We start from the raw sequence: 72,089 nt of genomic DNA, 5'->3' as shown, positions 1-72,089 counted from the left end.
TCCCTATAAGTGGTGCTTGCCAGCACATCCACATGACAGCAAAAGCGGTGTCTGACAATATCAATAGAAAGAGATTGTTAATACATTCAATGCAAAATAATGAAATGGATGCTTTCCAAAATGTCAATGGAAGGATCATTCTGGTCACCTGGTCTATGCAAGTTCATCCTTTGTTTGAACATGACTGATGAATTCCATAAATTGTTACGTTGGGCAAGCTCATGCCTTCTGTCGCTTGAAACTAGTGGAGTGCCTAATCAACTGAGAAAGAAGAAAGGTCATTTGTACCCATGTGCCCATGAGCTAACCCCGAACTGGCTTATTGACATGGTCTTGAAAGACAATTTTTCAAAGTACAACACCTCCGTCGTCGTCATTACATACTATGATCGGTTTGACAAAGTCAGCCTGCAAAAGTTTGCAGCAGTCGAAGCAATGTGGTCTCCAACACAAAAAAGAGGGATATTGTGTGTGTGTGTGTGTGTGTGTGTGTATAGGTGCGTTTATATACGAACTTGACTTCTACATGGACGAATATGTAATACACCATTGAAGAAAAAAAAGTAAAATAGCAAAGTATTTTGTTTCGTGATCTTGTGGGGTTCGAACCCGCACGTATGCAACCTCACTTCTCTGAGACGTCGCCTTTAATCACTCGGCCATACGTCTCGACGAGAAAATATGACGAACGTAAACTTATGTGTGTGAAAGATGAATCAGGAATCGTTTCGTCCACATTCCATTCTCATTTTCAGTTTTAAACTGCAAAATTGTCAACCTGATGAGGAGATTTCAAAGAATACAATGCATGATTACTGCAGCTTATTGTCTCAGCTACAACATACTTTAGTTTCAGAGGAAACGAAGCAAAATCAGCTGAGATAAAGGTGCTTAAACGTTGTCAAGTCAATGCATGGTTTAAAAGAAAAATCACCTCCCATAGACATAACACGTAAACTTGTCCGATTTTGCGTCTTTACCTCTAATCACAATTTTCAGTGTGATGACGTCATCAAAGTACAAAACAATGACATGGTCTTGAAAGACAATTGTTCAAAGTACAACACCTCCGTAGTCGTCATTACTTATACTATAATCGGTTTGATAAAGTCAGCCTGCAAAATTTTGCAGCAATCGAAGCAATGTGGTCTCCAACACAAGAAAGAGGGATATTGTGTGTGTGTGTGTATAGGTGCGTTTCTATACGAACGTGATTTCTACATGGACGAATATGTAATACACCACTGAAGAAAAAAAAAAGTAAAATGGCTAAGTATTTTGTTTCGTGATCTTGTGGGGTTCGAACCCGCATGTGTCATGGTATACCCTACTGTAAAGTCATGTAATGTCGTTGTGTTTCTACTGTCTTGTTCTCTCCTGTCTTTGTAAAAAAAAAAAAAAAAAAAAAAAAAAGTTTAATGTATTCACAAGAATCCTTTTGAGTGGTTCACAATTTACAAGCATGCTTTTCAGTGAACCTCTCAGTTCTTTCTTTTTTTTTTATCCTCCAAACATAACTTTGTATTTTGCCGGTATGCATGTATAATTTCGTATTTGTTAACCATTATCTACCATGTAAAGTCGAATACATGCCTATGTTATATCTTCTGATACATTTCGTGTTATGTTTGACGAAAAAGAAAGAAGGAATGAAATAAATGAAATGAAAATGAAAATGAATGAATGAATGAATGTGTGCAACCTCACGTCTCTGAGACGTCGCCTTTAACCACTCGGCCATACGTCTCGACGAGAAAATATGAGGAACGTAAACTTATGTATGTGAAAGATGAATCAGGAATCGTTTCGTCCACCTTCCATTCTCATTTTCAGTTTTAAGCTGCAAAATTGTCAACCTGATGAGAAGATTTGAAAAAAAATAAAATGTATGATTACTGCAGCTTATTGTCTCAGCTACAACATACTTAAGTTTCAGAGGAAATGAAGCAAAATCAAGTGAGGTAAAAGTGCTTGAGCGTTATCGTCTATGCATGGTTAAAAAAAAAAATCCCCCCATAGACATAACACATAATCTTCGCTGATTTTGATATCTTGCCTTTAATCACAACTTCTAGTATGATGACGTCATCAAATTAGAAAACATCGACATGGACTTGATAGACAATTGTTCAAAGTATAACATATTCAACGTATGTCGTCAGTTTGGTATTGACTGGACGATCAAACACAGGAACATCGAGGCAGCGATTAGTAATCTTCGCTGAGTTTGATATCTTGCCTTTAATCACAACTTCTAGTATGATGACGTCATCAAATTAGAAAACATCGACATGAACTTGATAGACAATTGAAGGGGTCGATGCAATATAGTGCTAACCCACACAATGTTCATTTTGAGATAATCGCTGTTGAATGTTTGGAAAGTCCATACATTGTATATTAATAAAACATGAATGCATGCATTTTTTACCATCTTATTGGTTGAATTCAAATATGATATTTTCACGGAGGTTAGAGTGAAGGATAAGGATTATGAAAATGCTTAATCGTGTCATTAATTCCCAATCAATGACATCCCTACTATAGGCATATCATAATTTCTCATCTAAAATCAATGGTCTATAGGATTCATGCACCATTACTTGTATAGTGCATAAACTTTGCTTTTTAAGCTTTGAGTGAAACGTGTCATAGCATAATTCTGTAATTCCATCAGCAGTGATTGACATAATGAAGAAGAAATATATATCACATTGAACGCTTAGAACCTAACGGGGGGGGGGGTATTATAGCATGATACTCCGTTTTTTACTGCCCAGCTAGATGCCAACAACATCCATCACTCACGGCTACGCATAGAGAAACAGCCATGGCGAAAATAAAACTTTGCTTTCTCATAGGCACAATGACACAGAACCCCGTCAAACACACTTTTCTTGGCAGGGATGGACATGAAAAAGTTCATTACTAATACTAAACAGCGTATGCATTCCATTCATGTGGAGCTAGATACCTCTATAGCAACATAAAGCCTGTCTTCAACTCCGTTGATAGAACAATGACAACCTTAAATTTCAAAGAGATGAGCGAGACGCTATATACACCTGGCCTAGAGTTAATTTATTCAGTTCTCATTCCTACTTCAAGTTGGGTTATGTTATTGTAATCATTCCCATCTGCAGTATAACAAAACCAAAGTGAGGGAAAAGGGGAGAGAAAAACGAGAGGTGGCAAAAGGAAAACTGCATGCACAACTGCAATCCATAGCATTGCGTGTGACAAGTGAAACAAATGTTTTAGTTGTTATAGCAGTGATTTATGAGCATAAACAGACACATAGACAGACAATGTCAAATTTAAAAACCATCAATTTAATGTCAGAGAAGATGGTAAACAAGATGCATTGAAACCGTAACTAAATCGAACATATTCAGATATAACATTCTTGAATTAAAAACAAGATAAAGAAAAATAAGGATTAAAAAAAAAAAACGCCGCACGAACATGCATTATATTCTTGATGCAAAGTTCCAAGGATTGTCTCATTAATTTAAAAGCAATGATTCCCTTATCACCACCAGCACCACACCACAATGACGTCTCTAAAATCAATGGTAGCACATATCATTGTATCTTGCATTGAATTAGCTCCCTTTTCCTAAACTACCAGTGAAACGTGCCATATTATATGGTGTAATTCGATCAGTAGTGATTGACTTTAAAGAAGAAAGATAATGCAACAAATTAAATGCTTACCACATTGCTTATAGGGCTATTCCAGTTTGGTACTGATCTGTTCTATTCTCCCAGATGCCAACAACACATATCACCTATGGCTAAACTAGTGAAACAGCCATGACGAAAATAAACGACAGAGAACCCTGTCAAAATCACTACACTAATTGGAAAGGTATTGCCCGAAATTCCTCATATAATATGAAGCAATATCAAGTCACTTCCTTCCCTGCCTGTCTTTAACTCCGTTTTTGTCAAACAATAACAACCTGGAATTCTAAACAGATAAGCGAGACGCCATACACCTGGACTAGAGTTAATTAATTCAGTTCCCATTCCTGTTAGTTATGTAAACGTACACGTTCCTAAATATCCTGCTACAGTATAACAAGAACAAAATCTAAATGAAGAGAAAAGGAAAGAGAAAAAGAATGGTAGCAAGCGTGGCACTGTTTCAAGGGGCAATTTACAACATTACGCGTGACAAAATTAATGAAGCAAACCCAACCTCCAAACTCCAATACAAAACAAGGGAAATAGAGTAGCTGTGTTCATGACATCAGAGTGAAGCTGAACTGCTGAAAAAAGAAAAGAAAAAAGAAATAAAAGGAAAAAGTCCTGCGGGACTCGATTAACTTCTCTCCTTCCGGTCGGGCATTATAAACACGCAGCGTGCTAAGCGATTCTGCCACACGGAAGATCCGAAGATCCTGTGCGAAACTTAAATCTATCTATGTATGCTATACACAACACAAATTTACATTGATATTCAGTTTTTTGGCGATATACGTCAAGTGACTGATAGCGCTGTTCAACTTCCCACGAGTGGCCGCGTGGATTCGATCAATATACAGTTACAAAGATAAATCGGGAATCGTTTCGACCAGATTCCATTCTCATTTTCAGTGATCGACACCGAAAATAATGTTAAGTAGCGACTTGAAGTATAATATAATATTGAGAAATATTCGTGAAGTCCAATTCTTTATGCAGTCCTACATAATTCAGATGAAATTGTTTCTGTCATGCAACCAATTGAAAATTTCGTGTGGTGTCGGCGTGTCCAAGTAAGTTGATTGGAAAGGATATGTGAATGAATATTTACCAATAGGTCTTTATATTGTAAAAAAAAAAAATCAAACATGGCCATGCGGTCTTTTAAGAGCCATCTTCACTTTAACATTTGTAATTTCAAGTCCAAGTTGCCAGTCAAAGCAATGTGGTCTCCAACACAAAACAAAGGGATATTGTGTGTGTGTGTGTGTGTGTGTGTGTGTGTGTGTGTGTGTGTACGTTTACATGAAAACGTGATTTCTACATGGACGAAGGTGAATACTCCATAAAAGAAAAAAAGCAAAAGATGTAAGTATTTTGTTTCGTGTTCTTATGGGGTTCGAACCCGTACGTGTGCAACCTCACGTATCTTGTGACGTCGCCTTTATCCTCTCGGCCATACGTCTCGACGAGAAAATATGAGGAATGTAAACTTATGTATGTGAAAGATGAATCAGGAATCGTTTCGTCCACATTCCATTCGCATTTTCAGTTTTTAGCTGCAAAATTATCAACCTGATGAGGAGATTTGAAAAAATAAAATGCATGATTACTGCAGCTTATTGTCTGAGCTACCACATACTTAAGTTTCAGAGGAAATGGAGCAAAATCAGCTGAAATAAAGGTGGTGAAACGTTGTCAAGTCAATGCATGGTTTAAAAAAAAAAAATCACCTCCCTTAGACATAACACGTCAACTTGTCTGATTTTGAGTCTTTACCTTTAATCACAATTTGAAGTATGATGGTAAGTCTTCTCGAACTAAGAGTGTGGAACGGAAGCTTCTACGTGAAAGATGAATCATGACGATCACCCGTGACCGACACATCTTTAAAGGGATCAGTTATTAGAGGTGGAAGACCTCGTGCCAAGATATTGTTTCAGCAATTCCAAAGCAATGATACCCTTACATTTAGGTATACCATAATTTCCCTCTGAAATCATTGGTATTATTCATGTACAATTGCTTGCCTTGTCCATAAACTTTGCTTTATAAACTTTCAGTGAAAGGTGTTATAACATAATTCTGTAGCGCCATTAGCAGTGATTGACTACATAAATAAAGATATATCAAATTGAACGCTTAGCGCGTATAAAAGGGGGATTTTAGCCTGATGTTGTGTTATTCACTGCTCAGATACCAACAACACTCATCACCTACGGTTACGTATAGAGAAATAGCCATGGCGAAAATAAGGTTTTCCTTTTCTTTGGCAGATAGACACACAACCCCTTTGAACACACTATAATTGACATGGAGGGACATGAAAAAGTTCATTACTACTACTAAACAGTGATGCCTTCTACTCATGTGGCACAAGATACCTCTATAGCAGCATAAAACCTGTCTACAATTCCGTTATTGGGTCAAACAATAGCAACCTGGAATTTCAAAGAGACGAGCGAGACGCCATACACCTGTCCTAGAGTTAATTTATTCAGTTGCCATTCCTGCTCCAGTTGAGTTATGTAAATTATTTTCCGACCTGTCTTGTGCAGTGTAACAGGAACAAACGTAGAGAAAAGGAAAGAGAAAACGAAAGGTGGCAAGCGGGGCACTGTATATCAAGGGCAATTTACAACATTACGTATGATAAATGAAGCAAATCCAACCTCCAGCCTCCGACAAAAAAAAAAGGGGGGGGGGAACTTGAGTGACTGTGTGTCGTGGGGTAATGACATCGGAATGAGGCTGAACTGCCAAAAGAAAAACAAAGAAAGAGAGAGAGAGAGAAAAAAATAATAGCGTCCTGCGGGTCCCGAACATCTCGTCCTAAGGTAGTGCATAATGACCATCCAGCGCGCTAAGCGACTATAAAGCCACACGGCTGTCCCGAAGATTGGATGTGAAATTCATATCTTTATATCATTTACAACATGAAAAAGTTCATTACTACTACTAAACAGTGATGCCTTCCATTCATGTGGCACAAGATACCTCTATAGCAACATAAAACCTGTCTACAACTCCGTTATTGGGTCAAACAATAACAACCTGGAATTTCAAAGAGATGAGCGAGACGCCATACACCTGGACTAGAGTTAATCAATTCAGCTCCCATTCCTGCCAGTTATCTAAACGTACATGTTCCTACCTATCCTGTTACAATATTACAAGAACCAATGAAGAGAAAAGGAAAGAGCAAACGAAAGGTGGCAAGCGGGACACTGTAACAAGGGGCAATTTACAACATTAAGTGTGACAAAATTAATGAAGCAAACCCAATCTCCAAACTCCAATACAAAACGAGGGAAATAGAGCAGCCGTGTTCACGGGTTACGTATACTTGGTAAAATAATACGATAAATGACATCGGAGTAAAGCTGAATTGCCGGAAAAAAAGAAAAAAAAAGAAAGAGAAAACTTCCGCGGGAGTCGAACTTCTCGCCTTCCGGTATGGCGTTATGAACACCCAGCGCGCTAAGCGATTACGCCATATGGCTGTCCTGGAGATTCTTTGCGAAACTTAAATGTATGATTATACTGTCGTGACAGTGCTGACTGAGATGGCGCTATTCAACTTCCCACAAGTGGCCGCGTGGATTCGACCAATATACAGTTGCAAAGAACAATCGGGAATCATTCCGTACAGATTGCATTCTCATTTTCAGTTTTTAACTACAAAATTGTCGACCTGATGAGGAGATTTGAAAATATAAAATGCATGATGACTGCAGCTTATTGTCTCAGCTACAACATATTTATGTTTCAGAGGAAATGGAGCAAAATCAGATGAGGTAAAGGTGCTTAAACGTTGTCAAGTCAATGCATGGTTTGAAAAAAAAATCACCTCCCATAGACATAACACGTAAACTTGTCTGATTTTGAGTCTTTACCTTTAATCACAATTTCTAGTATGATGACGTCATCATATATCAAAACCATCACATGGACTTGAGAGACAAATGTTCAAAGTACAACATATCTGAATTTGGGATAATATTGAGCTTAAACAACAGAGATACGAGCAAATGAATGTCAGAAACAGTACCTCAAAAAAATCAATTCCACTTTTTTTATATAAAATGACGATTTGATGACGTCATCGCGTTTCTCTGGCAATATTGATACTTGGAATGTTATTTACAATTCATATGCTTTTGTAATATGCAATAGAAATATAGGGTCAACGGACGATTTAAAGAGCTATGACGAAATAAACAAAGACATGTTTTTTCACTATATTTGCAGAAAGACGCGCGTGCGGAATTTCAACTTTGACGCCTGTGCATTCCTTTGTTATGGGTCGAAATCGATCGGAAATCAATGGATACTGTTACTCAAAGTATCAGGAATCCAAATCAGTCAAAAAAATTGCATTTCCATGTTTCTTAAGCGCTCTGCGCGCGAAATTGCGCGGACGGACGCGCACGCGAGAAAATGTTTGAAACGCTTATAATTGTCTGAAACTTCGAGATTTCCCATTGGGAAGTCGTTTTGAGCCTTTTAAAATTTTGACGCGCGCTTACGCGCGCCTAATGATGACCTGGGTAACTAGCGTTAGAAAGTAAGATAGAGCGTGACCTGAACTTTATGTCCAGCGGAAATGATACAGAAATGACATCTAGTTATGAAGTTATGATTGATCATGTGACAAGGTCCGAAAATCACAAAATGGCGCCTAGATGACGTCATAGATATGTTACTGTCATGAAAACCTTATTGTGGCTAGATATTGTTATGAGACATGTTGACTGAAAATGTCATGTCATTCCGTGATGTCATTGTTGAGATATTGACGACACAAAATGTGGCAGAAAGAAAGAAGAATAAAAAAAAAGAGAAATTTTGACAATTACAATAGGTGATACGCTGATAGCGTATCACCTAATAAAGAGAGATTTTGACAATCACAATAGGTGATACGCTGATAGCGTATCACCTAATAAGCATAAACATAATGGGCATAGACTATACACGGACATATTATGACAGAAAATGGCAAGCAGAAATACATAAACATATCATGTCTAGTGAGGTTACCTGCACTTGGCGGACTTGAGTACTGGTTGCTTGGGTTGTGTTATGGCTGTCTGTGACGGGATGAAGAGGAATCATGTGATATACTTGGAAGGATGGTACACTTGTGTGCGGTGGTGCGTGTGTGGCAGGGTTTGGGTCTGATGGTGTCTTACGAAGGTGCGTTGTGTGTTCATGTAAGAGTGTAATATGGAGGAATGCTTTGGGAGTACAGTACAATGGGCATTCTCGTGGTCATTATCAGCCTTTGACTCCTACAGCTGGTGCACGTACAATGGTAAGTGTAGTACCAGGGTCCAGTTATAGGGGAATAGATGGTGTGTTGGCACGCGTGCCTATGCACATCATACAAAAGTTACATGTGCACACTCATACCTGCTCATGGCATTATACGCAAGGTTAATTTACCGCATGATAAAGCAAAACTGTGTTTGCGCAGTGTTATGTGCTGTTTTTTTCTACACGTTTCTATCTATTTTCTATATATCTATATACATCTCTATACATTCTATCATTATTATTGTTATTTATTATCATTTATTTGTCCATGTACGTGTACCCCATCAATAAACATACATAAATTCATAAACATATTTTTTCTTGTATACAATATGTATTCATATGCGCACATTAAATGCACGTTGTATGTGTACTGAATAGAACATTATTTATTTATTTGCAAATATGACATCGTAAAAGGAGGCTATCGGTACAATATTAACTAAGATAAATACAGTATAATTGATCTACATGTTATTGGCTATTAAGACAATGTATAATCATAGTGTCAACAGTGTTTGTGTGAGATGTGCATCAGCTCTCAAACTTCAAGTACTCAATTTAAGAGAGGCGCAATTTGAAACATCTTAAATATTGCGCAAAAGCAAATAATAGCTAGTTCAGGTATCTCTGCAAAGGAGAGTTCAAATTAAGCTAATCACGGGGTTCGCTGCTGCTCAGAAAAAAAAAACTCCAGAAAGGTTTATCTAAAAATTAACAAACAAACAAGCCAACAAGCAAGTTGTACCTTTTATCATAAATCATAATAATGTATCAAGAAGAAGTTATCGGAGGAAGAAATCATGCCTTGAAACCCATGTGAAGAACTATAACATGCATACCCCAACAGGGATAGAAAGAGCCGGAGATGTTATCCAATTAAGTACTTGTAACATAATATATGGACAACTTGTCAGTCCTTTGGAGGTAGGTCCTGTATCATGGAGTTACCTTACTTTGTATGTGTTTATTATAAGAATAGGGCGTAACTCTTGTATTCTTACATTTTAAGCAAATACTGTCAGAGAGCCTCGACACTTAACCGTGGTGATCTTATGCAATCCTTAAAGAACACCCTGCTAGCATTAGCAAATGACCAAGCCTGTCTTTTGAACTCCAATCCTCGACCATACTTAAAAAATGCTTGGTATCCAAAGTTCCTTTTCAGCTGCGGATAAGGTCTAGCTACAGGTGTATTGTTTTTCAACTGCGGGTATTAAGGTCTATCAACAGGTGTATTGAAACTGTAATCACTTTTCACAACTTGCACAACAGAATTACTGGAATCCTGGGCTTGTGGCTTCGAGGGGTTAATTCTTTGTTTTGAAGCTGCATCGTTTGCACTTGATCCGGACAATAAAGGGCTTGGTCTTCACACGCAAGTCTTTTTCACATCACCCTACATAATGTGATTGTGCTGTTGGACACTGTCCTCTCCAGATTTTAGAGAAAGCGGCTGGCAAGATAAGACTAGGCTTACGGGCTGTAGAACACTGTTCTCTCTAGATTTTAGGAAAAGCGGCTGGCAAGAAAAGACTAGGCTACTCGGGGATCACTCATGCAGAACGCCAGGAGTAAATAAAAGAGATGCAACCCCCGGATGGTTGGGCGGAATTTTCTCCCTTGTGACCGCTGTGAGTGGACGCACAGCACAAGCTCACCACGCAGGCCGACACACCAATCACAGAAACACACACCATCATCATCACCACCACCCACACCTCCGACACCACCCACAACAACCACGATCCCGAACAAACCAAAAGCACGACAGCAAAACTGGAGTGTATGCACCGCCACAACCATCACCACCATCCACACTCACGCCCAGCAGTAACAAACCACATGAACACCACCACCACAATATCGAACAAAACCAAACGATGGCGAAACTGCATAATCGTTACCGTTAAAGGTAGGGGATACCTTTTACAGACCTCCCAAAATGCAGCAAAACATTAAATATGAACCTCAGGGGACTTGTTTTTGCCACTGCTGAGAAATTTATCTACAATTTGAATAATGCACAAAACTCAACTTCTCAGTAGTTCTGTGTGTGAGCCACACTTAAGGCTTTTTGTTGCAGTCTTCTGTATTTTTTTTTTTATCTATAAACACAAATCTAAGAGTATAAGAGCTGATGTAATAACATATTTTTATCTTTAAACACAAATCTGAAAGTATAAGAGCTGATGTAATAACAAATAGAGTGTGTGGCAAGAATGAATATAGAAATGTTTGTAAGTTTTGATGAACTTTCTTCACAAAATATACATGATGGACACACATGCAGTGCATGGGTCTGCAAAGGTAGCCTATAATGTACTGGAATTTACGGTGAGCCCCGAAAAAAATTCAATTCAAAATCTAACGGTCAATAAAAATGTACTAAATGTTACCTTCCACTTTCAATACTTTATGGGAGTTTCTAAAATGATACTCTCTTCAACATACCACTGCATTTATACAACTCTTCATTTGAGGCATGCAAATGGGATTCCCTACCTGTAAGTATACCTGAAGTACAAGTGCATCAGTCACTTATCAATCCGATTCTCACGTACCGTCATCCTTGAGTGTTTTGAGGTGCTCATGATGGCCGTCGAAATTGCCACTGGCTAAAACTTAATTCTATATTTATGTTTTCCTATAAATGGTGACAAAATAATAGAGACATTTGAGATGGCCACGCTTTCGTATTTGAAATATTCAAGATTGCTGCCAAAGTAGCCATCAAATCTATACAACTTCTTTAAAAGATGAAAATCTGACATTTATGCAAAACAGACGAAAAACGTACCAACAATAGTAATCTATACAGCTTTTTGAAAAGATGAGAGTCTGACATTTATGCAAAAAAAAGACATATAAATTGCTTTCAAAATGGCCGTCAAGATGACTCCAAAGATGTGAATTTAACCTACGGTGTACAACAAGTTGAATTATTTGACGCGTCAAAACAGCTAAACAGCCTTTTTTTTTTAAAGATGAATAAAGTCTGACATTTATGCAGAGTTTATTCATCTTTTATATGCAAAAGAAAAAAAAAGAGACGTAAAAATTGCTTTCAAAATGGCCGTCAAGATGACTCCGGAGATGTGAAGTTAGCCTACGATGTAGTTGTATGAAATTGCTTGACGCGTCAAAAAAGGTATAGGCCTATTCTGCGAAAGGTATAGGCCTATGTGGTAGAAATAGATTTTTTTTTTTCGGTTTAAAGATTTCCCAAATATTTCACCAAAAGTGTGTACCAGATCGTTGAACATCAATTCTAAAAAATGTTAGAATTCCCTCGTGTGGGAAGGGCATACCTCTTCTCCCTTTCGGTCCACCATTACTAGACTTAGTTCACATGAGCTTCCCATAAAATATGAAAATTAGAAAGTTCTAATGCTGCCATACGATTAACTTATTGGGACTTCTTGTCTGAATGCTCTCATGTACATTTGTAGTATATACGTTGCATGAATATACGTCAGCTTGGTGTGAATAGTCTCATAACAATATGTCGTATATCTATACAACTTCTAAATATGATATACGTAGTACAATTATATTTCGGTTTGCCTGAAAGCGGCCTCAATGCTGGCTGCTTCATTCCCCCTTACCCTCCCATAAAAGAGAAATGCCATGAAAATGGGTAAAAAATAATAATAAAGTGCGCAAATAGCATTCTACCAAACGAAAAAGTTTCGCTGGTATCCGAATGCTTCAGTCTAGCGATACCAAGTTCCTGCTCGAGCCACTTCTTGTTCGAAGGGTTTGTATACATAATTATAGTGCCGAACTCGAAGGCGTTCTACGTAAATAACATCACGCGCAAGACAATCCCCTCTTGCAATGTAGCTAATTATAAATTGGTTAAGTACAAGCGGGCACGTGATAAAAAGTACTGTCAAGGAAGTTGCGATATTGCAAAAAACAGAACAAAACAACTCCCCCCCCCCCCAAAAAAAAAAAAAAAAAAAAAAAAAAAACGCCGGCAACCTCAGATACTCTCGGACTGTGAAGCATGTTTTTCTTTTTTCTTTTTCGAAAGAAAAGGGGGAAAATAGAATGAGACAGATAACGAGTGAAAACACGGCCGAAGCCAGTGAGGTATAATGATAATAATAAAGAAAAAATAGATGAATTGAAGCCAGACAGATAAACTTGATAACGAGAGAGAAAAATCTGACATCCCGTGGTTTAAAAGCGATACCTTACATCCGATCGCACTTGCGTCTGTACTTCTCCTTCACCATCGACCCTGCTATAGAAATGTCACGACGTGAAGGATTTTAGCTAGGGAGGTCAGCTGATCTACTTCAACGGGCCAGTTTATGAACTCTCTTTTACAACTGGTTCGAAATCAAATAAAACAAAGTTAAGAATGCGTATAGTTGCACATGCAGAACTATTGTTTAAGTTTTAGCAGAAGATATAATTTTCTCAAAGGGGACAATGGTTATTCTTTTATACTGTTTATGTATATGGATATACTAATGTGGAAAAAAGAGAAAACGCACATGCTGATTTCAACTTATATGAACATGTTGTTAACTATATCTCTAAAAATGAAAGCGTTAAATGTAAGCTGATTACGTAAAGTTGGATAAAATACCAAACTTTCTCCGTATTCTCAAATAGGTCCTATCATAATATACAAATGTATAGTATATGAATAGACAAGTATATATATATATATATATATATATATATATATATATATACATAAAGATATACATGTATATAATATGTGTGTCTGTGTGTCTGCGTGAGTGGGTAATGGTATTTAAACACGCCTCTATGAGAAATGAAATATTTTGTTTCAGTATTAAACACAAAACATTCTCTTATGATAGTTTTTCTTTTCAATAAAAGACTATCTTTGGAAACTTTTTGTAAACTGACTGCTTTACTTTGTCGGTTGTTTGTGAACAAAATAAATGAATTAGCTGTAGAGTATACAGGTATAACCTACGAGGATTAACCATTGATGAAGTCAAAAAGCATGACATTGACGTAAATTGGGGAATGTCTCAATATAAATGTGGACATTATAACGTTTCCTTTCCTAAGCAATTTGTGCAAGATATAGATGTTTTGAATGGATAGTAATAGCGCCACGTGAAAGGAATAAAAAAAAAGAGGGTGATACTCAATTGCTCCTCCTCATAATGTAGTTAAAGTATTCCGGAACTAAACTCGTTAAATCAAACATTCCTCGTGCGTTATCCTGAGAGTGACATGTCGGTGATACTGTTATCATTGGATATTTCGTAGAGGGCCAAAGTTAAAAGAGTTGCTGTGCCGTCAACTTTAAAGAAACAGAGCGCGCGCGTGTTATCTGTGGCTTCAGCATGCACGCCACCCTTCCGTGGCGCGCGGCGGATGTAGGCTCTTAGCTCGCACCCGAGCATGGAGGATGTGTCCTCAAATTAAGTTAGCGGGTCGCGGATGTCATCGCTTCTCCCTGCGTCCACCTCGATTATTGCGCGGAACAGCCCTCTCGGGTTGCCATCCTATACTAGTACTTGCTGTAAAGCCGCTATTCTGGCGATCTGATGAGCGTACGTGCCAACTGCGCTCGCTAAGCGCAGGAGAGCAGGAATAATGTGCGCTCGATGGAAAGAGGTGCTCACTGCGCGGAGCTCGCGGCAACTTGCCACAATTGATCAGCACTGAGAGGAGCGGTGCGTCGAACAGGTCTGCCATGATCTACTGCCAGAGAAGTCTTCCCGTCAGAATAACCAGACAGCGAACGCGAACGACTACAGCGGGACGTGATTATTTCAAAAGTTTAGACGATATATCCTTCGTGACGGCGGCAACCAGCTATGTAACGGGGACGTCTGCGGTTTGGCAAACCTGCAGAAGGCAACCTGAAACTTGGCCGCTCTTTCATATGCTCGGAAATCATTTCTTGAGGACGATTTAACTCAAGGCATTTCCTATCTTATATCGTCAGCTTATTACGCTGTAGGAAAACAGAACAGCCTTGGAGACGACAGAAGAACTGTGGTAGACTGCTGTGCACCACAAAACGATGTCAAGGTTCAGATGCCTTAGCCTACCACTAGCAACATCAACGGCTGGACGTAGATGCCGGGCTGGAGCAATACACGGATTAACGGTCAGCTTGGAGCTACTCTAGGTGACAGGACACCAGAGCTGCTAACGATCAACCCTTCCTGACCGGAGCAGGCGTTGACATCTCTGACACCATCAGCGGGACTGATGGAAAACGTTCTTTATTGCTCAGAATGAGTGGTGTCTTTTGTCTTTGACAGTCATCGAGATTCAAACGTACTTCCCGGAATTCACTATGCAGTACTTTGGATACGTTCCCTCCATGATATCTGGGCTTCTAGCTCAGTATCTCTTCCTCATCGGGTTGATGCTGCACCACGACTTCGCAAATGCAATTCCCCAAGGTGAGATGCCCCGGTCTAGTTTCTTTAATGTGCCTATATCTGGACCATCAATCTTTGACAAACATTATTTTTATTATACCATAATCTCTATACGAGAAGGTCATCATATTATACAGATACCTGTAAGTAATGCTACAGCTAGTCAAACAACGTAGGGTGTGAACTTCTGAAGCAGAAGACGTTTTATGAATTTTCTTCTTGATTTTTATGTACCCATAATCTTCTACAAAAACGCGACCACATTTCTTTCACGTGCACTAAGCCAAACTGGGAGGGAACGCAAATTCTCTATAATCGAGCGCCGCCAATGCCAATACGTAATTGCCGCTTGGGTTTCTTCCGCCAAAGTGCTATTTTCAAAATCTCGAACGTCCCCTGGAAAGACCTGATTATCCCAAGGAAGGTTCGTGGGCGATAATTGGGAACATAGAATTATGATAGGGGAGAATTTGCCCTCATTCGACGCTGCAAGAATTCACTCGTGGTGCTTGCACCCTGATAGCGCGCAGCTTGCCTCTGAGAAACCTTGAATCACCGCGACCAAGTCGCTACTAAGCCCCGATTGAAAGCAGAACTTTGGCAGGTGTTTTCTCTTTTTCAATTCGTCAGCTTGATGAAGAGCTAAAGGAATGAAACTTTGAATGACTGTGATTACTTCTGCCATTATGCATTGATGTTTCTTCCCTCTGCTTTTGTTAATCCTCAGGTTGAGACGTCTTCTTTATGTCAGAGCAGAGAGATACGCTCGAACAGAATGATATTGATTCAAATATCCATCCACTGGTACAGAGAAAAAAAAAACGAAAAATTGAAAATAAAACCTTTACCTGGACACAGTTCGGGTTGTTTCTACGACCAAACCTTTGCCCTCTTTTGTGAAATGTTGCACGTACATGGTCGATGCTGATGGCTATCTTTCTCCTCATCATTCTAGTGTTATTGTGATGTGCAATGTCAGGTTCTGCTCAGGTGTGCTGCTTCTGCTCCCAGCTTCTGTTGCCCAATCAACAATGTGATAATCGTTCGCACATCTTTCGAGATCCCGGTCGCAACGAGAAGTGGATGTTATGAGTATGACACAATGGTTGTCGTGTCTAGTAGTACATTCATTTTCCTCCATCTAGTCCATCTATAACTGTGTTGCATCTATCATTTTATTTGGTCAGAGGTTGCTCCGTCTTTTACACCCGTGTGTGTACTCGTGCGCTACCCCAGCTTCAGTTAGCCAACACACCTGTAAATAGGCTGCGTTCGGAAATATTATATAATTTTAATAAGAAATATTTAAGGTTGTGCAAAATTTTACAGCTTCTATTGACTTAAGCTCATGATTGCTTCATTACACTGCCCCCAAGGGTTTCATATCGCATCCTTTAGCGTACCTCTTTCATTAAGTGTAAGTCACGATATTCGGGTTCCAACACACAAACACGGCAAAGATTTTATGAGGAATTGTCACTAAAGCATGCGTCAGATATTTGTTATTCCGTTGGAGGCTTTGTTACCGTTCTTGGAAAGGGCGGGGAAAGCTGCTGTGTATAATGACCTCAATTGCTCGTTTAACTGACGCATCGAACACGTCAGATAGTCATTATTTCTTTGCAATTGAGGATCAGAATCGGATAGAAAAATAACAAATATTAGACGTTCATCCTCAAAAATCAGACCTTAACTTTAGTCGCTGCTAATTGGGTAAATATCGCTGTGATAAAATTGTCAATGTTGTGAAATCATTAAGGCTTGCAGAGTTGAAATGAAATCTGAAAGTATTGCTAATTTAGACAATTTAGGAACAAACAACGTGAAGTATATCCTCAATGTAGGACTAGTGTGTTTGTTTTGTAAATTAGGTAGTGAAGTGATTCATTTGTCAAAACTTCGGTCCTATCGCTGTCTTCTTTCGGACAGGTTACTTTTAAACTGTCCTAACTTGTCATGATTAATTGTCCGTTACAATCGTCATTTTGTGATCGCATGCAGAAACTTTTTCAAAGTTTTCAACAATTCAAGCATCTCCCAGACAGCTTCAAGACAAAGGTGGAGAGGTAAACACGTAGTGGACGAAGTGGTCTTCTAGGCTTTGCTCCGTAATGAGAATCCTCAATGCCACATCTAGATCAAGTACGAAGAGAAACTTCAGGCATTTCAAGTTCAAGTTAATTTTTATTTTTCTCCATCTCAACATAATCAATACCATATCATATCCACAGTGTACATGAAAGTAAAGAATTTCAGCATAAGTAATCAATAAAAGGGGGTACATTATACTTTAGAAGGGGATCATACCTAAGCATTAAAGTGATAAAAACACATTAATCGGAGGATGGAGATGGGAGACCCACTGAAAAGCGAAGCTTGTAGATTGTGGGCCCCAGTTAGAGTTTTTTTTTTTCAATGTACTTACAAATAAGAGGAAAATATTCGTGGTCACCAAAACCAATTCATGTTGACTGCATATTAACAAATTAACAATTAACAAATTAAACATGAATATATACATAAGTTTGTATAGTTTCATGGGGGCTGATACACTAAATAAAACGCATACATCCAGCAGAGACGAGAGGTTAACTTTTTCGGAACTTTAGTCCACTGCGGAGAAAGCTTGCATGGGCCAGTTATGGAACTAGAGACAGACAGACAAACTGACAGATAGATAGAGGAGGAGACAAAATAGGGCAAAGACTTCTTCAAAGAAAACTAATTTCACTCGAACACATATAACCAGGACTTTGTTAAAGACGTTGGCTGATTTGCATAAAAACATTTCGTATTACAAGAACGCAAAGCAAATCGAAGTATGAATACTGATGAAAGTTAGTGATTCCCATTAAAGATTCGACTCCAGCTCGTTTTGAATGCGCGTAAGACAGAACATCACAGAAATATCCTGAGGAAATCATTAAAAAGAGTTTTCTGCCGAGGGTACAGAGATTAAAGATGATTCAAAACCGCAATCGGTATGATAGTGAGGGTACACAAATTACGCCACACTCACATACCGTGATGCTATTATGACACCATCATCATGGGATATGCTTTGTTAGTTAACAGTGACCAAAGTTTCTGATTTCCTTCGAATCACTGAGCTGGGAATTTGGCATTTGTACTTTTTCCATGCAAAACATAATTGTCTTGAAAAGTGAGATCACCTTTAAAGCCGTTTTTTTTTTTTTTTTTTTTTTTGGCCCACTGCCACCTGGGCAAAGCGAAACAACGATATTCAGCAAGATGCGTCCAAATTCACCGGCACATGTCAGAAACGGAAACATTTAGATAAACATCCCTTGCGAGCTCAGTGGCACCACTGAGGCACCGGAAGCTGCCCTGCAGCCGTTGAGCAGCATTCAGTCGAGCAAACTGGGTTAGTTAACTTCTGTCAAAAAACTTTCCATGTTCCTGCATGGCCGATGGGGGGGGGGGGGGGTATCCGGAGGGGAAAAGTCACAGGAAAGCTAGTTGAAAAACTAATAAACATTTTCAGTGGTTTGTAAGCAGTAGCTGATTTTTCATAATTCTCTGTTAAATGATTTCGTAGTTTGAATGCCCACATTGTGAGCACTGACTCACAAACTTACTTGTCCTATAAGAGGCAAGAAAGAATGGAGCATGTACTACATGCCCATAGTATGTGTATTGCTCCGTTACAGCCGAACACTTCAGCAAGTGTGTTTTGCTGGCCCTATATAGCTGCCAAAATATATACAATAACTCATTGATGGCATGGCTTGGCAGAATGAAGTAATCGTGTTTGTCTTTATATAATGACAATCATTGCTAATAGAAACAATATTAACAATCATCATGTCAACAATAATAGTAATGATCATGATAATGATGATGATAATGGAAATTATAAAAAAAAGTAATAATTCTTACAATAAGAGTATGTTAATCATGATGATAAAAATCATATTCATATATTGTGTAAATGAAAAGCTAAAATTTGTAGTGCTGCAGCCGCTGTAAACTATAGCGACACATCCACTTATGCACTTGGGTCAAGATGGACATTGTGGGTATGATTAATATGTCTTATGCAAAGATATGAACCAAGAAAGTATTGCATTCAATGACTCGAACCCGAACCGCCGATCTCGGGACCTAGAGCCTTGAGCCTTACCACAGTGCTCCGATCAATGATGCGATAAGAGCCAATGCTCAGGGTACACTATTTATTTAAACATGCGAAGTTTAGACATTACGAGGGGTGATAGGTGTCGCAGTGTTAAATCATTAATCAACAACATAATAAAGTGAATACATTGCTTTCAATCAACCACATATTAGACTTGTGAATGACTCACTCATTTTGTGTGAGAATGGTTTCTTCGGCGTCGTTCAGCCTACATGAAGAATATTCAAAATTCAAAGTCTGCCGTCGATAATCCTTTGTATTCTTTGGGTGCCGATTGGCACAGAAAACCCAAATGATGATGTTGTACACAAATTCCCTGGCACGGAAAGATTTAGGAACAAACAATGAATCGAATGTACAACATTTTTACTCATTAGTCACCTTGACGAATTGGTATGAGTCAGGTCATGCTCATGGCCAAAATGTTTCGCTAACAAAGCCTGAAGTTGACTCTCGCTCACAGTAAATGGTTGATGAGCAATACGGAAGAACTGTAGAGAACCACCAGTTCATTGAATGAGTTTCATTTTTTTTTTGGTCACCCGAAGTGTCACCATAAAATATTATACCATTACGTTCAGAATACCACTTCATTGACGATGCTCTGTGGACTCCTGAAATAGCTGACAGGGGATAGACGGCACAGCGAAACCGGCGACCCAAAGCTTTCCGCTTCCTCTCTGCTCAGACAAACTAATGGCCGAATGTTTGCTCTCTGCGAGATTCAAGCTGCCAGATGCATTCGTAGAGCGGTTTGATCCCAAATTCATGGTAAAGTTTGCAGCCACTATATACGACCATGCGTGACTCCATAGTTAAAGGGAAGGTGTTCCGACTGTCTGCAAATTATTTCACTTCTGAGAATGATAATCTTTTTTTTTTTTAATGGCTTCATGAGTGTACAAGAAAATAATAGGAGTTCCACCTGGCTAGTGTCTGAAAGGGATTCGTGGCTAGTTAATATACAGAGTCTGCATTTACCAATGTATGTAACTACTATTTCAATACTTCACAATTCAGCCGGATATGATTTTAAAACATTTCCTCTAAGGTGCTTATACTCCAAAATGAACACTTTTCCTTCCTGTGGCCGTTTTAACGCCACTGATGTGAATCCGTTAGTATGATAATGTGCATGCATCGTTGACGGGCATGGCCTCTACGTATAACACATATTATTACAGTCAGTACATGGATATTTATTCTGAGGTGTATACCATGTATACAGGAAACTGAAAAAGACATCCAGAAAAACTGCGCCATTCAGAGATAGAATATGAAGCATAACAATTGAAGTTGCAGATCAGAGTTTTCCTTATAGACGTTTCATAATTGTGCTTTATTCCGATATAAGAAGTTATCGTTTCGCAGTGGTCTTTAAAGTAAAAAAAAAGAAGAAGAAGAAGAAGAAGAGTAATCAGATAAAAGAACATGCCATTTGACTACACAGTTTACAAATGACATAGTAGAAGGCGGCTTCATAACGAATTGTTAGGACTAGTAAGGGTAATTTTACTGAACACCAATCCTATAAATCTGGGATATTGTGATGCCCTATAGGCCCGAATTCAGTCACGAAGGTGGTACAGTGTTGAAACCATGGTTTAAACCATGGACAAAGACCATAGTTTTGTATGGGGCGCCAAGTGTCGCATGGCCTATATCGTTACGAAATCAGTCTTTTTTTTTCATTTCGTCGACGAAATGTTCATTGATTTCGTAACGACCCTTACGAAAAAGTCCTGTGGTACTCCTGTGGTAATTACCACAGGACGGTACCACAGGACAGTACCACAGGAAAGTACCACAGGACAGTACCACAGGACAGTACCACAGGAATTGTCCTGTGGTATTTTGGGACATACCACAGGACAGTACCACAAGAATTCCTGTGGTATTTTGGGACGTACCACAGGGCAGTACCACAGGAAAGTACCACAGGACCGGTACCACAGAACAGTACCACAGGACAGTACCACAGGAATTCCTGTGGTATTTTGGGACGTACCACAGGGCAGTACCACAGGAAATCCTGTGGTATTTTGGGACGTACCGCAGGGCAGTACCACAGGACTAGTACCACAGAACATTACCACAGGAACTGTCCTGTGGTATTTTGGGACAGTACCACAGGGCAGTACCACACAGCATTTCCATGGTACCACAGGAGAGTACCACACAGGATAGATCGAAAAAAAAATCTGGGAGAATTTTAGTCACATATCAAGGAATATTCCTGATAGGTGAGTGATGGATTTCAGGACAAACATGGCCCTACAATAACCTGTCCTACTCCTAACATATAACCTCAAACGAGAGTCTAATGGCCAATTGCCAATATAGTCCTATAATAGATCTATATAGTCATATTCTATTCCTAGGTAGCCATCGACTGTATCAGTACATATATATATGGCCGTCTATCCGTAAAGCATTAAGGCATGGTTACTAACTCGATTATACTTTATTATCAAGATATGAAATTACACTTTCATAACAATATCTATGATATTGGGAATAACATAACATAATTAGACAATCTTTCATAAAGTTCAAAGTAAGTTCCATCATTAATACTTTGACTTTTTAAGTCATATATGTATTTTCTAAAATCTAGAGTGCTTTTTATGAATATTCATGAGCTATGTAAAAATTTGTACCACAGGAGTACCACAGGAGTACCACAGGAGTAAAGTACCACAGAAGTCCTTATGAAATTTCTCATGCTTTACTTCAGCACTTTCACTAAATAGGTAATACTGTAGGAGTATAGGACAGGATAAGTAATGGCAAATCAATTGCTATAATTCACAGCATAACTCATCTATCAATTAATTGAGGAATATTAATGTGTGCTTTTCTGTTTGTATTTTTATAATAAATTTCAGTAGATTCTGCCTTACAATTTTCCTGTGTGGTAGTCCTGTGTGGTACTGCTGTTTGATATTCTCCTGATGTGATAGTCCTCTGGTATAAGATGTTAAGAAAAAAAAAAAGAATATCCCGTAGCATTTTTCTGTGGTACTTACGAATCTAATATGCTGTGTGGTACTTCTGTGTGGAATAACACCATATTATGATTTTCCTGTGGGATTTTGGACAGTTCCTGTGGTACTCTCCTGTTGTATACATCAAAAATTACCACAGGAATTCCTGTCGTACTGTCCTGTGGTACGTCCCAAAATACCACAGGACAAGTCATGTGGTACTGTCCTGTGGTACTATCCTGTGGTACTTTCCTGTGGTACTGTCCTGTGGTACTGCCCTGTGGTATACTGTCCTGTGGTACGTCCCAAAATACCACAGGACAAGTCGTGTGGTACTGTCCTGTGGTACTATCCTGTGGTACTGCCTTGTGGTACTGTCCTGTGGTACGTCCCAAAATACCACAGGACAATTCCTGTGGTAACTGTCCTGTGGTATGTCCCAAAATACCACAGGACAAGTCGTGTGGTACTGTCCTGTGGTACTATCCTGTGGTACTGTCCTGTGGTACTGCCCTGTGGTACGTCCCAAAATACCACAGGACAAGTCGTGTGGTACTGTCCTGTGGTACTATCCTGTGGTACTTTCCTGTGGTACTGTCCTGTGGTACTGCCCTGTGGTACTGTCCTGTGGTACGTCCCAAAATACCACAGGACAATTAAGTCGTGTGGTACTGTCCTGTGGTACTATCCTGTGGTACTTTCTTGTGGTACTGCCCTGTGGTACTGTCCTGTGGTACGTCCCAAAATACCACAGGACAAGTCGTGTGGTACTGTCCTGTGGTACTGTCCTGTGGTACTGCCCTGTGGTACGTCCCAAAATACCACAGGACAAGTCGTGTGGTACTGTCCTGTGGTACTATCCTGTGGTACTTTCCTGTGGTACTGCTCTGTGGTACTGTCCTGTGGTACGTCCCAAAATACCACAGGACAAGTCGTGAGGTACTGTCCTGTGGTACTATCCTGTGGTACTGTCCTGTGGTATGTCCCAAAATACCACAGGACAATTCCTGTGGTACTGTCCTGTGGAACTGCCCTGTGGTACTGCCCTGTGGTTCGTCCTAAAATACCACAGAACAAGTCGTGTGGTACGTCCTGTGGTACTATCCTGTGGTACTTTCCTGTTGTACTCTCCTATGGTACGTCCCAAAATACCACAGGACAATTCATGCGGTACTGTCCTGTGGTACTGTCGTGTGGTATACGTCCCAAAATACCACAGGACAATTTGTGTGTATACTGCCTTGTGGTACTGTCCTGTGGTACTTTCCTGTGGTAATGTCCTGTGGTACTGCCCTGTGGTACATCCCAGAGTACCACACGAGCCTGTGACACAGTACCACACAGTTCCTGTGTTAACATATGTTTGTGTGGTACATTGTGTGGTACCAACCAGTACCACAGGGAGTACCACATGAGCCTGTAAAACAGTACCACACAGTTCCTGTGGTAACATTTATTTATGTGGTACATTGTGTGGTACTGACAAGTACTACAGGGAGTACCCTACAAGCCTGTGGTACAGTACCACACAGTTCCTGTGGTAACATTACAAGTGTGTGGTACATTGTGTGGTACCGACAAGTACCACAGGGAGTACCATAGGACTTTTTTGTTAGGGGAAATAATCAATGCGACACTTGGCGCCCCATACAAAACTACGGTCTTTGTCCATGGTTTAAACCATGGTTTCAATAAAATGTACCACCTTCTTGAATTCGGGCAACAGAGTTCGTACATGGCGCAACCTATCCTTTACATGTAGGAACCTACTATCTACACGGGCGCACCTGTTCTTGAGTCCTGGACGACATGCCCGTTATGTTCGCAATTCTACGTTAATCCCCGTGTCATAATCATCAGTCGTCACCGAGCGGCAGCAAAATGATTGCGTAAGCAAACACCTGTAAAGATTAATTGTGATGTAAGAAGCTTACCGCGTGGACGCCCTGTGGTATGAAGAAAAAGGAACTTAACGGTCAAACAGAAGGCCCCAAGTTCGAATTCCTATCTTAATGGTTATCATTATCATCATTATTATTGTTATCAAGATCATCATCGCCTAGTTTCCTTAAGTTGATATTAATGTAGACTTGTTCATAAACATAAATTTCAAAGTTGTGATACCGACATGACAATCTTTAGTTTATTTTCTTTTTCATTGTTTCGTCAGCGTGGCATTGTGATCCACGAGTTTGTGACTTTCATGATTCGTGCTGAAAAAAAAATAACGAACTTGCAATCAAACATAAAAAAGCACAAAAATATTGAGAGTTCAGTATATCAAAGTTTGTAGGTGTGACGTAATTGCGAGAAACATTCATCTTATACCGATGATTTTGACTGTTGCCGTAATCATGACAATCTGGTGGGTTAGGCATTGATTGTTTCTCCAGATCGCTTTAATCAATCATAGCCCGCTATATACTCCGAGATAATTATAATCAAATTCACTCTTAATGAAGCTAACAAGATGATTTCTAGCGACGCAGCGGTCCCAAATCGTCTGCATTTCTGATCAAAATCCTCGCAAAAGTACTTGGCAGACAATGGGGGGTTGACTGTAACTGGCATCGCGATCGCAATGACATATCGAAATCTCGTTAGCCGGGAGAGTATTGATACGCAATACAACAGATGGGTTCTCCGACTCATATGGAGGATACAAAGCTCCGTGCATGCTGTATCTGATAGGTGGCTCCTTGTTCGTGTGTACTTTGTGACTGGCGATATCGATGGATATGCTGGCAAAGCGATGATATGCTGTCATCTTATCTGCGCGTTCACAACCGTCGTGAATAGATAGCCTGAAATCTGCAGGTTATTGGTCATGCAGCATTCTACTCTACTCTCTGTGCCCTGCTTTTAAAGCAATGTTATCGTTGAGACGAGCAAGGTGTAGATTATGATTACTAGTATCATAAAGTATTTTCAAAGTGGCACATACAACTCCAGAATCGTATCATCATCAATAAGCTCAACTCAACAAGATATATGACCCACTATGTTTTTTTTGTTTGTTTGCTTGTTTGATTTATTTTTATTCCAACACAATTTCATACATAAATCAAAATTATTTTCAGTAATATCACATGGAATATCAGTAAGCAGATTACAAGTACATGATTCAAAGAAGGAAAATCGATGTGTAAATTAATTTCATTAACAAATTATAAATCGTATTACCAGTTTTCCAAATAATTATCTGAGAAATTATGCGGAAGATGTCATCTACTCAATCTATTAAAACTGTCGCGTTCTACACCCAGGGTTCTATAACACTCTTGTTAGAACCGGAATGGTTTTACTACAAGTTTTATGATTTGAGTTATTGGTATATGTATCATGTTGTCGTGCTCGATCTCCTCTATCTCTTTGTCAATTTCAAATTGCTTTCATTTTCAGTAAAATTGTAAACATTAAAACTACAAGGGCACTATTTTGCCCTATATTGAATTGGAGCAATGCTTATAAATCTACCCACTTTTGATTAAATGACATTTTTTGTTTCATGAAATTGATTGTTTTGTTTTGTTTTTATTTTATATCAGAACGACATAGTGCCCTTTTGGTTCTCAGCTGACGCACGGAAGTTGAGGCTGAGTAGTAATTCTTGCATGCAATGCACCCACCAGACCACAGGATTATAATCAAAATACTGGGAATTTTCCTGACAAACAGGTTGACATTCAGTTTTTATAAATACTTGATATCATTTCCCCCTCCTTCCTCCTTTTCCCTCGCTCTTCTCCTCTCTCTTCATCTCTTTTTATCTCTCCCTGTATTTTCTCTTTATCTTTCCAATCGCTTGTAGTAGTGTAAATTTCATTATTTTAGCATCTTTTCTTTTTTTGTGCTGTAACGCTTTCTGTACGTATTGTCCGTCTGAGATACGAATTTTCTCCATGAGAGCTCCCACTCCTTTTGGCGAGCGGTACGCAAAAGTATAACGCGGCCGCGGCTCTTCGGTGAGCCCTCGTAACAATGAGACTTCACTCGACTTTGATAAAGCACAAGTTCACCTTCATGCACATGTGGATTGAGATAATACAGCAATATCAGTAGATCACATGAGTAAAAGTTTTAGGAAAACAGAGGAAAACCGGACAATTCGTTCAAAAGTTATGATTTTTTAGAATTTAAGTGCCGCCATCACTGGATGAGAAGACTACTACAGCTTTTGATGTCATGTGTGTAGAAAGAAAATATATAAAGAAAATGTAAAGAAAATTGAACATATTTTCTCTTTCAATTTGTTCGTGATTGTATAACTGTTATTGATGAGTGTGTCTTTTATTGTGTAAGATGTATTTACATCTTTTTCCCCAATATACATGAGTAATTCTGTTCAAAAATACAATCCGACACGAAGACTACGTTCATCATCAGATGCATTCTTACTCCAAACACCCAGAGTAAAACATGGGTATGGTGATCGTGCTTTTTCCGTTATGGGACCAAAATTGTGGAATCAGTTACCTCTTCAGTTAAGGGAACTGTCATCTACAGAGTCATTCAAATCCAAACTTAAAACTTATCTGTTCCTTTCATACTGAGGACTGTAATTGCTGTATGTCATTAATATTGGATCAATGTTGTATTTTTAATTGATATATGTTGTATTCTTTATTTGGTATATATTTGCTTTTGTTTACCATTATCTTCTTTGTTGAAATGTTTGAATATGTATATGCATGTAAATAGTTTTTCATTTTTGAAGCGCCATGAGCACTGAAAAGTGGACCTGTGCGCTATACAAGTAGCCACTATTATTATTATTATTATTATTATTATTCTCACAATGACATAATAAAAGAGCAACTGACTTGCCTCTTTCAGAAGGCGGTGACTGTTTTCCTAAAATTTTCACAGATGTGTTCTACTGATATTGCTGCATTCACTTAATCCCCACCACATGTTGAGGTGAACATGTCCTTTAATTCGTAATGGTGCGGAAGTGGTCTCATGAGCAGATGACAGTGTCGATGTCGATAGGACAATAGAGGGTGATTGCCTATGATGAAAGCACATTAAATTTGTATTTCTCCACGTTCTTTGCAAAGTACTTTCACTATTTCATCCAGAGGTTATATGTATCTATCATTTTTTATGCTTTACTTTTTATCAAAGGGTGTTGTTCGCATATTCAATTCAATTTATTTTCACCAAAAAAGCAATACATAATATTTTATCAGCCTGATTTAAACAAAAGTCTCTCTCTCATAATAATAATAATAAAGGACATTTATATCGCACAGCTACTATAATGATAAACTCTACTGCGCTCTATAAAGCAGTGATACACTTTTAGAATTATTGTGAATGAGTACCTTCTTTTCAGACCGAGGATAGTACCTAGAGTAACCACAGAAATCTTACTGCAGGATTCGGTTTCTAGGTTAAGACGTATTTTCATAGGATTTGTGTGTTTGTGTGTGTGTGTGTGTGTGTGTGTGTGGGTGTGTGTGTGTGTGTGTGTGTGTGTGTGTGTGTGTGTGTTTGTCTTTGAGTGCATCTTATTGAACTTGTAGCACTGCATCTGTTATATTTAATCCAGCGCTGATACATGTGTAATCAACTTTCAGAGTGTTGTAGAAGTTTGATGTAATCTTACCGTTATCAATGATCGTCGAGCCTTAGAAACTAACCTCTTTAGCTGCCATTGCTTCTTCTGTCTCACAAAATAATGCTGTTTAAATTACGTATATTACAGGTATCATCAACAATCCCCGTCCGTCGCCCCATTTTCAAAACATACGCATATATCGGAGCCCGTAAACATAGTCCGCTCTTGGGAACATAAACAAAGCCAAGAGTTTTCTCTCGCAGCATCACTTCGCCAGCCCTGAATCCTACCTTCCTCAGAGCACTTCGGCTGAACAGATGCCAAACTGTCCGGCACCGGCTTAGCCACGGTTTCAGGCTCTTGGCGGATGTATGAACTTTCCCTCGTGTTGACGTCCTCTGTAACCCTTTCCCAACCTTATAAAGTCTTTGTCCCGCTTCAGACAGTAATAACAACAACAATGCACTACTGTATTGAGCGTGTTACAATTACTACATTCAACATAAATCAGCTTGGCCGTATAAGGAATGACAGTATCGTTTTGAAGGGGTAATGACGGTAGATTTGCTTTTTAACTAAACATTACTTTCCTATTCTTTTTCTGACTGGCTAAACACAGCTGCCCGTATTGCCTAATACAGATGTCAGCGCCATATCAAGCGCTTGATGTGCACAAGGTTAATCGCGATTTATTCATCGTGCTCCCTTTATGCACTGTACAGATTCGACCCGTTTAGAAGATAACTATCTCGATCAAAGTGAGATATCATACAGAAATAGTTGGAGAAACACCTTTTTGATCGATGACGCAAGGATACAGTTAACCATGTGCAAGTTACGCAGCCGGCTGGCGCCAGTCTTGCTAAAAATTTTCCGTGTCCCCCAAACGATGGAAGGCTGAAGTTTTGCACTGATATTAGTTCGTCAGCGTTAGATCGAATAGAATCGCGCTCTCTCTTCTTTTTTAATCATTTGCGAAGTTTGGACCAGTGCCACGCGAAGAGCCGGAGCTTGACCCCGCGGGCAACATTTGTCACTCTTTGTGGATGTCTCACCTTGAAGTTTGTGGTTCTCGCGTGTTCTCATTTCACCCGCACGGAGCGGAGAAGCGCCTACACTCTTTCCCTTACCCCTTACCCCCCTCCCCTATATCAGTGATTTTATTAAAGGACCTGCAACTCCTCTCGGGAATATCATCACAAGGTCCCCATCAGTGTAGCCATGGATGCAAAATCCACCATGTCTTCCACATTTTCAAAAGAATTGATTCCTTTGGTCCCACAGGCAACATCCTACGTGAAGCCAAATTAATTTCCTCCGATTGTGCCCTTGTCTAATGCTAATAGTCGATCTTAATAGCTAAAGGGTTGTCGTAGTCTATAGTTTATAGAGGGAAACTCCACCTTGATGATTCCGTCAAGCACGGGGAAGAGATATGCGAGATGCTGATACTTTCGTTTGTATTTATTATTTCTCATCTAATATTTGCTCATTATACATACATCGTGTGTTGGTTTGAAAGGCTATAGGCCCTGATGTGATGTGGTTCTGTAATCTGCTTTAGATCTAAAAGCCCACGGACACAACTTGGAGCTACATTCCACAAACAATCTGGGAGGAATTCCTCGGACTTTTCTTTTTGCTCTTGAACCGAATATCTTCACCATTTTGACAAATACCCTTTCTTCCCCAAAAGCAGTTAAGCATGACATGGAGTTGCTGCAGATTCTGAAGTGCCAGCATGCAGGTAGAGGATGAATTGGTTAAGAAGCAAGTAAAGCGATATCCGTTGTAGCTTTTCCACTTGAAAAAGAAAACCAAAAAAACTTAACTCTTGAACATTGATCAAGGTGAGGAACCCATAATATGAGAGAATACAATTTCAGTCATGCCGAATATACAGTGTCGGATGGCAGCAGGGATGGATCTGACCCTGATTTTTTCAAAAGCGAAAACACATCACGTAGGCAAACGGCTCTGTTCCATTTCCTGAGAGACTGGCTCGTCACTATGCGCTTCGACCTCTCCAAGAAACTCGAAGAGATTCGATGGGAGCATTCTCTGTTCTAATCACTTTCCTGAGAGGAAAAGAGCAGTAATTTAAGACTGCGACAGGTACCATCTGTACATTGCGATTTTGCTAAAATGTTAGCCGCTGTCGTCGTCGTCGTTGTTGTCGTTTTATTCTTCTTATGGTCTCAGCTAGAGATAAATGTAATGTTCTAGAATCACTGTTGTTCCGAAAATGCACACTAAAATGATACTTCTGCGTTTACGTATAAGACAAATATACTTTTGGGCGATGGCATCTGAGATAATTTTGAGATTGATAGGGCATACAGCATTGTGCAGATTTACTGCAATATTTCATTTTTGATGCAGAGGTAAACAGTGTTATTTTGGGTGGGACTCCGCCGAAACATTGTAGACCTCAATCGCTTGATATTGAGAGTTTCTCTGTCAAAAGAGTATGAGAGTTGTTGTGAAAATTATCATCAATTTGACTACATGAGTCTGAATTCAAATCCGCTTCATGATTACATATCTTGAGGTAGTCTCTTTATAAGAGACCAAAATTATTGCAAAAATACCCAGACTTACTGGTAATTTAATCAATGTTGTTATCACCCTTCATAACATTTCTTTTATGTAACATTAGTCTGTTATTATAATCGTCGTCAACAGTGATTTTACGTCCATAGTTACATCTCCTTGATTTTCAAAATAATTTTGTGATGATTAAAGGAAATGACAGAATCAATTTGATTCCTAAGCGCGCAGGAGACAGTTTAAACTCCCCAAATCTTTGCCAAATATTGTTAACTGATAAGATTTTAAGGTCTGATGTTAGCGGTGTTACCTTTAAAGGGTAACCGCAAAAGGAGGTCCCCTGTGTATATCATGACCTGCAGAAGAAATCGCGGGCTGACTTTGCACGCATGTTGCCGAGTGACATCTGGCAGGGAGAAGGCACACGCTGCCAGAGAGCCCCCCTTTCCCTGCAAGGTGTTTCCAAGCCAGCGTACACACCGCACGCGCCACACGACCAAAGACTCGATCAGGCGAAAGGAAGCTACGAATCATATTTACATAGACAACGACCAAACAGTTGACATACCCTGTTACGTGCATTAGGCTCCAGCAAGGCCTCGGCCATTGTATAGTGATGTACCAGGCACATTGATCACTAAACTCCAATGACTATCATGGGAGACAACCCGCTTGAATACCCTTGACTTGATCTGTCATTTTTTACACAATGCCCGCCACCATTTCCTCCAACAGATCAAACCTGCATCTTCTCTGATCCCTTTAGTGTCTCTCTCCTTATATCTCTCTCCCTCTCATCCTTTCTGCATATTATGGTACACTCGACATTTACTGTTTTTAACGAAATCTGTCACGTGAGGAACTTCACAATGGTACTTTGTTTTTCATGTGATAGTTTCGCTCTATTTCCTGGTATAGTGAAAGATGACCACTGATGTCATCAGACATGGCAGACTATTATATAATTCCAAAGATTAAGACTCTAGCTCTGTCTTGATATCAAGAAAGAACAATGGAATCTCAGTAAATGCAGAACTAAAAAAAGAAATCACACTAACCAGGTACAATGTTCAAAATCCTTTCTCGTGGGCAGCGTATGCAATACGAAGCTTTTGGTGTTTAAAAACGATGTCCGATAATTTAATGAAGGCAACCCCGACAGGGTTCTGTTCATGAGTTCACATCTGTAATAGATAAACACGACTTTGTCCGGTTGCCTCGTTTTGAGTCATTCAAACAAATTGTGAACTCGTCTTCGCAATGTGGCTACAGATTGACTGCCTGACTGACCTAATTGCGAGGTCAATGTTTGGTTTTTTGCCTCTGTTATACTTTTTGCGTGTGTGTAAGACTAGAAACCGCTTTTGTCGGATCGGTGATGATGAAGAACAAAACAAGACAAGGACACTATATACACACACAATATCAGTCGCCTCGGACCAAACGCATGTCGTCGACCTCACCCGCACAATGACCTAGAGCGATCCCATGACCAACTCGCACTGGCCGATGGGAAGGGAGGTCACCGGAACACAAGGCGACGTGAGCCCAGCATCACGTGGTGTCTTTGTTGCTCGTTGCCCTTGTCTTATCTTCGTAGTGGCCGAGAGACTGTCGGCTAGTGATTTGGCCAACATAATCTGTCCCCGAGAGAAAGCTTTCACGGGTGCAAAAATTGTATTTGGACACTTCTGAAGTTACTTGGTTTTGGTTTGACGTATCATGGAATGCCTCCTGACCAGAGTATTTCATGTATTTTTTTTTTTTTGGTTTCGGAGTTTTTCGCAAAGAGTAATCTTTTCTTTGCGACTAACTAAAAATAATTTCAAGGACCTATCAAAATGCTCTCACACTATATCCATGGCAGTTGAACGAAAGTCTGCAATGACTTATGAGATCTCTTTACATACAACAGTAATGGGATTGATTATGAGTCGGTGACTGCATGTAAAAGCAACTTTTCGAATATGTCAGAATAGACGCAGGATCAAATGCTGCGCTGACATTCAAATAGTTATAACTTTTCTAACACTGTCTTGTTCGATATTGCATAAATCTTCGACGATTCGTTGCCGCCGATTCCCTGGTTTAATATGTATTTCACATTCATTTTTTATTAAATAATAATTCAAAACTGATACGTGGTACCACGTTTCGCTTTGATGGCTCGATTGTACGCCGAAATGGTTTGTCGGTTTCTTGTGAGTGTGTGTTTGTGTGTATGTGTTGAATGACTTGGACTATACCTATAGTGTTGAACATTGTTACGTCTCTGCCCCTCGACGAACTGGACCTTATCCTTTCGGTACTGGTCCCTTCGGACAAGACAGATTCTTATTGGAATCCGTGTTGTTGTTGTTGTTGTTATTGTTGTTGTTGTTGTTTTTCGTCCTGGATGCGTATGGGCAGCGGTGCTTATATCCCTGTATTTGATCGTTGGCTACATAGGTTATTTTCTACATGCTCAAGAGTGTCATAAAGAAGGTTCTATGATAGTCTACAACAAAGAGAAGAATAAAAAAGCCTTCTCTGGAAATGAAACTTAAATGGGAACATGAAAGCAGACAAAATTCAATGAGATAAACAGCGCACACTCAAGTCGTCGTATCCCTTCTGACTAGAATGTCATCAGGATGTCTTTTCCTAGGGTATCGAGGAAGTCCAGACAACAGCATCGAGAGATCGAAACAACCAGGCATAACGTCAGATTAAGAGCAGACCCCAACCTCGCCGTTAGGAGAGGATTGCCCCAAGGTTGGCGGTCGGATGTCGGTGAGGACACCGCCAGACGGGACGACACGTCCGCAGTGTTGTCTTTGTAAGTGGCGTATATATTATGTGATAGTGAGGGTCTTATTTGCCCAGGGTAGCTTCTTCAGTACCAACCCTGCTCTTCCAGAGGACCTATAGCTGCCATTGTAATTTTGCTCCTAACATTGCTGAGTTATCTTTACTACTTTCTAGTTGAGAGTGACGTAATGGACAAAACATTATAGTTTTAATAAAGATAATGATACGGTTTTCTGTATCCAGGGTAGCCTCTTCAGTGTTGTTACTGTTCTACTAGAGGGCTTTGCCGTTATCATAAACCTAGCGTTGCCAGGACGTAATTGAGCACTGGACTGGATTCGAAATCGGGTCCTCCGATTAAACGTCGGCAGTCTTATCCACTGTGCAAAACTGCCATCTAATAATGTGGTCTTCTCTAACCAGGGTAGCCTCTTCAGTGTGGCCACTGCTCTACCAGAGGGCCCGGGCATTATCATTATCCTATCGTTGCCACAGGTACCCATTTAAACAGCGGTAAATTTAACTGGAAGAAGTGATGGAACGATGATTGAAATAATTTTTTTTAATGATGATAAGGTTGTTAGTGGTGATAGTGGTAATTCTGAGGGGAGTGGTTGCAATGGTATATAGTTGCAGATATTCTATATAGCATTTGATATCGCCAACTTTTCCATCGCGGGGATCATACTTCATGTGATATCCTGATATGGAGCATACAAAACTTTCGCAGTCAACCTTTTGCATAAGAAAATTCAGGGAAGAATATAGTTCCAGAACGTGAATAATTCATTATCTTGGATGTTTGGGTTTTTCCAGCCCTCTTTCATGCACACATAATATTATGTGCTCTTTTTCTGTCAGTTTTTTCCTTCTTTCGTATATCGCTGATATGGGACTGAGCACCAAGAGCTGGTATTTCCTGTCAAGAAATCGCCTAGATTTATGCGCAGTTTGCTCACGTGACAGGAAATATACAGAGGCGAGTTCATGCCTCGCGCCTCATCGCAAAACCACCCAGAGCCAGCGAGCTCAGCCTTGGGACAACATTGCGACGTCGAGCTCTCATTTGGGACTCCTCAGCTTGGCTCATGTGCTAGAGTTCCAAGTTGGAGCTGACTTTGGATGGAAAGCCGAAGAATGATGAAAAAGCCTCACACACACACACACAAATATTGAATTAAATTAAATTTAAAACGATCAACAACAACAAAAAACACAACAACAACAACAGCATACATCGAGCAAATCAGGTGAGTTCGTAATAATTATCATGGCCTAGCTCCCAGAACCTTTTCCTTTAACTCCAGATCTATCTTTACAAAATATCCCTTTGGAAAGTAAATAAACAATAATAAATCATATGTTTTTAATCATATTGTCGATTTGCGGGAGAGAGCACTGATGACTTTGAATGATAACTATAAACACAGGTTATATCAATTTTCATTTTCAAACCAGTGGGAGACTTGCGGGATGATTGCATGGTAGTCTCCTCTTTTGTTGCAGATAAGCTGTGAAAAAAAAAATCACTTTTTCGAGAATGCGTGAAAGCCTTAAAAAACTCCATAACTTTACTATTCCTTTTCTATCTGATTGTTTCAAACATTTGACCCCTAGATGTTCTCACTGTAAAGTATATTGAAACATGGAGCGGCGTTTATGTGTCCCTTTTGCAATCCTGAAATTCAAATTCATTTCATAAACTGGTATATTAAGGTGGTAGGTAATTCAGATCTATCTTCCCTTAGGTTGATAAAACTGGAAACGTCTGTATGATGTATAGGGCAAGTAGGAGGAATATATACTATAGATTTCCAGGGAAGTTATATGCGGACCCCGCAAAAATTTCAACCGTCATTCTTCACTGTTCTCGGTACAGAAGGAGAGCGTATTCTTGAGAGTATTGGGGTTAGTTTTTCATTACTCATGTGCTGTTTAAAAATTCTTAGGTGTGTACCCTTAAGATTTAACACACGATGTTAAGGACATAATTATTCTTCAACCATGCAAACTTTCATGACGTTTGCAAAGGGATATACAACCTTTAACCGGGAAAAGTGGCTCATCCCGGTATGAAGCATGAACGTTTGATTATTCTTGTAACTCTTTTCCTCAACTCCGCCCCCCCCCCCCTCTCTCCCTCTCTCGACTGCTCTGTCGCCCCCCCCCCCCCCCTTCCCCTCTCTCTCTCCCTCTCTCCCTATTTCCCGGAAATCGGAAAGTCATTCTCAGGGCCTCCCGGAAACGTTGTTTTTGTCGACAAACTTCTCACCGTCTCTCTACAACGAGTAATCAACAACAACAACAACAACAACAAAAAAAATCTCAGTAGTAGTACCTCCTCAATCTACGGAAAGAAAAGCTAAAAAAAAAAAAAAAAAAGTTTGGACATGGGACAGCCCCTATCGTTCTCTCTCGTGGAAGAGGGGGCTTGGCGATGACATGTTGCGCTTGTTCTGTTACAACTGCCTGAGAGGGCATATATGGAACATTCTCTTCCTCCCTCTCTTTCTCTCAGAATTTCTGCTCTCTTCGGTGCGCTTTGCCTTTCTCGAGTGACGCTGGTTTGACAGGAAACCAGAGATTAAGGTGGACGAGGGGGAAGAGATCGGGGAAAGTTTTTACCTTCTCTTCGATATTTGACAGTTAGACGGTGTACTTATATACTACAAGCCAAACTTGGGTTGACTTTTGCAGCACACGTACAGTCATTCGTTCAGCTTTGTACAAAAACACAGAAAATGCAGCTGTGATATGGCAGCATCATATACTATGCATCAATGCAATAGCCTGAAGCAAACTGTGATTGCGTGTTGCTGAGCCAGTTATGGGCTGACGCAGCGCCAGAGTGTAGTGTAGGTAACATACGTAGCTCAATTATTGTTGATATAATCAGAGCAGAGTTTGTTTTGCTACACAAAGACATAGTTCATAATACGGAGGAAACTCGTGATGGAACCTGAGGTGTCCTTTGAAGTTCATGATTATCAACATAACGGTTTTCCTTTCGTGTTTGTGAAAAAAAAAAGAGAATATTTCTTAAACGTTACATGAAAGCGCTCTTTTTGCAGTTATACAAAAAAATAGTTCATGGTTGCTACGTATTGTTCTGCGTTAACTAATGCATTTTATGAGCGTTATGCAATACTGGATTCCGAGAAAGGGCATGCAGGTGTTCAGTTCAAGTTGACTCTTCTTTGCAAATTAGGTCACACAACGGGTCCCGCAGACTGTACGATACAATGCGATTCAGTTTCCGTCCGTTTTGGAGCTTTGTACTATGCCTCGTGGAGAAAAGAACGAATAAACACCACATTGCTCGGTTTAATTTGTCTAGAAGTGAGAGATATCAACCAATATATCATTCGTATAATAGTCTAGGAATGTAAAATTCAATAGTTAAGTCTAGTCATTGGAACAAGTGAGTGATGTCGTGTATGTCGAAAAGGAACAAAAAATTATTGCACTGTGATGATGATGATGATGATGATGATGATGATGATGATGATGATGATGATATTACTATTATTATTATTATTATTATTATTATTATTATTATTATTATTATTATTATTATTATGAATATCATGATGATGGTGTTAACGGTGAAGACAATGATGAAGATGATGATAATAATGATGATGATAGCCTTGGTGTAATGACAGAATTCTCAGAATCTTGTCGCTAGTTTAAGAACTATACTGCCAAAGTAAATTCAAAGGATTCATGCTCTTAAGAATGGGGGATAGATGACTACATCTGCAATTCTGAATAGGCTAGGGAAAAAAAACAACAACCTGCAACCAATCGAAGAGCACATGTTGTATTTTGTGAATTCTCTCAGAACTGCTCATCGACTTCGGCAGGTTGGTTATCGTGAGCAATTCATTTGCCTCAAAGTCATTCATGGATGGATGTCAGGAAAATGTCCTCGAATTCAAATTAGATGCGGTTAGTGACTATTAATAGTGGTTTTACTGACTATGATTAATAGACACTACGGAGATGGCGTGCATATTTTGGTACCGTCTTTTCACTTCTTTTCTTTTTTTTTTGTCGCCTTTCGCCAATATTCTAACAAGTCACTTCGTTGTTCGAATAGTTTGGGATCTTTAACCAGGCCTATAGAGTAGAGTACACCTCCGACCTGTCGTAGAAAGTCTACAAGCCAACATGGTAATGTAACAGTTCAAGGAGGAATTTGTCTATGCCATATTGAATTTATTTTTAGATTATCTAAAATGCGATGTCAGCTATATTAAGGGTTTGAATTATTTGGTAATCACTGCACTTTCTCCTACTCAAAACACTCGTTCCAAAACTGAACGTTGTACCCCTTTGACATTGCATTTGTCGTTGCTATTGCAATGATCGAAGAAAGTGAGGTTGTAGAATAGTTTTGTCTTTGTTAGTTTAGTTCATTTTAATGTGGTATAAACGTATACCAACAATGAGTTCTTTGAAGAACAAGTTCTCATTGGCAGATGATATTTCATAAAGAAACATTAAACAAAGAACTATGTAAAAAATCGTGCGTAATTGGACTAAGCAATACAAATGCATGTTTACTTGCGTGGATGTTGGCCAATATATATCCTCATATGTGTCATATGCTTTATGATAATTTTTCTGCTATTTTGCTTTAGATCACTTGGATACACTCACAAACAATCTTCCAAACCAAGACTTTGTCAATTATATCTTCTGTCTGTGATTGGTACAGTACAAATATAGTATAAACAACAGACACTGGACGCCATCGTCTCCTTAGACCGCGCATAACTTGCATCATTTAATGTCTTATAACACCTCCGTGGTCAGATTCCCTAAAAATGTGTTTGGTACATACCGTGAAGGATGTGCAAGGAACTATTAGTAAACTAAAACTAAAAATCAGAGAGAAATTTGAGTTTCCGCAACAAATATGGTCGCCGATTATGGGAATCCGTGGGCGAAGGTCGTCGACCTCCGCCGAAGTCGTTGACTCGTCACATTGCTCGTTGGCAAACAATTGAGCAGTTGGCAGGCATCATGACCGTGGCTATTAAACTGAGATGCGTGCACGCTTTCATATCTGTTAGTGTGTGCTATGGTTCATTAACGTGTACGACTTTAACTGAGAAATTTGTCGGAAGAAACACACAACCTATAGCTTGCTGTCTTCGGAAGTGTCAGCATGGGCCTTTACAGCGGCAGAAAACAAGACTACATTTTGTTTGACAGTGGATGACGAAAATATCAAAATTTAATGACTTAGCGACTGGTGTGTTATTAGTGTACGCATTATACGGAGACTTTGCTGAGACGTCTCCGCAACCAACGGAGACACGATCGAGTCACCATCACAGGTCGCCATCTGTAGTCTCCAGGCCAATGAGATACGCACTGTAGGAGCCATTGCTACGGATTTGATACTTGTTCATAATTCAAGATCCCTACTGTGTTCAAGAAACAAGCCCTCATTCTTTCCATCATGATGAGCTGTCATGCCGCTGCACAACTCTGTTTTTGTCATTAATTCATTTTCTTTTCCCAAACTGTCGATCGAAATGATGAAGTCACCTTTATCCGAGGCATGTTCATAGTAAGATTGTAGGATACAGCTGAATCTGTGTGACTTTTTTTGTTTTGTTTCAAAAAGTGTTACTATGAAGTATTACTTCAATGTGTAAAGCAACGGAAAAATGACCTTTCGAAATCTTTTTTTTTTTTTTTTTTGGGGGGGGGGGGGAAGCAGTGTCCCCCACCAGAACATTTTCACAACCGTGCATTTCGAGGTTCATACTCCGGTTAAAGGGGGGAAATGCAAATACTTCCCTTATTCATTACCAACGCGCTCGCTAAGCGGAAAAGATGTATTAATATGCCTACGTCAGAGAAGGCGGTGGTGCATGCGTGGCCAGTGGAGACAAGCAGGTAGTAATTTTGTCCGATTTCCACTGCGTCCTCTCGCTCTCACCTCTTCCCTCCCCCACCCTCTTCTCCTTTTCTTTCTCCTTTTCTATCTTTTTCTCTCTTTAATACTGAAGTATCCACTCTCAAGGGATGGTCAGAATGTTATTGAACTGAATGTGTTCCAGAGTTTGGAGCCTCTATATCTGTCCTTCATAGTTCATAAACATCTATCTAGCAACGATTGGAATATTGCTTGCAGACGAAATCATTTTCAGCATTTCTTTATGAAAAATGACAAACTCCACAACATCAGCAAAGATGGAGGTGCTATAATAAAACAGTATAACGCAGTGACGTCATAAGTGACTGCTCTGGGCCACATTTCATTAAAAAGTTGATACGATAGCAACTCTTGCTGGAATGGCAATTGTCATGGTAACAACAAGGATCCAGCTTCCTGATTGGCTAATGCTATGGGAAGTTGCCATTCCAGTAAGAGTTGACATCCTAACATCTCTTATGAAATGATGCCCTGATCTCAATGATTGACTCACTGCATGCTGTCCATCAATGTGTGTAATGTACTATACTACTAGTATTCTCAGCACAGGTCTGCAGAGCTGCGTAAAAAAAAAAAAAAAAAAAAAAAAAAATGTAGTCCACGAAACAGTCTCGATCAGCCATGACAGTGCGAGGCAAGTGGTGCAGGCGCCCCCTGAATTCTTATTCATGCCTTGGGGTCCCTGTGACTACCTGTATCACCCTATAATCTGCATGGATCACAGTAATAATAACACAAAATATGAAATTGAATTGAATAATCACCATGATGATGTGTGTTAAAAGGGACTGCGATTGCCAATATATCTGCATCAGAAGAGAGAAACTTATATTGAGCCGGAAATACTACTCAGTATTACCCACAAACTTTATTCCATCGGTGTTATAGGTTTCAGTGAAAAGACTGTTACAGATGTCTGTAAGAGCAAATATACACGGAGGGACTGACTGCAATAAGCCTGTGTGTTCATTAGCATTAAAGTGCTTTTTAGTGACGGCTCAAAGTTTATCCAGATACCAACAGGAAAAACAAAAAAAAAACTCCAAAAGAAACAAACAAACAAAATAAATGTGAAAAAAGTGTTGCCAGGTGCGAAGAGGAAAGTTCACTGGATTGGTATCAAGTTAGGATTCAGCAGACTATTAATGTCCTGCATATGAACATGGAGGTTGGTGCTTAAATTCTATAATTTCAATATAATGTACTGACGAGGTTGATATTTTCTGACAGCACTTCCCTTTAAAAACTAACGAACAAACAAACAAACACGACAAACTTATACACCTACTAACTGTATACAAGGGCGTAGCGCCAATATAAGCCAATCATCCGATAATCTTCATTACGTCTCATCCAGCAACTTGTTATTGTTGTTTTTTAATGTTGCCTTCCTGGAGTGCGGCACTAGGTTCCTTTTAACTGTATACGTTCATGCTGTTAAAAAGTTTCAAGAGGAGTATGCTACAGAGACTTGGTCAGTTAAAACAACTCATAATCGGGGTAAAATGTGTTGAAAAACGCGCCATAGGGGATATTGATGACATTTAGGCTGGGAGTTACGGAGGAAGAGCAATAACCACGTGATTAGTTATTACGCACGGAAATCACAAGTCCCGACAGTGGCGTTGAATTCAATCAGCTCTTGTTGGTCCCTGATGATTTAATAATGCCCTGTGACTATATAGACCTCGTCACGTGACCGTGAAGTTGTGTTTGGCGCAATTCAGAAACATCGGCCGCAATTTCGCCCCCACTTCCCGCGAGAGTGTTTCGTTCGGAGAAGGGTGCACGTTGCGCTGTGTGCAGGGCTGGCTGTCCATTGTCATTATTTAATCTCAAACTGAGCCTTTTTGGCAGGTCCCTGAAATTTGTTCAAAGTTCATGATTTAGATAGCAGCAGCAAAGCGTTGTCCATCAAAATATGGGTGAGAAAGCGTGGTACTATATTGTATTAATTGTTACGACTTGTTTTACCACGCTGTTCATTACGGAGACAGGTATCTAAATGTCGCATGCACATTAAGTTATGTGCAAGATTGACAGATTTTTAACATTATCGTCGAACAAGAACTAGTTATTCATATCATATCACTTGCTTTCCACTCAAGTTGCCTAAACAAGTGTGCAACTTGTATAAGTATTGTGTACCGGTATATACGTATCATATTGCATTGACATTTCATTTCATCAGTGAGCGGAGGATTCAGAATCTGGCTCCTACAGTATGTTATTCTATTTTCTCGAAAATTTGAGACTTTACTAAAGTCGTGCACAAGATGCAATATGAATAAGCATTACACATGAAGAAATTTATAAATGGAATGATTTAACCAAGTGAAAGAAAAAGCAAAGGCCTTCAGGTTAAATTCTTTATGACACGAATGTGTAAAGGTGCCTGCTTCCACTTCTTAAATCAGTCAATATGGGGTGAAATCCAGAATTGAGAGGTAATCATTTTCACCTTTTCTTCATTCTGCTTTACATAGATCCCTGCACTCCCAAAGACCACCTTGGCAAGGAGTTCGTAGTTGGGTTCCTTGAGGCTCCTCCAGACATCAGTCCTCAACTCTACATCGTTGGGTCGCGTCGCAGTAGCCGAGTTGTCATCTACACGACGAAGGGCAACTTCAGCCTAGACGTTACCGCGTACGCTCCGATCAAGACCGTAGATCTTATCTATCCGGATTTTGTCGGGTCCAGCGCCATGCTTGTCATCTCGGAACACGATGTCAGCGTGTACGGCGTCGATCGCGGCGCTCAAACGATGGACTCGTTCCTCGCACTCCCCGTCGATGCACTGGGTACAGAGTACTACATCATGTCCTACGACATTCCGACACGGGTAGCGAGAGATAAGCGTGGATCACAGTTTATGGTGATGGCCGCCCACCACGGTACCAGTGTCGTCATTAATTTCACTGGAAGAGCAACGTGTGCCGGGCAACTGGTAAGATCGCCATTAGAGGTGACCTTGAACAGGCTCCAAACTATCACCTGTATCAGTGCCGACGAGGATCTGACTGGCACGCACGTGGTTTCCAGCAAACCCGTTGGCGTTGTGTCGGGGAATCGGTGTGCCAATGTACCTAAAAATCAACGTTACTGTGACCATCTTGTGGAACAGTTACCGCCAGTCAGTAGTTGGGACACCAGGTTCATCACGTCGTCTCTGAACGGGCGCTCTGGTGGAGATCGCTTCCGGGTCATTGCCTCCAGAAACAATACACTTGTTCAAACCACGACATCGGCGGGGAGTTTTATTCTGCAAGCAGGAGAGTTCAAGGAACTCGAGGTAGCATCAAACTTAAGCGCGGCCATTGTATCGGACTATCCAATACTGGTGATGCAGTACAGCAAAGGTGTGTACAGGGGACTACCAGCAGACTAAGATTTATCCAATTTACCAAATCGTATTTACAACAAATATTATTGTCTTACAAATCCTTCACAAGAATTAATCGGGGGGGGGGGGGACATCTTGTTCTAAGCGTTTGTTTGTATTTTGTGATCTTCAAGATATTGTGTATGCCACGCTGGACTGTAAGAATTAATTCGGTAAATGCACGGTAGGCTGCAATTTTTTTTTGTTTTTTTTTGTAAATGACCCGATTAATTCTTTATTTTTTCCCCAACTCCTAATTATCCTAGCGCTTTACGGTCACTACTTAGCTGACACATAATTTTATTGATGTATGTCTTAATATTGTTCAATTGTAATTTTGCTCAATTGTTTGCTTGTATCTCAGGAGGAAACATTGACGGAACGGGAGCCGACCCTTTCATGATGCTGGTACCTGGTGTAGGACAATTTCTAGGGGAAGCGCTGGTACCAACCGTCACCGCGGCGACCCGCCCAAATCTCACCAACAACTTCAACATCATCATCGATTGCTCGTCAAAGGATAACCTCTATCACGGCATCTTTCATTTTCCCGAAGCAGACTTCGTGCCTGCCTCAACGGCGACGGAAAGTTTGCTTGGCAAGAGATATTGCATTACCCATCAGGGTCTCACAAGTCGGAACCAAGGGTTGTACTTCCTCGAAGACAGATTGAGCGGTTTTAATTCGTTCACCGTGCTTGTCTATGGCTATTCTCTTGTGGGAATTGAGGCATACGGGATGCCAGCTGGCCTGGTGCTCCGGAATAACTCGTGCCCCACACCGCCGATGAGGATCAAGTCAACTCCGCCCCCTCCCGCTGGCATTGTTTGCCCTACGGTTGGTTCACCCGTCCCACAAATGGCCACCAGGAATTCCGACGTTGTTAACTACAATGCCCCAGAGTTCCCCTTGGACCATACTGTCAATGATGTCAACACCGAGCCAACCACTGGTGTGAACCCCAATAAACAGCCGACGTCTCGCGGAAATTACCTCACAGTCGCGATCATCATTGCCATGTTTTCTTCAGTGATTATCATCATTCTCATAATTTACATATGTGTGCTGAGAAGAAGACTACGGCGACTGATGGATGAGCGTAAAGCTCTTGGCCAACTTCGGCTAAGTTCAATGCAAGTTGGTCCAGATGGCTACATAGATCTCGATGGGTCGCAGATATCCCAACGAGAATACATGACACTCAATAACACAGACGGGGTATGGCGGGTGGGGAAAGTTCGTCGCGTTGATCGCAACTTGTTCAGGAGCTTCAGTGGTGCCACTGGAAAGTCATCCTCACCCGCAACTGGCCAATGCAATGGAAAGACTCCCTGTGTCGAAGGGAGCTTTCGAGACCGACGCCTAACGTCTACTGAGTCAACACCACAGGACCAGGCGACTGCCACGGGCCTCACCAGACAATTCAGCATAACCGAGTCTTGTGGCGGAGTAAGCCAATCAAACGGATCTACCGCTGCACTTATATCTCTAAGCAGACATGGGAGTATATGCGAGGAAACCAGCATGGATTCCTTTCCAAAGCTCCGCCCGCTGGCCCCAAACCGCTGCAGCAGCAACCGACACACAAGCGTTCATCTAGACTCTTTTGCCCATGGGGACTTGCTTCAAACACGTCGCCAGAGAAAACCCTTGTGGCGGAGTGTGAGCAACCCAGGAGTCAACCCTTTCTCGAGTGTTCACGGAGACGTCAAAGTGTTATACGAAGTGCCGAAAAACAATCGTCCCTTGACTACCACTGGCACTGTAAGCAGTACTTCTACACACTACGACCGACCACGGAGGCAAAGGACTAGCAGCGAGGAGATCTCGCCCGCAGCCAGCATATTCTTGACGCAGTTTCCTAACACATTGTCATCTAAACAAGATGACGGGTACATGAGTATGAAGGACCCTCGAACGTCCGTATCGAGTCAGGCTAGCGGCTCGCATCAGGGCGACGTTTCGCAGACGTCGGCTTCGATAGCAACCAGCATGCTAGACAAGGCGTACACGTCCATTCCGGACGAGAATTTTAACAATGCAAACGATGCTGGTGATACTGACTCTACGGACTACACAGAGTTGTACTGATTAGAATGAATAGTTATTCGCTGCATTGTACTTTGGTAGTTGGGTTTTTTTTTTAAAGATTCCCAATACTTGCCTTTATCAGTGCTACTTCGCCGACATGACATGCGCGCAGATTCGTTGCATATTCGTGGTAAAACAAGTACTGCTGTTCCAAACAAAACTCTCATATTATAAATAGAGTGTCAGACAGACACAATGTAGATCGGTTCTTTGCAAACAAACAAGCAAGATGCTGCAGATTTCTTTTACACACTACGCCTTCTCGTTTTATATAGAAAGACAGTCAATTAATAATAACTGTTTCGAGCTTTTTATGAATCTATCCATTACTTCTTGCTAAGTAGACAAGCCCTTTACACTGACTATACTTATAATCTTATCTTCCAGCAATTTGGCACACGAGAAAGACCGGTGTAACGAGTCTAATATGAAGAGAGTGTTGTTCTATACAACCATCGACGTTTTCTAAGAATATTTCCCTGAGATTGGTGAATACAATGATTTAAAGGGATTGCGAGGATATTCCTCGTCTCCCTCGCATACTTCTCTTGCTTATAAAACTATCAATTTGATGCTAGGCAATAGGCATTGTAGAAAAAAAAAATGAGCTATCCCACTGTTAGGCCTAAGTTAAACTGACAAATAATGCGATAATTTTCTCACAACGTGCAATGGCATATATTATTTATAGTTTACAAAGCGAACATTACTTATGTAATAGCTTACCTGACACCTTTCGTATTTGGTGACTATTATTAGAAAGTTTGAGCAACCGGTGGAAAAAGAGATAAAATTATATACATGTACTTGCCATTCTTACAACTCCGCACATTCAATATTCGATGTGCCATAATGACTTTCATACGATTAGCTCGTTTATTTCATAGATTTGGTAGAAATCAGGAGAGCTTGCCGGAAAGGCGATTTCTTCTCCTAAAATTATTTCTATAGTGTCTTTTTAATTTGTTAGTGCATCGTCTATGTCCAACGTAAATGTATTTATATGGTCGGGACTTAAACCTTTAACATGGCAGAGGGAGCTATGTTGAGGCTGTAGCGGCTGCTCGTGCCTCGTGCCTCTTTGATTGACTAGCACAGGCGATCCATGCATGCACTGTTGATAGTTGCGTAAATTCAGTAATGACAGTATTTGACGCTTCATAATTATCATCACCATGTTAACGAAACGACACTAAATAGCTAATCACGTGGTAAGTGGCGATTGATGTTTATTGTTACGAATTCCTCCATCCCCCTCTACTTTAAAGCTTTTAAATGAAGTTGTCCGGGGTTTTTATAAGAAAAAAAGAGAGAAATATTTAAAGGAATTAGGGCGGATGATGTTATATTCTAGAATGGTAAAATATGCTGGGTTCAGGGTTCTAGCCCTATCATTCACTTTGAAAACATACATAAGAAATGAAGTTGAAGTTGATATGTGATAAACAGCTTCTGCACGATACAATATTTTGCTATCGTTCGAGGTTTAGGAAGAAGTAGTCCAATGACGACTAAATGACATAAAGTACAAACAAAAATTCGCGAGATGTTAATCCAATCAGTGCAATCTCCTGTTCTCTTCAATCAGAGTGCAAGTTTGATCAATGTCAACGTCCATAGCGTGTGTATCGCTCCCTTGATGCTATATTAATGGAGAAGAAATGATATTCTTCTGGTAACAATTCTGTAAAAGGATGAAGTATAATTATGTTCACGGTAGCTCAGATAAATCATGCAATTCGAATAATCTTCTTTACGTATTGGTGCATGTCGACTAGTTTCAAAAATCAAGGAACGTAGAGAACCAATTGCAAGGTGGATTATTTGCGTAGAGATAAAGATCCCTGAACTAAATAGGCCAAATGACATCGTAGAACGCTGGGTGCCATTTTTGAATAGAGATCAGCACTCACACCACCTCATCGACAACAATTTTGTACACAAGTCAAGGCGAAATGAAGATTAATTTTACCAGCTCAGAAAAAAAAAAACAACAACGAGAGAAAATACTGGTTTTGTGCATAATATCTGATCACACAACTGTATCGTTTTTACGATAAAACGCACTGATGTAATACTATGACTGAGAAAGAACTTAAGTCTGGTACACAAGGGGTACAGCAACAGGGACGTTTGAATATTTTCCAGAGACATGCCTTTCTTCTTAAAGGGGGAGGCTACTCACTGATCAATGGGAATCAGTGGGAATGCTGGGGGATGATTGTTCCAGTCCTTGTGGGATTCATTTAAGAGTACATTATGTATCTATTGTTGTGTGAAAATTATTTGCTTCAGAATGGTCTCATATTCAAGTAATGTGCAGCTTAATGTTTCCAGGTTAGCGTGCCTGTACAGTGACGGGGCGATTAAACAATAATTTTCACACAACAATAGATACATAATGTACTCTTAAATGAATCCCACAATGATTGGAACAATCATTCCCATCATTCCCACTGATCAGTTACTAGCCATCCCCTTTAATTTCAATGCATATTAACAGTGCGTACACAGTTATTTTGTATGGTACCGTTAATGTATAGATTTTGTATGGTGTGGTTGCAAGTTGGCTCTGTTGTCTTATAGTCTAAATATGTACGACTACAGGCAAAAATGTTATCGCAAGCAATAGAGAATGTATGATAGATAACGTGCATGTCCTCGACAGCAACTTGACTCAAGTGCTGCATCTCCCAACCGCCCCCCCCCCCCACCCCTCCCCCCCCCCCCCCCCCCCGAATGACGGTTTGGAATTCCCCGGGACGCTGAAAAGGGCCCTAGAATTTAACTCTAAATTTCTCTTTTTTATGCTACACATTGTCAATTTCCTGAGAGCCCTGACAATGACTGCTCGGTTTGGGGGGTTGAAGGGCAGATTTCACGTATAGGTCTTAGAAAGTCAGGAAGTCGACATTTTCAAGGGATAAAGACGCGGTCTTGCACCCAACATACCGCACTACATTTGAGATCGATTGTGACGGTTTGAACAGATGATCACCGGGCAATAAATAAAGCGAGTACTATAGTATACGAGGGTGTGGTCATATCTGCGGCCTATCTCGGCACAGTTTGTAAACGTTCTCCCTTTTTGGGGGTTAACTTAAGGTCTGCTACTACCGGGACACATGAAACTCTATACCGATATTGAGCAGCATATAGGGCCTGGAGTAGACAATTTTCACAAAAGTATATTTCCTCTCATCAAATTTCTGTCAGGTTTGCTCCTGTAGTTCCAAAGACCAGTTTGTCGTTGAATTAACATAAATTTGCTTACTTATTTGTCAATATCTGTCAGAGTACGAATGGTGGAGATATAAACTTCTGGTGGTCGCCTTTCATAGATTTGATTCGACGTATGTCCTTTCAATTCTATCTCATGGAGCGAACATTTCAGTATACTATGCTATTGAAATTGGCTTTAGCTTTGACATTATTTTAAAATGTGTGCTAATCGGATGTGTTCGCAGAATTATGTGTAAAAAAAGATATGTATTTCTTAATGAACTCTATCGTTCATGAGATGAGTTGCGAAACACAACTGTAAGCATGGTGTCTGCATACAGCACGCCGACCAATTGTGTGTAGGCAACTGATGTGTTCAACGTGCAATACGATCAAGACATGTCTCCCCTATTTCTAACCATCACTGATCACGCTCAAGTTCATCTGACAGCAGAATGGATGATTAAAAGTGAGCGTTGTGCTGGATTTACGTCCATTCTTGAGCACCCGTGGTATTGTGACTAAGACCAATACCCTATCATGGCTCAACCCCGGGGGCTCAACCCACTTGTCAGCAACCAAGAAACAAAATAGAACAAAACAAGGGCGAAACAAAGAAAAAAACCGCGAACACAGGTGGGAAGAAATCGTACGAGGAAATGCTGTTTGGGTTGCACTTTCCCAAACTGTTAAATGCAGCTCCGCGTGCAACAACTGATAGCTCGCATGTGGCGCGCTCTTTACCTTTTTATAATTTTCGTCAGCACTCCACCCATTCTACAATGTCGGGATTTTCTCGCTTTTGCTGTCATGACGTGTAGGTAATGGCGTTGCAAACTCATCCCCCATATGTATGGCAGATCTTTCCCCTACGTGGGTAAATACATGTATATTACACACCTTTACCGGACAGGTATGAATAAGATATTAAGGTACAGGTATGAAACGTAATAGTCGAACGCTTTATATTCATATTCACATCTCAAATTCATAATTATCATGATCTACATGTGGAGGGCAATGAGCCGCAGTGGTAGTGACGCGCCCCTTTATCACAAGAAGCTATACAATCTACATAGAAGCAAGTGATTATCAATGCCATTATCAATTTCTTTGCCTCTTCCAATACCAAATCGCTCTCGTCTTCGTGCGTGGCTTGGAAATACCATGAATAACTAACATGCGCATTAGGCGGGCAAGAAACTTAGTCTTTTAATCTGAATGGCCAAGAAGGTGGTCAGAACCTTAAAATTATTAGTATTATTAGTAGTAGTACATGTATATACTCTGTCCGTCTGGTGTCTTATTTCACACTATACAGTCTCTGAAGTGACCTGCAGCCTAGTTTCTTGGTTCTTGAGTATTACACGGCGGGCTCTTTTCTTTCTTAAATAATATTCGGCGGCTATTTTCACGAAATTAATAGCTTCCGTCCAGGGGAGGGGCGGTTTCCTAAGCCTTGCTGCATGAAATATTGACAAAACGGATATCAAGCTTGCCCTGTTAATAGCACCGCGCACGACCTGCGGACACCTCAGTCAGGGCATGTTTTGCTCTTTGGTTCGTTGAGGGCAGCATAATATGTATGTATTAAATTTTTAAAAACTTGATTACCGATAAAATCCATCCCATAACAGAACAATTCATTGCTATCCCTCCTATGTAAAGAAAAGCTTTCTTGACAGGTATTTTTTATCTTTCTTTTTTCTTTCTTTCTTTCTTGTAATTCTTTCTTTCTTTTTCCTTTCTTTTTATCTTTTTTGTTGTTGTCATGCACTGTCATAGTTTTGTCCTTTTCGCGTCAGATTGTAAAATACGCAATAGCAAAAATAAGATGTGCACCTGTTGGAAGTAGACCCTCGGATATGCGAGTACATAGGTATTTTAACTAAAACTAAAAGCAGTCTCTTGTAGTATTAGGACGGATGTTACATGTGGTACGTGCGTCACTTGATACACACAGCGACAATATTTCGTATCCTCGCATTCTCGCCTATAGTCAAAAATTCTGAAATGTGCAGTGTGTATGTGGATACATTGTCTTCTTAGCCATACGCTTCATGTATCAGCATCAAATAGGCCCTTATGATATTTTGTTGGTAGACTCACTACACAATATGAACATTAATGTTATCGTTCATTAATTAATCCATGCACCTGTTTCTGCCAAAAGCGTCACAGCAACATTTTAAACATGCTTTACTGCTATGATTTCATGATATCTACATATGGCCAGCCTGGATAAAAACAAGACAGCGCATTGAGAAATCTATGATAAACGAAAAAAAAAAAATACATGCGCAGAATATGATAACTCTCTTAAATCAAGAATAAATGCGTGTGCAGTTGTTGGTATGTATTGGGAAACCGTCGCTCAAGCAATTTCATTAGAAATATGCACGTTTAGAAAAAGCAAATACTTTGGCTGGTTGATTGGGATTTTCAATCTATTTTTCTTCCACTTTTCGCACATTGTTACAAAGTAAACATGGACAGTAACGGTAGACAACATTCTGTCTTTACCATCAAGCAACGTTACATGCGTGGCCGCAAGTGTGAACGCACTTCAGTAATTACCAACAACACAAAATGTATCATGTTTTGAGGTTTTGCTTTTCCCCATTTATGAGCCTATCGTCTGTAACTCTTCCTGTCACATTATTACTACATGAAAATAATCCCAAATGAAATGCAGTTACCTTTCCAATGTTACTGCGACTATACTGAATTTTGCAACTTGAGTCAAGTTAAGTAGAGTAAGTATTATGTACCATAAAGTACTGTGAAGTAATGTGGAATGATTTTGATGAACTGTAGATCAATGTATTGCATTGATATTACTGTACTCGATATATGTATGAATGCAGAATACTGTGGCGGTTTAATTTGTATATAGATTTTTGTTTATGTCAAGTACAGTACAATTATATCACTTTTCTAATATAATGTTCACGCAGTGGTATTGCAAGCAATGTGATGTGATTATAATGTTCGGAAGAATAAAATACCAAGGTCTTACTCATCACTAATTTCTTATGCATTGTGGCTATATTAGCGTGGCGTGTTAAAACAAACACACACTCACACACCCACACCCACACACATACAGTTGTACACATGCATGCGCACATTCTCACGCACACACACACCCTCTCTCGAACGCAAACACACAGTTGACACAAACACATACACACATCTGTATAATGTATGTGTGTATTGGCTACTTTTGTTACTTTTGTTTCTCGATAGATGATACATGATAGATGATATGGAAGACATTGGAATGCACCTTACCCTGGACTGAGCATTCAAATTCATGTTTCATGTTACTAACATGATTAACAACAACACCAACGAAATCATTGCAGGAAAATATGCAAGTTATGCTCAGTCTAGGGGATAGTGCATTCCAGTGTCTTACATTGTTACCATAGTCAGTACCTTAGCATGACTAACAGATGTCACTGGAACAATCTTGGTTTGGAAGGTCTTTTGAAGGCGTATCAAGGTAATCTGAGGGAAAATAGAAGAAGCATTATCATTGAACATATAAATGGCACATGCTAGTATTCTTTTGGCCACATAAAAAGTAATGATTAAGGGATAACGAATCAATGCCTTCGCAGTGCCAAGTTCCTTCTGTGGACCAGTGCTGTGGACAACCTTATAATAGCGCCCTCACGAGGTATTTGTGTGCAGTTAGTCTGTTTACCACTGCCCCTGCTCCCCCCCCCCCCCCCCCCCCCCCGGCGGTCAACCATACCCATAATCATGCTTGTATATCCAATGCTCGTTCTAGAAGATTCTGATAGAAATACCCCTTTAAGGATGGAAATGGGCTAGGATTTTGACACTCTTATCACGGGCTTTTGTAGGGGACACCATCAAAATAACCCCCTTTCACGGGCTTTTGGAAAGGAAGCCAGCAAAATTACCCCCTACCCACGGGTTTTTGAAAGGAAAGCTAGTTAAGCAGCGTGACGTACGTACAGCTCATGTGACGAAATGTCTTGCGAAAAGAAAGCCAGCCCGACATATTTTATATACTTTGCAGCAAGACATGCACAGTTAACATATTCGGGAGAATCGAGGTAAATTTCAAAAAGCTGCACTTCCCCTATTTCAGAATTTTTTCCGGGGTTGAAACTAATCCTGATCAGGACCCTATTTCATGATTGTTCGGGAAAGATTTGAAAACCACCTCCTAATGAAAAATATTTCGGGGGAAAGTACTAAAAGTCTCCGTATGTCAACTATTTGGGGGAATTTTTCCCCGAATTGAGCCCATAGAATGTATACTCCTGCCTTTTCCACAAAAATCCGGAATGCGCATGCTGTACGGATGACCGGGGGGGGGGGGTAGGAGGGGGTCCCAGGGGAGGAAAGGGGAGGGAAGGGGAGGGAATGGAAGGGGAGGGGAGAGGGAGGGGAGTTTTTGAAATGACTGAGATATCAGAAAACAAAGTAAACCTAAGTGGTCCTTATAATAAAATGTGAGACCAACTTTTATAGGACCTCTTTATCATATCTCAGCCATTTCAAAATCAATTTTTGCCAAATAAATTTTGAATTCTGTATGCTCTGTTTCCTATTCTCATTATCTCATAAAAAAGTTGGACGCTTGAACTCAATCAAAACTATACCACCACTTTAACCAATCTCTTGTCAGTGGATTTTTACCTTCTCATTCCTCCACTCCTCCTCTCCCTCATCACTTTTCATCATTTACAAGTGCATCCACTTTTCACCCTTTTTCAAGACTATTCCTGTATTCGCTGTCAAAGGAACTGCATGCAATGCAACATGCGTGTGAATCTGACTTATCATTATTGATTCATGATACCCACAACACCACGAATGTGACTAAAATATATAAATAAGTGATGTACGTTATCATTATTATTATTATTATTATTATTATTATTATTATTATTATCATTATTATTATCGTCTGATCATTACCATTATTACATGATTAACAAAAAAGCACTGCATTCAGGGAACTTCTCTCTCTCTCTCTCTCCAGATAAGGACCTACTGTTTTATATAGGCCCGATATATATATATATATATATATATATATATATATATATATATATATAGATCCTGAAGAAGGGCATTTCGCCCGAAAGCTTGAATAAAGGGGTGTAACCCGACATCAGCCACGTCTTTGTGCAAGTTTTGCTGCCAATTATATATATATATGTATATGTATATATATATATATATATATATATATATATATATATATATATATATATATATATATATACATATATATATATATATATACAATCACATATATGTATATGTATATATAAATATATATCAGGGCTCCACACTAACTTTTTTGTTTGGTGGCCCGATGGGGCCACCAAAATCGTCAATTTCAAATTTTTGGTGGCCCGAAAAAAAAAAGCTCTCTTTTTAATGAGTCAAATATGTAAGTTTTATAGTAAGAATTGGAAGTTAGACATATCTTCTCATAAATAAACCTCAACAAACTCGCAACACTCACTCTCAGGCACTCATTCAGTCCTTTCCATCCATCCTTTAAACAAATTTAACTGCTAATTTCCGGCGCAAAAAGTTACGAATTTATTGACATGCTTTTCAAAAACTATTGGTGGCCCAAGGTGGGCCACCAAATTTGCCCTTTTTTGAAATTTGGTGGCATGACTTTCATTTTTGGTGGCCCCGGGCCACCGGGCCACGGTTAGTGTCGAGCCCTGTATATAATATGTATATATATATGTATATATATATATATATATATATATATATATATATATATATATATATATATATATATTTATTTATTTGTTTATTTGTTTATTTATACAGGAACTTCAGTGGTCTGTCATATCAGCACAGTTGAACTCTTGCATTGACATAATAGTACAATGTAGCACACTGCAAATCTGGAAGGACCTTTTTTCAGACTTTACCACTATACAGTTTACTGTGCACTTATACTTGGAAAAAAAAAAGAATCGGTGCTCTAACTATTTGTAATAATAACATAATTCAAAAGAAGATGCAGAAGCAGTTATGAAACTGATGAATTATTTGAATTAAGAATTGTATTGAAAAAAAAATTAAAAATTAAAACTGAACTCTGACAATGTCACCTAAGCGGAGCTTTAAGGGAGAGATATGGAAAGGAGAAGGTGAATGGAGTAACTGCCAATATTAAACAGATTCATTTCGATTTTATACGCGTTTTGCCAACTTTGAAAAAAAAAAAAGAAAGTAGGCCCTATTACATGCTTTCTTGTAAAGAGAAAAAAACATAAAAGATTTTGATGTAATACTCTTGAGAATTCAAGCCGTTGCGCTTTACGTTAGTTATTAGGATTTATACATCTCTTCAGTTGTCATGTTGGCTCTGGAAAGAAAACAGTATTATTTCTTTGACGTGCAAAGATTTTCTTGGACTGAAGCTAATCGAATTTATAGCATAATATTAGTTATACTTAGTATCACAAAATATTGAACTAAAATCAAATTGCCACAATGAGACAAAGATCATAATGATTTAGTGTGACGATGATGATGATGATGATGATTATCATCATCATCACCATCATGAGGAGGAGGAATTGATGATTGAAAGGATCTACGTAGTTAAGCCTTTTGATAATTATAATTGTCTTTGAAAATTAAGAAAATGAAAGAAAAAGAAGTTGGGCGGCTCCGCCCTCATGTAAAGGACCAGTTCACTTTGATATTATTAGTGGATCTATGTGCAGTGTGTGAGTGAATGCAGAAGAACCCCAGCGAAAGTGTCAGGAAAACTTGATAATCCGTCGAAGATATCAAGATTTATTGAATACCGTTTGTGGTGTCACATGCGTAAAATTATACAAAAATATAAGAAATATTCAACATATTTTCATTTTTCTCTCATGAAAAAGCACTATAGAGATATTATACTTAGACTTGCCTCTTTTAAGAATGCATGGGAGAATGCATGGGAAATACGGCAGTAACAAGTCAAGGGAATGTGTACTTTAAAAAAAAAATATCTGAGCAGAATTCTCATTGTATTTTCTTAAAATCGTTCTACGCGTGTGACATTGAAACTGTTTAGAACTTTTTCATTTTTTCATCTAGCTATGGGCGTACTGAAACTTCATAACTTTAGAACTGATTGCCCACTAGTTTTCGTGACAGTTTCATTTGATGTGTCCTACTAATATTTCTGCATTCACTCAATATACAAACATACTATATCAGCGAAGGGGGTCCCTCATCTTTTTCTTTTCTTCTCTTCAATTTCTAAGGCAATTATATAAAAGGCTTAGCGAGAACCTTTCCTCAAACTTTCACTTATACGTGCTCTACTAATATTGTTACATGTCTCAATAAAGCAGGACGATTGACATACCATTGTCGAATGTGATGAACTTCCTATTCAATAAGAACAAAAGCAAACAAACAAACAAACAAACAAACAGAATATAGGGCCTATTATGGGAGAAGTGAGAATTCCAATAAAAACGTACAATTGAGGAAGTTTGCGTGTCATTCCACGTTTTATCATATTATCATTCTGGAAATGAGACGCAGCTGTCTCACAATACATATTGGCTATATTTCCAAATACTGTAGCGTACCATTTTCTTTTCTATTTTTAAATAAAAATAATGTTCCTTCTTCCAGTCACTTTTACAAATCTATCACTGATAAACCAGAACAAATCCATGATGCGAAGGAGGGAGAAATCACGCACACCATATTGGCCAGGATGGCATCACAATGAAGGATCAATCCAAAAATACACGCTGAAAAAAATGTTACTACGTAGACATTAGGAAGCAACTATGTGTTATCTGTGTTATCTGTTCTCAGAACTCTCATTTCTATTTTTTATCATTATCATTTCTTCTTCTTTCTTTTCTTTCTTTTTTTTTTTTTTGGGGGGGGGGGGGGTATCATAATTGTTAAGCCTATCGTTGATGAATTGAACTGTCTCTTTGCGCTGGTGCGCAGTGTCAGTGAGGGTAATTTTAAAGGGAAGGTAAACCCAAAGAGCAATGTGGATTGAGTGAAAGCAGCAACATTAGTAGAACACATCAGTGAAAGTTTGAGGAAAATCGGACAATCGATGCAAAAGTTATGAATTTTTAAAGTTTTGGTGTTGGAACCGCTGGATGAGGAGACTACTAGAGGTTATGACGTATGAGAGGACAACCATACAAAGAAAATATGAAGGAAATTCAACAAAAAATCATTTTTTTAGCATTATGAAATAGCACTTGACTAACAGCTTTCAGAAAGCAGGGGGGAATAATTGTTACCCTTAACATATGTCAGAATCAAGTTGACGGAATTTGTAATTGTCATGAAAAATTGATTTTTGTAGAATTTTCTTTATATTTTCTTTGTATTGTTGTCCACTCATACGTCATAACTTCTAGTAGTCTCCTCATCCAGCTGTTCCAACACCAAAACTTTAAAAATTCATAACTTTTGCATCGATAGTCCGATTTTCTTCAAACTTTCACTGATGCTTTCTACTAATGTTGCTGCTTTCACTCAATCCACATTGTTTTTAGGGTTTATCTTCCCTTTAAGTGTTCGGTTGGGCTGAATCATCATAGAAGCCGCCGAGGCTGTCCGCCGATCGCGGCCTGTCGGGCTCGCATGACTCGGCCACCCACCCGCGCAGCTCGACCGAGCACACGTTACGTATGTACACCAATACATGTTTCTGTGATGTACACACGAGGCATAAGGTGTGCTCGCTCGCTACCGATACGATGTGTAACGTTAGAGTTTCTGTGTGTGTACGCCCGCTATTATACAATGTATATCCCTTACTACCAACAAGCTGCCAAGAAATCTTTCAAAGGCAATTTTCAATTCTCCTCAGATATCCAAGTTCAGTCCAGGAATGATAATCAAACCTACATTTTACTCGTCAGAATAAATGCCAAATAGGCTACAGTGCAGTGCAGAGAGGTAGGTAACCTCGGCCTGGCTTTGGCTTTAGTCCCACATACTAAATGAAACTGTGTGTTATGAAATTTAAATGTGCTACCACAATTTCATTCAATATCGGTAAATTTACTGGCTTTCTACTTACAACTACTCAAGTAACATTACGACTAGTTTATGTGAGCGACGGAACCTTACCAAAAGATATAGATAGAAGAAAAACCCACATATTTTAATTCAGAGCTCTGAGTCTGACTAACTGAGTGCGTGTGCGTTATAAATTTATATTTTACGTTTATCTCGTTACCCATCATCAGTATCACCGTTGCCCATCATGCAGTTTAGAAGAACATGTTTTTTTTTTCAATTTTAGGGCCTATATTTTATTATTTAATACTTCAGAACCTCTATTCTAACGTTAGATTCTATTCTTCCTTTTTTAACGTTGGTCGTTACCAATGCCATGGTTAGACCACTCTACTTTAATGGCATCCCACAATCTCGTGCCATTAATTAAATTTATTAATATTATGAATTATGCTTTTAGGTCTGACTGTAGAGTTAGTGAGTTGTAAACGTAGTATTCCAACCAACCTTTATGAATTGAATCTAAGCCATGGCATATCCATGGCATAGACTATAAAATTTGAACTCGTATTAAATTTTTAATACAAGTGAACAAGGTCAAGGAATGGAAAGCAAGCTTGAACCTTGAACCTTAATGAGATAATCCCTGGAGCAGCTCTTTCCGAACTAAACTGGGATGGGATGTGCTGTGACAGTGGGTGATGGTGCAGTCGTAGTATATTTACAATAAAAGTAGTGATGTGCACACTAAAAATTCTGTAAGATTTACACTATTACAGCAACAAGGAACCCACAGGAGGTTTCAGCCCTCTGATGGCAGGAAGGGCAGCCTCCTGGAAGGCAGCTACTGTTGGGGCAGTAACTGCCATGGTTGGTAACTGGTTCCAGATGCGAGTGGTTCGGGGATAAAATGAGAATTTATATGAATCAATAAAATGCTACGGGGATGGTGAGCTTGAGCACATGATCTCTTCTGCTGACATATGGAGCTTGGGTTATGAAGTGAGGAAGATGGATGTTGACTAGCTGGTGATGTATTCTATAGAATGCTCATAATTTGACCATCAACCTTGCTCCTTGGACCCAGCTGTGCATTGGTTTATACATCCCCATAGAACTTAGAAACCTGCACCAATGTTCAGCAACCTCTCATGCCAAAATTTGTCCGTGTGCAGTGGCTTCGGAGGTTGACTTTTACATGTATTCGGCAATCAAATTTTGAACGATGTAGGTTTCCTATGGCTGAATGATGGGTGGCTTACTTTAATTAGGCTATACCGTACATAAAAGATTTGATGAAAAGCCAATCACACTCCTCTCTATCCCTTTCTCCTCTCAGGTGAACTACATATAGTAGCTGGCACACCATATCATCACTACAGTGACAGCGTGCACCCATTTTTTTGTCCAAGATGAGGTTTTTATGTGACATCAAGCGTGTGGTTGCATCGTGTAATAATCCCACGAGAGCCTGTACCTACAGTTTCATCAACAGAACTTACTTCTTTTTACGTCAGAGATGGAAGGCGGCTGTACAGCCCGCAGCTCATTTGTCCAATGTATGTCGTGCGGACATGGGTCTAGGGACAGCCAGCATGAAACCAAGACTCCAGCAATCGGTTTCCTTACCATCTCCCTCATACATTCAGCATGAAATTTCAACAAATTTTGCCCAGCTGATGTCGGCCAGTGCAAGGCACTTCTCAGCAGGGCGGGGTATGCTGTGTGAGTCATCCCTGGACTCAGAATCCCATACTCCCAAGCGGGAAGGGGAGCTACTAAAGCACACCAAACTCCTCCGGAGTCCCAAGCAACGGTTTGTTCTGACGCCAGGCCTCGCCAGAGTGATTCGAGAAGTGATTTGGCCGGGCGAGAGCTTACGGGAGGAAACGGCGACCATCATCACTGCAAATGAAGGTGTGAACTCAAGCAAATATCTTCTCTTTCAAGTTCTCTGACCGTAATGAATGCTAGTATTATATGTTAAAAGTTGCTGGTTTAGACCTAATTATGTGTGTATGCTGTAATAAAAACAAGGTTGCTATAATTTTAGAAGACCAGTAGTGAGGTGTTTGGATGATATACAAATAGGCGTGTAGGGAGTCAAGGTGTACATTTGCTCTTTTAGTATTTTCTAGAGAGGACCCTGTTTATTTTCAATTGCCATACACTTTAAGGATCCAAGGAAAGCAAGGATGATATGTTCAAAGTATTTTTACATTTCTCTTCTAATCATAGGCATTTGTCATTACAAAAGCAATATGGAAAACACTTGGCATCCAAGAGAGCCTGATCTGCTTCATTGTATTAGAAAGCACAGATGCTTAACATGGTGCAAAGCACAAATCATGATCTATATCACCTCCTACTAGATTCATTAACAGTACAAATGAGACATCCAGAAAAAAAAAAAAAAAAAAAAGTAGCCAAGAGTAAATGTGTGGAAATTCTGTAAATTCCCACATCAAAACGGGAGTTCCAGGGTCAACATCCAAAGTGCCTCAGTTGCATCATATGTTATGTATGTACATACAATGTATTATGAAGTGAAGAATGCAGAACAATGCTTTCTCTGCTGAAATTTTGCCTGACTGTGATATCATTGCTATATTGCAGCTTGGAGTGTGCAAATCAGGTCCCACCAATACAAACCATGTGCAACGGTGTCCTTATCAAATATACTGGCAACCTCCTCCTTCGAATTCTAAAGTTTGAAAGCAATTGACTACAGGGAGTTATGTCCATTGAAGATTCCTTTGCTCTGTCATAATAACAAGTTCTTGATCTTTAATGCTGCCACTTCCAATTGTTTGTTCCATGAAGGGCCAGGATTCCTGCCCCAGGAGCTCCTTGACAATGGTGCATCCAAGGTCTTGGCCCTGTGCAGACAGGAGCAATTTGGTCCCGCTCTAGAGAGGGTTCGGATGAATGCACCAGAAGACAGCTTTCAGTGGAGGCATGCCGACATTCACCAAATGCAGTTCACCGGGGACCGGGAGATCCAACCGCCAATCGTCAGAACAGAGGAGGTGTTCCAGGATGTGGATCCAGTGGCCTGGGAAGATGGTAGGAAAGGGGGGATGTCAATTAGTGCTATAGATCCATTAGGTTATTCATCAAACAAATGCATTGACCCTTATTCTGTAATCTACCCATCTGCAGATACTGTGCTCTACAAATAGTTTTCTCTCTCTTGTCTGTAGTATGATCTGAGATGTAATAATATACAAATAATGCACAGGTGAGAGTGCACTACATCTCCACTAATGTCAGAAACTTAAACAGCCTTATTTGTTTCGTAAAATGGTTCTATGAACAATTTTTCATTTATCTTTAAGGGTAAATACCAGCTAGCTTTGTACATGTGGCATACCCAAATACATACTCCAAACATGCTGAACAGGAACTTAGAAATTGTTTACAGTAAATAAGTTACTGATCAATGAGCATGCGCTTGTAACTGATTTGAGTGCACACTGCTTAAATATGCAATTATGATGTCAGTGAGGGATATAAAACAAATGTCAACATCTTTCTTTCGGGTCATAATTAAAACTATTTGCCCATGTTGATTTCTTGTCTTCGTCATGGGGCATAGCACTGTTGAGAAATCACAGAGGGCAAATAGTTTTACCCATCTCTATTTGAAGCAGTCAATGTTTGTATATTAGTTTCTCCCCCAGTAAAGTAAAGCTATCGCATGAGAATGCAAGAGACTCTCTTCTCTTTCTAACTAATCATAAGTGAATTGGTCCAACTTCTTTATGTGGGCTTTCAATTTTATAATCAACTGTGCCTAGCATTGACTAACATCCTTCATATGTGCGTGCCTCATGATCTCAGCATGTGACAGAAATATCTCAACATCTTCATGTCTGTAACCATTGTCATCATTCATATTGACTTTGTGATGCCCTTGACATTTGAGCTGTGGTCGTGGAAGGAAGAAGAACCCACATTACCAAGTCTTTCCCAGAACTAAAACCTGTTTAATAATCCATGTGAAAATTCCACTTTATAGTTGTTCTATAGATATAATGGTATCATTAGGTGCCCCGATGTGCATATCATGTACCAATGTATATAAAGGCATTTTCTGTATATATGCCAGAATTACACAGAAACAACTGAAGAAAAAGGAAAGTACTTGAGGCTACTCTATCAACACAGAGAGTGAGAAAGTTGAGTTTTCATTCTTTTGCTATAGAGCTGCAAGCTGCAGAAAACAATTCGCTTTTTACAGGATCAAGCTTGCAAAGGATTTAGAGAGGTTAGACGGAAGGAGCAGTTGTTTTGCCCTGGGAACTTGCTTACCAAATTTGGTTTTTGATCTGTTTTTCCTGTACGGTGGTGTATAACAATATTATGTGCAATATCAGATATTCCTGTCAAGGTGATCGGCGCCCTCCCGCAGGACGGAGAGAGGACGCAAGCCTACGTCCTGTCTAGTCTCATCCTTGAGCGACTTTCCCTCTACAGCTACGGCAGAGTGCAGCTCAACCTCTTCATGAGCAGGAACTGCTACAATGTACGTCGTACGACATATTATGTTTGTTTTTGTTTCATTTTGTTCACATTGACAATTTTTTTGTCATTCATACTAGACATGCAACTGTACAGTAGGGATGATCCTGTGTATTGCACCTTGCCGTCTCAATCTTATCTTGCTTCTAATGTGGTGAACTGATTTGAATGACAGTCGCAATATTGGTTATTCTGCATTTTTAGCAGTATTGGGAAATGATGACTCTGTCAAGGCCATGATACGCCAATCTTTGTTTTTGACTGTCCTGTACTAAAGGATCTAGACAATGATCCACACACAGATATTTTTTGTATATATATATATATATATATATATATATATATATATATATATATATATATATATATATATATATATATAATGGTGAATTGCCAATGCTGTTTTAAAGCGTGTACTTAAGTGACACAGTCTATTTTGGAACAGATGGCCAGGTGTCATATTAATCCTTTTTCCCCCACACAGCACAAATACAAAACTGTTATTTCAGTAAAAGAAATTATTGCACAATGTGAATGACTTTGCAAAGTAGGATCAATGAGTTGATTTCATAATGTAGGTGAAGTGGTTGTGAAATTGACAGGTAGGGAAATAAAAGTTTGCCTTAATCAGAATATGAGCTTATGAATCTGAATCATTTGAAAGTATTGAAAAGATAGTCATAAAAAGAAAAGTAAGCATGGCAGATGTCAAGTGAAGATCAAGGTCAAGTTAGCATACGACAGTAATGCTCTTGGTACCTTTGAAGGGGAATGAAGATAAGAGGTTTATCAAGAGATGTCAACCACATGATGTTAGAAAGACTTAGAGCAGTGGAAAAAGATTTTAGAACATTTGTGAGTTGTTGAATTGAAGTCAAACTGTGCTTCTACAATGAATATACACGTGTACATGTTTTTGGTGTGTCAAAACAGACAATAATACAGCCCCCTGGTAATATGAAAAATTACCGCGCCATTTCTGCCTTGTATCAAGTCTCCTGTGACATCAAGCTCTTGCACAAGGTAAGTGAAAAGAACAGTTTTATATTCATCACATTAATACCTTGGATTGTAAGTAAAAACAACAATTTCATATTCATTATGTTTAATTCATACTGCTCTTTTCAACATTCTTTTTAATATTACTGAAGATGATGTCATTATTGTTTTTTAGGGGTTAGTTTCCCCAGTGGTTCTGGGTGTGATTATAATGTCAAATACAATGTTAGTCCTCTTAATTTCTGTCATGTTTTCAATGCCTGCACTAGCTTTGCAATGTTAATTCAAATAAAAAGTCCAGTTAGTCCAGTACCAATATCCTGGTGCCAATTCCAACAACTGCAAGTTAATTGTCATTGAGAGATTTTATTGGCTCCCTTAAAAAGGCTGTCGGTATCTAAACTTATGTTTGTAGCAGTTTTGTGAACTTTTGATTTTTTTTTTCTGTGGTAGAGTGAACCTTTCTGTGATGACACTGTTTTAGAAAAGATACCTCCTGCCTTTGATTAGTCATGGCACTAGTGGGCGATGAGTCTCTAAAAGCCTTGGGATTGAACTTACTGCTGCCCACACATATTGCGTGGTTTGCAAATAATTATTTTGTTGGACTAGTAATCAAACCACTAATTGTCGGCAATAGAAACATCGTCCAGTGTCTGTGATTAAATGTCGCAGGTGAAAACCAGTTCCAGAGAAGCATAGGTTTTTCATTTTTCGAACAACTGATTAGAGGCAGGGAAAACCATTCCCTGAGCATTTACATCATCAAAAAATTTACTTTATCAGAGCAAAAATGTGTTTTAAAAAAAACAAGATGTGAAACTGTTGAAATCCCACAGTTCTCTTATGCTATGTCTGATGGCAATGGAACCACTGTCTTTCTGCATGTTTGATTTTGTTCTGTTCATAGTAGTTATGGTTTGGCACTCTAAATTCTGAGAAATATTTGAATATTTGATATTTAATAGAATTTTTTTTTTGAATAATGATTCACAAGTAAGTGTAGCTGATATTGTCTTTAATCATATGGGCAGACCCTTGGATGCCAAGCTTTGTCGCACCCTAGCTTTTATTCCCCCAGCCACATGCTCTGATACCCATGCCCGACCACACCCACTCAGACCCAGGAGGATGGAAAAGAGAAGGATTGGTATCTTGAATCAAGAATTCTGTTCGCATTGCATCAAGATAATGCATTATTTCGGGTCTCGATCAGGATTGCGACCCACATTTCGAAACTTCAAAATCATCCATCCTCATTCCATTGTTCCATTGAGGAAAAGCAGAATGACATGAGCTTCGATGCAGCCTCATGTAGACTTAGAGACAGCCCTTAGAAAAGAAGGCAAGGATAACCATTGACTGTTAGAAGTCCACTGTAATGTACATAATGTCTAGCAAGAAGTACTGACATATTATTTTGTGTCTTCTCCCTTTATTTTCTTTATGGTGTTGCTTTCTTTCTTATATTTGTGTAGGAACCAAAGAGCTCCTTCAAGTTGCCCCCGAAACGGCAAACAAAGATGATGGTATGTGCTTTGTTTGGTTCTTGTGTCTTTCATATCGATAAATAGATTGACTGATTGATACAGATACAGATATATAGACACACACAGAGGAAGTGAGAAATGAGAGAGTGAGAGAGAGAGAGGACCATATTGATATGTATATACTGTAATATATATATATATTTATAATGTGCACTTCAAAGCTACACCTACATGAATGCTTCTGTGTTCAACAAAAAGAATCTTTTCCAAATGTACACACATCCTTTTTTATGCCTCTGCCATGAAGTGTCGCCAGAGGCACTATATCTTCGGGTTGTCCATCTGTCTGTCTCTTGTGGACAGCATATCTGAAGCACCATTTGAGGTATCCAAATGAAACTTGGCGTATGTATGTAAAAATGGACAAAGCTGTGCCTAAAAGTTTGGATGCACATGTTCAAGGGTAAAGGTCATAGGTCAAGGTCACATTCATAAATTTCACCATTTTCCCCTATCTCTACAATGCATGAAGGTATTTTCCTGAAACTTAGTGTATATGTTGCCATTCAAGAGTCTAGAGAGAAAGTTTAAGGCCATGGGGTCAAAGGTCAAAGGACAAAGTTTTTAAAACTTTGTCCTGAAAATGCAAAAATTTAACTTTCTTCTCCTTATCTCAGAAATGGCTCAAGGTAGCTTCATGAAACTTAGCACATGTACATGTACATTGTATTGCCTGGCAATGATTCTCTTGGGAAGTTATTGATCATGAGGTCAAAGATCAAGGGTCAAAGGTCAGGTAAAAGCACTAAGATTACTTTACCTAATGTTGAAACGACTCTATTTTCTCCTTATAGAAAGTTACCTTTAAAACAATTCAGCATACATACACTTAATTAAACATGGCATATACATGAATGACTGCATGATGGTTCTGTAGAGAAAGATTTGAGCCGTGGGGTCAAGAGTCAAGATCAAGAAAATGTTCAAATTTCACTGTTTTTCCCCGTTTTTTGAAAATGGTTCAGAGTCATGTCATGATGATTGATGTATTGCCAGATAGTTATTATTTGCCAATCATGTGAAACCTTTGCCTCACACTGGCAAGATGTTCTGTAGACAACTCTTTTCCTCTTGCCCTATTATTGTTAGAGCTCCACAGAGCCCAAGGAGAGTGAGTCCGATGACCTCCTTCTGGTTCAGATTACACCCAAGAGGGAGCTCTTCTCCCGCTACCAGCTGGACCACCAAGTGGCCTTCACCTTTGTCTTCTTCGTCCGGCAAGCATTGGCAAAGAGGAAGGAGAGGCTTAGCAGAGTCATCGAGTGAGTCAGGTTTTCATGGTTTTTGACAAACCTGAAGTACCTAAAGTTTCTTTTCTTTTTTTTTTTTGGTTAATTTTTTTTTGTTGTTGATGTGGGGGCGCTGTGGCATAGTGGAAAAGACTCGCGACTCCCAGTCAGAGGATCTGAGTTCGATTCCCGTCCAGTGCTTACATCCTTGGACAAGATGTTTTTACCCACTATGTCCCTCTCAACCCAGGTGTATAAATGGATACCTGTCAATGCTAGGGTTATAGTAATGGCAGGTCCCTCTGGTAGAACAGTGGCAACACTGAAGAGGCTTGCCTGGATAAAGAAGACATTGTTGTTGTTGTTGTTATTATTATTATTATTATTATTATTGTTATTATTGTTATTATTATCATCATCATCATCATCTTCATTATTATTAATATTATTATTATTATTATCATCATTATTATTATTATTATCATCATCATCATTATTAATATTATTATTATCATTATTATCATTATCATTATTCTTATTATATCGTCGTCGTCGTCATCATTATTCACGATGACAAAGTACAAATTGCCCTTTTTATTGGGAGGCTCAGCGTCAACTTATACACTGTACGATAGACATAATCGTGATTTCATGTGATTTTCACATCTTTATGGTGTATATGAGTCTGTGCACAAAATATGAAATAGAAATACCCATATAAGGATATAATTTTGTGGCACCAAGAGGTCCAGTGCCCTTGTTGGGTATTTCATACACTCTTTAGATCTTTTACGTAGAGAAGGAAAAGGAAAGAAAGAACAAATGATCACGTCCCTTAATGGCAGCGATGATTGATTGAAATATTTATAATTGACACTCTGTTTGAATTGGCAATGGAAACTACAGTAACTTATTTTCATGCTTTGCAATCATCGGAAGCACATATTGTGTATGTCTCCTTTTTTTTCTTTTGCTGACATCTGCTCAGAGCCTTTGCACCTGGGAGTGGGGACATCGTCTCCGAGTACGGATACGACAGGAAGACGGTGACAGGGGACGTGACGGGCGACGACCTGCTGGCCATCTTCTGCCGCATCAGCCAGATGGAGAACTTCAATGGGGCGTGGATGGGGGAGGAGGTGATGGGGTGGAGTGCTGTGGGTCGCGCCCAGGATGTGAGCACGTCGGAGCTGAGCCAGGCCTTGGAAGCTGTGGACATCACCACGCCCCATCACACGTCTGGATCATCATAGCGACAGACGACGACAGCGACGACGGAGGATCTCCTCTGGACGAGACGGTCAGCGACATTTGCCCAGAACCTTGCCAAGACAGCATGAAATCCCAACACAGACAGTAAAAGCTGTTATTTTCCGCACTAAGATATGAAGAGTTCATTGCAAAATGGGCTAAGAGCCATTCTTAAACATTTTAAAGCATATCCGTCGTCAGATAGAGCAAAATAATACCTTTTTCGATGATATCTCACTTGTAACATAACAAGGAATATGGTAGAAGTTATTAAGAAATTCCATAATTTCTTATTATTTTTTTTTCTTTAATCACAAATATCTCAACTTAACAAGAATGTATTTAGCTCATTTTGCAATAAAACTCTTCATATTTTCCCAAATGAGGAGGCCACAGACATTTTTGCGAGATGTTGTTTTTGAGGTTTGACACTTGAGGCTGTCTTACGTGCACTAATGCCTGTCTGTTCACTCCACCACTTTATATAATCAAAATCAGGTAGCGTGTTCCTTAATTTGCAGTCCAACAGTGATTTGCAATTTTGTGAAGATTAAACCCCTGAAAAATTGCAGCTTTTACAGCAGTTTTGGGACATCTAACAACGTTGATGGTTCCTCCTTGGGCTGGTTGCTATTAGTCGATGGTGTTTACCCATGACCTTGCCTGTGGTGTGTGTAGCCTCTCCATACCTTTGCCACATTGTAAAACTCAGCAAATTAACATGGCTGTCTGCTGACCAGCTAAGTTTTCGGTATTTCCTGGTGATGTACTCCTTCTTGAGCTTAACCCAGCTTGACAAAGCATAGAATTATCATTGCTGGTTTGATCAGACCTCATATCTCAATTCGTATATTATTATTTATAAAACCTATCATTAAAAAACCTAATTCAATTTTGAATTTCAAAAATTCTGATTTGATTTTTAAATATTTCAATTATAAGTGTAATCCGAAACAATATTTCTACATAAAATGACATCAACATTGATATTATTTTGCAAAAAACAAAACAAAACAAAACAAAAACTTTTTTTCACTCCACAAAATTCAAAAATTTTGAGATTCAAGGTCTTGTCACCCCAGAGACATTGTGCCATCTTGTTTTTCATGTGCATTATATTGAATGGCGACATTTACAGCTTTAATATTAAGTCTGGTACAGGGCATTTGTTTGTTTTCATATATAGACCTCACTTTCTTTCATTGTGTGTGATACTGCTGCATATACATGTGTGCTGATGGTAATCAGATTGTGTAAGTTTACAATGATACTTAGAAAACACATGATGATTATCAATCAGTGTGCAGGATAATCGTATCCCTTTCATAATGATGTTGATACATTGGAAAGGGTTTACTGGGATATCTCAATCACCTATCTGGTGTTTTATGCCAATTTCTCCGCCATTCGCTTTGCCATCTTTTTTTTTTGCGTGATCTTCTTGTTGTTAATATCTGTGTGTTAGGCGAGTGGGACTTTCATGTTTGCTGCAGCAATATACTGGAGTTTGATGCATCACAATGCATCCTGGGTATTATGAATTGAGCTGGGAGAGGTCAATGGTGGTATTCTGAGAATCTTCCTGAGTTCCTTCATAAGTCAGAAAGTTAGGAAGTGCCTAGGAAAGACAGAAATGGTATTATGTAATTTCTTCCCAGGAACTTTTTAATGCAAATTAGGCCATCCTTATCCCTGCCCTCTGTTCTTTCTTGAGTCAATAGGATAGTGTTGTATCATGAGGAAAACCAACCAATTACAATTGTATAGCATTATGACATTGGGTTAAATAAACATGTTGTGCATGCTCAGGCTTTGTACGCGGCATGTCCCACTTTTCATGCCCATTTCACGCATATTGTGCGCAATTAATGACAAGCGCCCATCACAATGTTTTGCAACTTGCTAGGTCTTAGCAACATACTTGGGACAGGGTTGGGGGTTTCCTTAATAATCTTCCTAAACTTCTTTCCCAAGTCCATTCTAGAATACCAACTTCTTCTTAAGTCAGAAATTTGCATGTCTTCCTGGGATTCATCCTCATTTGCATGTTTTCCTAAGTTCTGACTAAGGAAAAAAAAAAATCTTCCCGGGGAGGATTTCAGAATACCACCCGAAGTCTTCTTTTCTTTCAAATATAGTTCACAGATTATTATACAACTGTAAAAGTGGATATTTTTGTTAGAGTCAATTTTCGCGCCTGGCCAGGTAAGATGAATTTCGGGTGTTTTTTATTCTGCGGGATCAAGGCATTGATTAGTGGAACATATATATTATTCAAAAATGTTTGTGTGCTGTTTATTATTTCAAGCTAATTTCTGGTTGGCGAAATGCATGAAAATTTCCACACCACTGAAATTTCCACTTTGACAGTAATTGTATACTTAAGAACTCAGTCAGCAGCAGTATATGTTGTCTCAATGGATGTCAATGTCATCATTTTTATTAAGTGTAATTTCAGTCAGGCATTGCTATACTCAGATCGGTGTAAGTAAGCAGACATACATTGTTGGCAAAAAAAAAAAAAAGAAGAAGAAAGAAGCTTTTGAATTTTCCTGAAGATTGCGTGTAAAAAATACACATGACTAGATCTTAGCAATCAGTATGACCTAATCCTACCCTATGCATAATGCAATTTTTTTTTTTTTTTTTTTTTTTTTTTTTTTTAACATGCAATCTGTCTTTTCTTGGCATAATGATATCATTGTGCACTTTGCAAGGGAAAAGCAAACTGACATTGAAGTGTAGCATGTCAGTAAACTATCATAATGTGCCTCCGGAGTGATCTCACCCTGTGGCTATCTATACTCAAAACTTTGTTAAGAAATATAATTGAGGGCTGCTATGTTCATTCCACCACATTTGTGTAGAGGAGTCTATCCCACCAGTACATCTTGTAGTGTGGCCTGATTTTGGCTTGCTGCTTGCATCGCCTAGAGTTGCAAACCCACCAAAGTTGTCCAGAACAGGCGGCGGGAAAGGACCGAGGAGGATACATGCCATATGGGTAAAGTGCAATAGGATTTAAGCTTACTTGAAAAATGGCACTTGCCTGAAAGATTTCGAACACAAAATCAGACTTAAAGGCTTATAATGACACTCCACTGTAGGTAAAAGTAATGAAAACGAAGAAGAAATGCTTTGAAAAACTAACAAACAGAAAAGTAAGAATTGCCTTAATCAGACATGAGATAGGGACTTAATGAATTTGTCAGTTTTCTCATCTCTAAGCCCGTTGAGGGCGAGTCCCGAGTATATTCGGGCAGGTGCCTGTTGGAAATGTATGTTGTAGCAAAATCAAACCATCCTCAACGTGTTAACAAACAGTTATAATGGTAGCAGCCACATGTGCAAGTGAGATTAAGCCATGATGTCACGGCTTTACAATTCTCCTGTTGGTTTGTGTTTTAAAAATAGCAAAGAAATTATTGTTTGTTTGTTTGTTTTTAAGATTTCCCAATTACAAATTCCAACCCCTCACCTCTCACCCAAAAATGATGTCACTGCCAAGTTACAACGACCCTAAATGAATTTGATGCATTGTATATTTACTCCCTTTGATTTGATTTAATGGAATTGAGATTTGGTGGTGCCATGAATACAGGTCACTGGGAGCCTTATGAGGTGATGACCTCATCATCTCAATGAGTTACCAGATTATGTTTAACATGAAACAGTAGCTAACTTTTAAATTCCATGAAAAGATTACTTTGCATCCGATCATTTATGCCAGATAGCTGAATTTCAGTTCATTTGGAATACAAAAGCATGACATCACAGTCATACTCCATGCACTGTTATGGGAAGGTGCCATTTATTGTCATGCTCCCCAATGAATAAACTTTCACAATTGATGCGTACACAGTCTCAGTTCTCTTCAATAATATGTGCCCCATTCATAGTGAATTGCATCGACACATGGCATTCATATGTAGATATCTATATCAAGCCATAAAGCTCCATGACAATGGGAATGGTGTGCTTGGATGAAATTAGTTGCATGTTTGGTTTACAAAGAAGATTGCTCAAATATTCACCCTCATAGACATTTTTTATTTTACATATTTAAAGGAATTCATTTCTAAAACCATAAGAAATTATCAATAAAGGATCCTTCTAGTATCCAAACAATTGAAAGTCTATAACTTACTGTATTTTCATGTAACTGTGTATTTTGTGTATTATGAGCGGGCGCCTACCAGCATTGTCTTCATGCCCGAGAGTGTGCTACGTACAGTAAACTTGAAATTTATCAATTTCCCGCTGAGGATGGCATATGCAAGATTTTTTCATGAGCAATTTTTTTTCAGATCCACCTTCTCGTGTTAAAATTGAAATTGTACAAAAAAAAAAAAAAATACTTTATATAATTTGTCATTGATAGTATTATATTTTATGTTTCAAGCAATACCTAACAACATGAAATTAAATGGAAGTATGGATGCTAGTAGGAAAACTAAATCTGATTTTGCAATGACAAAGTCAAGTTTTGTCAATCTCATATAAATGCTTTTGAAGCCATTGTATACTGTTATCTTTGGGGAATAAAAGAGATTGAATATCATGCATAAAAGTGAATCAGATGTCAATGTTGTGTTGTATTTTCCTTTGAAGTTGCAAAAGTTACGCCATGAAAGCATTTTTTGGCTCAATGTATTCGTTTTGAATTTTTGCAAATGGGCAAGTGTTGACCAACATTTGCAAAATGAAAAACTTGCAAAGATTGCCTCTTGCAACAGAAATGCAGTGTATATCATCTTTGGGGTGCAAACCACATACTTTTCTTGTGAAAAGGGATGTAACAGTGTACTTATTTCTCATCCTGTAACTTTGATTCTGGATTACAAGTTCAACTGGCTCACGAGATTTGTGTCTGTCAAATCTTGATTTGTGAAATATTGTGCTTTCATAGAAGGCATGAACACTGTACAGTAATTTTTGAATCCACTATTTTCACAGTAATGCCAAATAGTGTAGAAGATCAGAAATCAAAGCTAAAGGGTCGCACATCCAAATTGGTCAGCCTCGCAGACCTCACTTACACGCATACTCTGTGATGTATTTCTCTTTTTCTTTCTTCATTTGTGGGGGGGGGGGGCGCATGGATATGATCAATGTGAATGTGGCCCAATAGATTTTGACTCCAATTTCTAACAGAGTAAAGGAGATGGCCTCTTGTTAAATGTACAGTCATTAATTAATATGGTTAGGAGGCCGACCATATTGTGACCGTACATTTAACAAGAGGTCATCGAGCAAGAGGCAGATTTACCAGTCTACGTTCTGCAAAGCTCTGTGGCAAGTCTGTAGTGAATATCAACAGTGATGGACTCTCACTAGACAATTTTTTTTCCTAGTCAGTTTATAGCATTGTGGCAGCAGTCATACAAATCCATCAAGTGAAA

At 39.3% G+C, this 72,089-nt stretch overlaps 2 protein-coding genes across 2 annotated transcripts; both read left to right on the top strand.

Annotated features, from left to right (window-relative positions):
* Positions 1-15,259: 15,259 nt before the first annotated feature.
* LOC140228342 (uncharacterized) lies at positions 15,260-44,963 on the top strand. The gene is made up of 3 exons (XM_072308572.1): positions 15,260-15,425; positions 41,896-42,768; positions 43,156-44,963. The coding sequence occupies exons 1-3, from the start codon at positions 15,317-15,319 to the stop codon at positions 44,880-44,882; spliced, it is 2,709 nt and encodes a 902-aa protein (XP_072164673.1). The 5' UTR covers positions 15,260-15,316; the 3' UTR covers positions 44,883-44,963.
* Positions 44,964-58,503: 13,540 nt separating this feature from the next.
* On the top strand, positions 58,504-66,889 carry LOC140228331 (dimethyladenosine transferase 2, mitochondrial-like). Its single transcript, XM_072308562.1, has 7 exons — positions 58,504-59,051; positions 59,958-60,200; positions 61,514-61,662; positions 62,592-62,681; positions 64,136-64,186; positions 65,297-65,469; positions 66,425-66,889. The coding sequence occupies exons 1-7, from the start codon at positions 58,547-58,549 to the stop codon at positions 66,687-66,689; spliced, it is 1,476 nt and encodes a 491-aa protein (XP_072164663.1). The 5' UTR covers positions 58,504-58,546; the 3' UTR covers positions 66,690-66,889.
* The last annotated feature ends 5,200 nt before the right edge of the window (positions 66,890-72,089 follow it).

This window comes from Diadema setosum, chromosome 1 (assembly GCF_964275005.1).
Source record: "Diadema setosum chromosome 1, eeDiaSeto1, whole genome shotgun sequence".
Lineage (NCBI taxonomy): Eukaryota > Metazoa > Echinodermata > Echinoidea > Diadematoida > Diadematidae > Diadema > Diadema setosum.
This window is presented reverse-complemented; position numbering and strand designations above follow the sequence as displayed.

What these genes read in the sequence shown, in the direction of transcription:
- LOC140228342 (XM_072308572.1), top strand. Translation starts at nt 15,317, where the DNA reads ATGCAGTACTTTGGATACGTTCCCTCCATGATATCTGGGCTTCTAGCT. An exon ending in CGCAAATGCAATTCCCCAAG is followed by an intron (nt 15,426 to 41,895) that starts GTGAGATGCCCC and finishes TGCTTTACATAG; the next exon opens with ATCCCTGCACTCCCAAAGAC. An exon ending in GGTGATGCAGTACAGCAAAG is followed by an intron (nt 42,769 to 43,155) that starts GTGTGTACAGGG and finishes CTTGTATCTCAG; the next exon opens with GAGGAAACATTGACGGAACG.
- LOC140228331 (XM_072308562.1), top strand. Translation starts at nt 58,547, where the DNA reads ATGAGGTTTTTATGTGACATCAAGCGTGTGGTTGCATCGTGTAATAAT. An exon ending in CATCATCACTGCAAATGAAG is followed by an intron (nt 59,052 to 59,957) that starts GTGTGAACTCAA and finishes TGTTCCATGAAG; the next exon opens with GGCCAGGATTCCTGCCCCAG. An exon ending in ACATCAAGCTCTTGCACAAG is followed by an intron (nt 62,682 to 64,135) that starts GTAAGTGAAAAG and finishes ATATTTGTGTAG; the next exon opens with GAACCAAAGAGCTCCTTCAA.